Source organism: Barbus barbus (genome assembly GCF_936440315.1).
Source record: "Barbus barbus genome assembly, chromosome: 16".
Taxonomy (NCBI): Eukaryota; Metazoa; Chordata; class Actinopteri; order Cypriniformes; family Cyprinidae; genus Barbus; species Barbus barbus.
Genome location: NC_136744.1, coordinates 8,821,917 through 8,884,365, shown reverse-complemented (window position 1 = coordinate 8,884,365; position 62,449 = coordinate 8,821,917). Strand labels below are relative to the sequence as shown.

General features: G+C 38.1%; 3 protein-coding genes across 4 annotated transcripts; 1 reads left to right on the top strand and 2 right to left on the bottom strand.

Annotated features, from left to right (window-relative positions):
• Positions 1-6,236: 6,236 nt before the first annotated feature.
• Positions 6,237-15,051, bottom strand: LOC306882319 (ferroptosis suppressor protein 1-like). 2 transcript variants are annotated; one of them, XM_079436863.1, is made up of 10 exons: positions 14,948-15,034; positions 12,526-12,712; positions 12,328-12,443; positions 12,121-12,240; positions 11,909-12,001; positions 11,720-11,828; positions 10,836-10,988; positions 8,189-8,389; positions 7,866-8,026; positions 7,398-7,566 (listed from the first exon to the last, which is right to left on the bottom strand). In XM_079436863.1, the coding sequence occupies exons 2-9, from the start codon at positions 12,698-12,700 to the stop codon at positions 7,872-7,874; spliced, it is 1,122 nt and encodes a 373-aa protein (XP_079292989.1). In that variant the 5' UTR covers positions 12,701-12,712; positions 14,948-15,034; the 3' UTR covers positions 7,398-7,566; positions 7,866-7,871. The 2 variants fall into 2 exon arrangements, with proteins under 2 accessions (XP_079292988.1, XP_079292989.1); XM_079436862.1 differs by having other exon boundaries at positions 6,237-8,026; positions 14,948-15,051.
• Positions 15,052-16,398: 1,347 nt separating this feature from the next.
• Positions 16,399-50,552, top strand: LOC306882450 (ninein-like protein). The gene is made up of 28 exons (XM_079437066.1): positions 16,399-16,591; positions 22,313-22,524; positions 22,601-22,691; positions 24,035-24,228; positions 31,150-31,216; positions 31,309-31,518; positions 31,576-31,772; positions 33,659-33,826; positions 33,988-34,124; positions 35,720-35,860; positions 35,953-36,127; positions 37,235-37,345; positions 37,449-37,538; positions 38,282-38,429; positions 38,585-38,653; positions 38,735-38,856; positions 39,088-39,446; positions 40,129-41,751; positions 42,217-42,321; positions 42,410-42,479; positions 46,392-46,676; positions 46,757-46,870; positions 46,946-47,092; positions 47,181-47,330; positions 47,827-47,940; positions 48,032-48,241; positions 48,407-48,520; positions 49,675-50,552. The coding sequence occupies exons 2-28, from the start codon at positions 22,342-22,344 to the stop codon at positions 49,864-49,866; spliced, it is 5,586 nt and encodes a 1,861-aa protein (XP_079293192.1). The 5' UTR covers positions 16,399-16,591; positions 22,313-22,341; the 3' UTR covers positions 49,867-50,552.
• LOC306882449 (DNA replication complex GINS protein PSF1) lies at positions 50,268-61,799 on the bottom strand. The gene is made up of 7 exons (XM_079437065.1): positions 61,239-61,799; positions 61,091-61,155; positions 60,570-60,668; positions 60,391-60,481; positions 58,138-58,254; positions 56,869-56,943; positions 50,268-50,712 (listed from the first exon to the last, which is right to left on the bottom strand). Exons 1-7 carry the CDS (start codon positions 61,311-61,313, stop codon positions 50,644-50,646), a joined length of 591 nt encoding a protein of 196 aa, XP_079293191.1. The 5' UTR covers positions 61,314-61,799; the 3' UTR covers positions 50,268-50,643.
• Between the last annotated feature and the right edge of the window lie 650 nt (positions 61,800-62,449).

The following is a 62,449-nucleotide window of genomic DNA, read 5'->3' as shown; positions in this document are numbered from 1 at the left end:
ACTTTGAGGACAAGGTTGGCATGCTTGGAATATTTGGTTTGTTTTGGAAATTAGAGCCGGAGAGAGAGGGCAATTGTTAAATCACAAACAATCATGTTAATAAGGGTTTTCTTAAGGTAATTCCTAATGTACACTAGAATATAGTGATGTATACTGTATAAGACAAAATATATTTAACTGAGCACAATAAGACCATTCATTACTGTCTCCCAGACATACCATGGGAAATGTTTAATTTTTTTAAATAGTTTACAGTGAGCCAGAGAACAACTGAAAACAATTCTGAGGACAAACTGTAGTAGAAAATGCATGATAAATGTTAGGCTAATGATTAACACAGTGTTGTAAATTAGTTAATTATATTTCATTTGAGAGCTAATTGAATTGCTGAGGGAAAACAGATGTTTGCCTGGGGGAAACCCAGGATGCTGGAGGTTATGTGTTGGGTTATTCACTGTAACCACAAGATGAGCCCATGTGTTTTGGAGAGAGGTCACAATGATGTCTGACTTCAAGTCATCTGATCTGGCTACATTTCACTTTTTCAAAGGTGTTGATATTACACAGGCATATTTATATTAAGTATTTTCCCTGAGGAACTTTTCACGATAATTAAATTACTGATAAACTGCAGAGTCTGACAGATTAGTTCTGGTTGAGAATGACCTGCAGTTGAATGTTTACTTCCTTTACTTCCCCTCTACAATTCAAAGACTTGATTTGCCTTAAAGCATTGGTCTCAAACTCAATTCCTGGAGGGCCGCAGGTCTGCACAGTTTAGCTCCAACCAGCTCCAAATCACTCCTGCTTGGAAGTTTCTAGTGATCCTGAAGAGCTTGATTAGCTGGTCAGGTGTGTTTGATTAGGGTTGGCGCTAAACTGTGCAGAGCTGTGGCCCTCCAGGAATTACGTTTGAGACCAATGCCTTAAAGAAATAGTTCACACCAAATATGAAAAAAAACATTTACTCATCCTCAGGGCCATCCAAGATGTACAGTTTTGTTCTTCATTAGAACAGATTTTAAAAGAAATTTAGCATTACATCAGAATGCCATCAGAACGAAGAGTTCAAACGGCTGATAAAAACATCACAATAAACTCCAGTCCATCAGTTAATGTGTTGTGAAGTGAAAAGGTTCTAATCTATCATTAAGGCATTTTAACTTTAAACTGCCAAAATATGAGTTCATAAGTCAGAATCAGAATTAGCTTTATTCGCTAAGTTTGTGAAGACACACAAGGAATTTGTTGTGGTTTTTTAAGGTGCTCTTGGTACATACATGCATACCTACATACATACATATCTGACATGAGAAAAGAAAACATTTAAATAGTAAGACTTAACAAAAAATAATAATAAAGAGTGAATCTGGAACAGAAGATTTATGTGCATTATTTACTCTATATATGTCACGAATCTGGTCTATGAACTTCCGATAACTCCCCACCAGAGGTCACTCGCTCACCACATGGACTCTTGCACCACACTACCTGTTGCACGCCACCTCAGACTACAATTCCCATCATCCATTGCACTGACGACACACAGCTGATTGCACTGATCACACACCCTACATAAACCATGGACTTCCTCTTCCTCTCTGCCGAGTATTGTGTTTATCACTCCCCTAGTGTTAGCTGCCTTACCGAGCCATTCTGTGGTTTTCTTTTTAGTTCCAGTATTGTTCTGCATTTATAACTCTCTTGGTTTTAGCTGCGATACGGAACCCTCTTTGTTGTCTTAGTCTTGCCTTGTGTGTTTTTCTAGTGTTTTGATTCTTGCCCGTGTTTCCTGGATTTACCCTTTGCCTTGCCGTTTGGACTCTGTTTGCACCTCTCTTGGACTACTGCTCGTATACCTGGATTATCTCTCTGCCTTGCCCTGCTGGATATTGTTCGCCGATCGTCGACTCTCGCTAGCCCTAGGATTGCTCTGTGTCTTGCCCGTACCATACCAGTTTGCCGTTGTTTGACCCTGCCTGTTTATTGACTATGTTTATAAATAAAAGCTTGCACTTGGATCCGCACGTCTCACATCTTGTTCACCCCACTACAATATACAGCTGTATAAATAAAGAGATATGCATATGTATTTACATAATACTTAAGAAAGAGGCAATAATTAGAGATGGAGAATGAATTACAGAAATTAGTCACAGAACATAGGTAATGATTCCTGTGTTAGCTGTTTAAACTGGAGATGGTATGGGGGAAAAAAATCAGTTTTTATGCCTAGATGTTCTAGAGCACACAGAGATCTGTAAAGTCTGTCTGAAGTGCATCCCATTGTCCTTTTACATCAAAATCAACCAACATATTTTCACTTGTAAACAGTGCTTGATTTGTGCATATTTCTCTCCTGATTCAGACAAGATAACTGTCACAAATCTGGTTCCATTATATTGACTCTCACACTACACAGACTGTTTCACGTTACCTTGGACTACATTTCCCACATGCCAATTCACTAATCACACACTCACCTGTAGTCAATTACACACACTATATAACACCCACTCAGATCCTTCTCAAATCGCAGAGTATTGTCTGCGTTTATCGCTCTCCTAGTGATAGCACTTTACTGAGCCAGGTTATTGTCAGAGATTTGTCTAGTTCCTAGTTCCTCGCTCTAGCCAGTCTAGTTTTGCCTGATTGTCTGTTTCCTGATCGCCTGCCTGTCCTGGATTTCTTTCTCGCCTTATCGTTTGGACAATTTTTGTACCGCGCCTGGATTATCGTCTGTCTGTGAATTATTCACTTGCCTCTTCCTTTGGATTACGTTCGCTATCGATCGACCCACGCCTGTTTACTTGATTACTCTTCTGTCGTGCCCTCTATATTGTTTGCCATTTGTCCGACCCTTGCCTGCGTTGACCATGCTTTGACGCCTCTCGTTTCAGTCACTCCGTAACAGAATACTCGGCCACACAAGGATCCAACAGCTTTTCCAATGGAAATGGGCAATGGCTAGGTATGGACACTACAATATTACTATTAACCCTTAAACAAGGCACACGATCACTGGAGAGCTATACTCAGGACTTTTTAGCCATTGCTCGTTATTCAGATCTCTCTGATTGTGTATTAATGGATTTTTTTGTAATGGCATTAATCAACCTCTTAAGTCTAAACTAATCCATGAGGGTCCCCAGTCATCGTTAATTAAGTTTCTGAACTATGCTTTGTTATCTGTCGGCTCCTTTTTTTTACTGACATTGCATCAGTGCCGGTAACGGCAAGGTTTTGTCAACCACAATCTCTGGAATATTCAAGTATACTGCTCGCTACTCCGGTGATCAAACCCGCTCGTGAAATGGTGACCGCACCAGAGCGTGCTCACAAGATGGTGGCGACAACAGAGTTTAATCAAGTCTCAACTGATCATCCAGAGTCATGTCACGTCTCAGCTGATCGTCCAGAGTCACGTCACGTCTCAGCTGATCGTCCAGAGTCACGTCACGTCTCAGCTGATCGTCCAGAGTCACGTCACATCTCAGCTGATCGTCCAGAGTCACGTCACGTCTCAGCTGATCGTCCAGAGTCACGTCAGGTCTCAGCTGATCGTCCAAAGTCACGTCAGGTCTCAGCTGATCGTCTAGAGTCATGTAAGATCAGAACGGATCGTCCAGAGTCTAGTCACTTCCTGTCTGTTACGTCCGGATCTCCGAGGTCAGTTTGTCAGTATTCATGACTGGCATCCAGCGTGGAGGATCCACCACTGATGTCAGCAAGCGCAGCTGGTATCTCCGAACCCATTCATCGTTGTCCCTCTGTTCCTGAATTGATTCCCCTGTCTGTAGTGCTTCCCAGAGGGGGAATCGCTTTAGGGCATGTTCAGGCTGCACACATCACCATAGAACCCTTTGAGGCAGCGGCATCCACTATGATGTCTCCAGAGGTGGCGGCTGACGCTGCAGAACCTCCTGAGGTAGTGGTGCTCACTGCTGTTTCCCCAGAGGCGATGGTGGTGGTGGTGTATACTGCAGAACCTCCCAACGCGGCTGCACTCGCTTCAGCTCCTTGCGTGGTGGTGGCACCCAACAATGCTCTCTCAGCCTGTCTTGTCGCGATCGAAGAGACCGTTACTGAACTCCGCATTCTATCACAACCCCAAGCACTTTCTTGGAATTCTCTGTGTGTTGAAACTCCTTATGGTACTGCTGTAGAACCTCCAGAGGTGTCATTAGTATCCACTTATGAAATCTCTGTTTGTCCTGTCATGGCTATGGAGGCCATTTGTGAACTGTTGTCCTGCTCTGAACCTGCCAAGAAGGCCGTTTCTGAACCCTTAGTTTGTCCTGTCACAGTCAAGGAGACTGTCCGTTAACTTCCAGTCTGTCACAGCCAGAAAGGCTGTCCCTGAACTCTCGTACTGTCCTGAACCGACCACAGAGGTCATCCATGAACTTGTGTCTCGTCTCGACCCGGCCATAAAGGCCGTTCGGGAACTCTCAATCCTGCCTGTCATGGCTACGAAAGCCGTGAATGAGCCTTTTGTATGTGCTGTTAACACCTGTCATTGCCAGAGAGGCCAAAAGTGAACTACCCGTTTGTCAAGTTTCAACTAATAAGCCTGAGTGTGAAGTGTCGGCCCATCTAGTTTCTATCAATGCTCTTGATTCTGATCTATGTGTCTGCCCAACTTTGAGTAATATGTCTGATGAACTTTCTGTCTGTCCTATTACAGTTAATAACTCTGAGTTTGAACCATCCGTTTGTTCAGTTTCAATTGATGGGTCTGAGTGTGAATTGTCTACCTGTCCAGTTTCAGTTATGGATTTTGGTTATGATGTCTACCACTTCAGTTCCAGTCAATACATCCTGTTTAGAACTGTCTGTTTGTCTTAATGCTGCGGTTGAATCTAACTCTGATCTATCTGTCTTGCCAGTATCAGTCCAGGAGTCTTAATTACTAATTGTCTGCCCTTCCTGTTCTCTCTAATGTATCTGATTTTGAACTGATCTGTCCACCCAGTTATTCTCAAAGAGATCAACACTGAACTTTCAGCTCTATCAGTCACTATCTATGAGTCCGTTCATGAACCCTTTGTGTTGCCTGCCTCGGTCCTTGGGGCTGTGAATGCTCTGTCTGTTCTCTATGATTCAGCTCTTCTGGCGTCTTCTACCTGTTCATGGCCTTCTGCTCCGTCTGCTCTGCTGTGGTGGTTTTCCACACCGCCTGTTTTGCTGGTTCCGTCCCAGCTTCCTGCTTCGCCAGTCCTGCCTCAGTCCCAAGGTCTTGGTCCGCCTTCGCTCCACCACCCTCCTGCGGTCCGTAGCCTTCCGTCCGATTGCCACCAGAGGATATAATGCATTCCATTATATTGACTCTCACACTACACCGACTGTTTCACGTTACCTTGGACTACATTTCCCACATGCCATTTCACTAATCACACACTCACCTGTAGTCAATTACACACACTATATAACACCCACTCAGATCCTTCTCAAATCGCAGAGTATTGTCTGCGTTTATCGCTCTCCTAGTGATAGCACTTTACTGAGCCAGGTTATTGTCAGAGATTTGTCTAGTTCCTAGTTCCTCGCTCTAGCCAGTCTAGTTTTGCCTGATTGTCTGTTTCCTGATCGCCTGCCTGTCCTGGATTTCTTTCTCGCCTTATCGTTTGGACAATTTTTGTACCGCGCCTGGATTATCGTCTGTCTGTGGATTATCTGCTTGCTTTTTCCTTCGGATTACGTTCGCCATAGATCGACCCACGCCTGTTTACTTGAATATTCTTCTGTCTTGCCCTCTATTTACATGTTTGCTATTTGTCCGACCCTTGCCTGTGTTGACCATGTTTAATAATAAAGCTTTGCAAATGGATCCGCATGCCTCTCGTTTTGTTCACTCCGTAACTAACTTTTTAACTGGATAAATATTAAGGATAGAGAACTAACGATTTGAAGTTAAAAACATCTTTATGATGGATTTGTTTATTACAGTATAAACACGCAGCTTTTTGCTTCACTAGATGTTAATTTATGGAATGGAGTGGTGTGGATTACTGTGTTTTTATCAGCTGTTTGGACTCTGATTCTGATGGCACCCATTCACTGCAGAGGATCCATTAGTGAGCAAGTGATGTAATGATAGATTTCTGAAAATCGTTTCCCAAGGATAAACAAACTCATCTACATCTTGGATAAACTTTCCAGGTAATTTTCATTTTTGGGTGAACTATTCCTTTTGAAAATAAAAACAAAAGCACAAGGAACACAGCGAACTGTTTGACTCTGCTAACTCATTCAAACATGAGATTTATTTGATGAGCATCGATGAATGCCTTTATATCTGTCTCCCCTCAGTGAAAGAATTCAATTGTCTGTCTGCTTATATCATTCATTGCTTTTTGACTGAGCAGAGACGAGACATGGTGTGGGACATATGCATGGCATATGGCAATGATTATCCTTAACAATAAGGACAACAAATGACAAACATGAACAAACTGCATTAACAAACATGAGCAATAACAGTTGTCATTCATATTGTAGTAGGGCAACATCCCACAGGATATTGGCTGAATACCACTAAGCTAGAACCAAACTAAAGCTACCTCTGAATTGAATCAGTGCCTGTGTGACCCAGACTCAACTCAAACAGTGGGTCGTGGCTTGTGAGCTTCTCAGAGTTGGAATTTATGGCAGTATTGCCATTTAAAGACCACTTGTATCCAAGGCCAACGAGCAAAGATGTGTAACCTGATATAAAGAACACAATACCTTGATTTCAGGACAATATATCAAGAGTTTCATAAACGCCAAATGCCAACGGCCTTCCCAGTTACCAGCTCCAGAGATGACTGCCATCATTGTGGGGCATTTTGATACACTGAGTGCAGGAATTTCCAGCTCTTTGTGACTGACTCCAGTTCTCTTGGCAGAGTGCAGTAACCCAGTACACCAATATATACAGTGAAGAATGAATAAAGCTGTTCTGATTGGCTGTGTTTCGAATTTAATGCATTTCACAGTGCAATGTGAAATATTGGTATTTTCAGTCTGATGAATGAACTGCAAATTAAGTTATTTTAATGAAATGCCAAAAGATATTTTACAATAAACTTAATTTAAAAAGCAAAAACAACCCTTTTAGCCCCAAAATTATATCACCACACTATTCATATGTGATGCATGATGAGGTCATGTGTCAACAGTGTAGCGTGTTGCTAAATCAAACAGATTGTAATTCCATTTTGGTGCTCGAAGAGGAGCAGAAATGACACACTACACCTTTACAAACCTGATTAGACAATCTTAATGTTTTTTTAAAAATGATTTAGGCCAATTTGATTTGCTCCACTTTGTGCGAATCACTCAGTTAATCAAGTTCAGAAAACCACATAAAGTTGGTTAAGTTTTGGAGCTTTTCTGAAAAAAATAATAAAAATAGCACTTTGTATTTTTAATTTCAATAATTATGAAAAACAATATATATTCAGTGACTCAGCATCTTGTTTTGTTGACCAGGTAACAGGGTTTTAATTTATATATTGTATGATCGCCCTCTAGTGGAGAGACACCAGCAGTTCATCACGTGGTCAATGCAGGAAGATACCACTATCAATGAAGAGTAACAAGACCAAACAAATGTATATATGTAATTTACAAATGTAAATGTATAAATATATAAAATGGTGCTTCTGATTGTTCTATAAAAGATTACAAACAATGTTATACAAGTATATATAATGTTGGTTATTTGTACAATATAAAGCATCCTTCTGCTGATCTGGTTTAATTTAATATAATTATAAGACAATGATTAATGTAAAAAAATCATTTCGATAAGTGATCAAGTAAAATGGAACTGTGTTATAGATCAGACATTGAGCATAATGTAAACATTTTTTGTTAACCTTGTGTTAATTTGGGGCTTTTTGGCCCATTTCCCTCCAGCTCTTCCATAGCAGCAAGCTTTGGCTCTTTGCCTTGGTGACCAGAAATCGAGGAAGTTTATAGCCATTGAACTGGCCTACTCCAGCATCCTTGCCCATAGCAATCAGCATAGTCACATTTCCTGATTGGGAAAATGACATTGATTAATGGAAATAAAGTGGTATAAAACATATCAAGAAAGCTGTCTGAATTGTATTGTATAAGAACTGTGAGACGTTAACTTTTTTTTAAAAAGAGCTCACAAAGAACAGCTGAAGCTAAATCACTGGACGATGGTTGTTACCTGTGCGATATGAGGTTAAACATTTTCCTGTCAGACTGTTTATGATATTGGTGGCAGCAACCGCAGCGTGAAGTCCAGCATGATACGCCAACTTGGGTTCATCGAGATTGGCACAGTCACCCACAGCATACACATTGTCAAAGCCTTCTACTTGCAGGTGCTGGTTTACCTTCAGAGCACCACTCTCTGCCATACATGCAGCTGAAATATAAAAAATTAAAAATAAAGTAAATATATATATATATATATATATACACACACACACATACACACACACACACACACACACACACACACTCCCCTCCAAAAGTATTGGAACAGTAAGGCCAATTCCTTTATTTTTGCTGTAGACTAAAAACATTTGGGTTTGACATCAAAAGATGAATATGAGATGAGAGATTAACATTTGAGCTTTTATTTCCAGGTATTTTCATCTGGATCTGATACACAACTTAGAAGATAGCACCTTTTGTTTGAACCCACCCATTTTTCATGTTACCAAAAGTATTGGAACATGTGACTGACAGGTGTGTTTTGTTGCCCTGGTGTGTCCTATTAATTGATTATTCAAACAATAAATAGCACTGAATGTCTGCGCTCAGTTTCAGATCCGTGCAGACTGCATTTATGGTTAGTTACCAACATGAAAACCAGAGAGGTGTCTATGGGTGAAAAACGAGCAATTGTGAAGCTGAGAGAAGATGAAAAATCAATCAAACCATTGCACAAACACTGGCAACAGCAAGTGCAACCATTCAGAATCTCCTGAGGAAGAAAGAAACCACTGGTGTAGTAAGTAACACACCTCACATGGGTAGATCAAGGAAAACATCTGCAGTTGATGACAGAAACATTGTGACAGCTGTAAAGAAAGACCCTAAAACAACTGTTAGTGACATCAGCAACAACCTCCAGAGGGCAGGAGTGAAGGTATCACAATCTACTGTTCGCAGAAGACTACATGAACAAAAGTACAGAGGCTACACCAGAAGATGCAAACCACTCATTAGCAAGAAGAATAGGAGACGAGCCTCAAAAATTCTGGGACAAGGTTTTATGGACTGATTTTATGGACCAAAGTGACGGAAAGACTAAAGTTTGGAGAAAGAAAGGATCTGCTCATGATCCCAAACATACAAGCTCATCTGAAACACAGTGAACACAGGTGTACATTATAGTACACATTACACAAGTAATGTAATGGCTTGGGCTTTCATCGCTGCTTCTGGGACAGACTCATTAATCTTCATTAATGATGTAACATGATGGCAGCAGCAAAATTAACTCAGAAGTCTAAAGTAATATTTTGTCTAACAATTTACAGAAAGATGCAACCAAACTAATTGGGAGATCCTTCATCATGCAGCAAGATAATGACCCAAAACATAGTGCTAAAACAACAAAGGAGTTCATCAGGGGCAAGAAGTGGAAGGTTTTAGACTGGCCAAGTCAATCTCCACACTTAAACCCTGTAGAGTATGCATTTTACCTGCTAAAGAAGAGACTGAAGGGAGTAACCCCAAAACTGAAAGAGGCTGCGGTGAAAGCCTGGAAAATCATCACAAAAGAAGAATGCAAAAGTTTGGTGATGCCAATGGGTCACAGACTTGATGCAGTTATTGAAAGCAAAGGACTTGCAACTAAATATTAAGTCTTTTTCACTTTAATCTGTTGATTCTATCTGTTCCAATACTTTTGGTAACATGAAAAATGGGTGGATTCAAACAAAAGTTGTGTATCAGATCCAGATATGAATACCTGGAAATAAAAGCTGAAATATTAATCTCTCATCTCATATTCATCTTTTGATGTCAAACCCAAATGTTTACAGTCTACAGCAAAAATAAAGGAATTGGTCTCACTGTTCCAATACTTTTGGAGGGGCGTGTATAAGAGAGAGAGAGAGAGAAAGAAAGAGAGTGTGTGTGAAGAATCAACCAGTTAAATGAGGTTATATAAAGGGCACTACAACAAGTCAACAATTGTGTGATATAATATCATACAAATAACATTCTCTACGCTTTGCAACTACATAAGTACCAAGATTCTGTGCCATTAAGAAAGTTTTGAGAATGCAGAATCCATACTCATATTTTAATGTAATAAAGTGCAATTAAACGGAAGCATAGTTTTTAATAATACATGATCATTCTATTTGAATTAGCCATAAATATGTTATCATGCACACAAAATATGGTGTAATCCAAAAACATGCATATAGATTAGTAATCAGTGTTCGAAATACCGGCAATAGAAATTATTTTATTTGTGCATTTTGTTTAATCAAATAACATTTTATGGACTATGGAAAATGAACACTTTTTTTCCTCCAAGAAATTCTTTATTAAGAATTTTTAAAGACATTTGTCTAAACAGTTGAAATAAAAACATACAGGGGATAAATCAGAATAATTAGTCATAATTCATGACAAATAATTATGTTTTGTCGTAAAACTAATGAAGATCTTTCATTGTGTGACTGTTCATTTCTTTGAGATGTAATTCAGCTAATTTAGACAAATGGATGGTATCAAAGCAAAAATTCCTTTTGGAGATGTAACCAAATATTACTAGGATTAGATATCATCCGAGTAATCACACATAACTATACATACAGTACATAACTATACATACAAAAAGCACTTACTCAGACAGGACCTATAAGCTTCAGAGTTGATCTTATTTCCTGTGCAGCAGATGATTAGATCAGCAGTGACCTGCTCATTTTTATTGGTCTTGACCACCATGCCTTTCTGACACACATTCAATTCCAGCTCATCAAGGTTTGTCACTTTCTGCCCTGCATTCAGGAACATAAGGAAAGTAAGAAATCATGCACAATTAATGTTATATGTGGTCTGAAGTATAGTGCATGTTTTTATATTTTGCATAGTCTAATCCAGCTTGTAACATTCTCCATTTCCTTTTCCTGAAAGGCCATTTCCCCATATAGACAACATAAGGAATAATGTACACTCAGTCAGTCTGCAATATAAACACCTTCAGGGTGATAAATGTCCCCTCAGCTCCACACCCAGCCATTTTACATGGCTACTAATTAAATAAATCAATACACGGACATGAAATACTGATTTCAGCTGTATATTAAAGCTTTAAGAAAAATATCCATTAAAATGTAAAAAAAAACAAATGTATCGATATTACATTCATATAAATACTGAAGTTTTTGACAGTCATTCTTAAAATCTGCTACCAGTTGCATTTGAAAAAAAAAAAAAACTGCTAATAGTATTATCATCAATTAGCAACTCCAAATAATAATCATATTGAAAGCATTCCAATGTTAGCTAATGTTTTTGTTGCTTATGTTTTAAAATGCAGTAACTGCCAGTATGAGAATGTGTTTTCCATCAAGTTAAAATTTTATTAAAGCCAAATCATATCAATATCTGTATCAGCAACACTGGATGTCATATTTCTCATTATAATTCCCTAGAAATATGACGCCCTAGATCAGGCATCAGGAATATAATGCAGATGCTAAGCAACCCCGACACACAAGATCATTACCTAGCAAAAGCTCCACCCCCTTTTCCAGCAGCACCTGTTTGGCTTGTTCTTTGACAGAAGGCAATAGATCAGGATCAGCCACCTCCTCACGCGGGTGGATCAGAATCACCTAGATGAACTTTGCATGAGACATTTAAGCCCACAATTTAGAATAAGCATGCCTATTTGAGTGTGAATGCAGAGCTTTACCCTTTTGTCAGTAAATTCAGTCCTGATCTCAGCAGCCATTTCAACACCGGTGGTTCCACCACCAACAACTACAACCGTGTTTGCTTCCTGGATCTAAAACATTGGATGAACATGTAAATGATTCTAGCTTTTTAACAGTGTTGTCAGTTAAGATCATAATCACATTGTGGTTAAGTAGCAGCTCAAAATTTCAATGACCAATAACAACTTACCACTTTGACAAAGTCCTCATACTTCTGAATGGCTGATTGGTAGGTGTCCACAGAATTGTGTTTGCCTGGGAAATGTCCACTTGTTCCGGTGCACAGAATGAGGTGTGAATAACGCACTTGCTATAGATTAATATTAGCACTTATTAAAGTTCACATATGCTCATATTTTGTTTTCTTCTGCTGTAACATTATAATATCTCACAATACCTTTCCATTGTCAAGCACAACAGTCTGAGTTTCTGTGTCTATCTGCTTGACACGGCCTTGGAGGAAATTCAGTCCAAATGTCTCTTTGTATGGTATGAATGTCTGTTTAGCAAAACCTAGATGAACATAAAAAAACCGCATTGTTGTATTATTCTAACTGTCTGTTTAATTACATTATGCATCTTATTATTAGCATACCAGCTTGAACTGAGGCACGCAGCGCTGCAACATTGTGATGAAATGCATCCAGGACGTCAATAAGCATGAAAGGCACTCCATGATGTTTAAGGTGTTGAGCAGCTGCAATGCCACCAAAACCACCGCCGACAACCACCACATGGACTTTCTCATCAATGGACACCTGACCACCCATAATGCTTCACTTCTGTGGAGAGAGAGAGAGAAAAACAATTAAAATCTCTTAAACGAAATTCAAAATTTAGTTTGATTCTGCTAACATTATCATTTGTGTCTTGTACTCACTAAGGCTGCATTTATTTGATCAAAAATAAAGTAAAAACAGTTATACTGTGGAAATAATATTATGATTTAAAATAGCCATTTTCTATTGTAATATATTTTGAAAAAAGTATTTTATTTCTGTAATGGCAAAGCTACATTTTCAACAGCCATTACAATAATCCTTTCGATCAGTGGGGATTTCTTTAAGACTGCAAGGGAAGCTCGGCTTCCCCTATAATGTCAAAAAATTAATGGTCAAATATGTACTGTGTTAACATTTTATTGATTAAAAATGCGTTAGAACACGTTCATCTCAGAGACGAGTTCGTTCAGAATCAGCTACATATAGCAGGTGACTCGATTTCCTTCTCATATATTCCCGTAGCATCAGTGTATTTGCCTGTTGAAGCCCAGCGTCCATTGACTTCTATGGGGCTGCTTTGAACAGTTTTTTTCAGTGCTTCAAAACTAGACGCTCATTGGATAAATGCTGCGATTATGTCCCGCCCCCGGACGCTCAGCGTCTCTGGAGGTGAATGGAGGAGTGGGCGGGACTGGACTCCGGCCTTCTGCGTGATGATTGGAGGGTTTGTCGAAAGACTGCATCTCCTTTTGATTGACAGCGATTGTGTCCTATAAGAAGTCGCTGATGCTGAAGCCATTCGAGCCAGTGTTGCCAACTTAGCGACTTTTCAGACCACCCTAGCGATCTTTTTCCCCAAAAGTGACTAGCGACAAATCTAGCGACTTCTTTGACAAACCGTAGCGAGTCTCTGTGATCGCTGGTACTGCCGCAACGGCGCGAGGTCAGCGCGCACGCACCTCTTTCTCTGTTCAGTGAGCGGCTGAGAGGAGCAGCGCGTTCAGTTCAAATAGATATTATGTTGCTTCTCTAATTTTACATGCAAATATAGCCGAAATCACAGCACAGGAATTGTCTTGTCTTATCTTGTATGTATTATTTGATTTAATCAGACGACGGCTCGATTATAAATTAGGATTTTTGTGCATACTAACTTCTTGGGAGGGAGAGCTGGTTATGTATTCTTAAAGGGCTGCGTTTCAGTCACTATTTCATATTTATCCCGTTGACTGACAACATAAACAGTAAAATATATAAAGGAAAACAGTTTTGAGAATTTGGCTGCATTAAAATACAGTATGAGCACAGAGAGACAAACAAATGGAAATATGACGCGATGACGTAATGAATATGCTAATTAGCGCATGACGTCATCTGGTGACATTTAGCGACTTTTCAAACTGGCTTTAGCTACTTTCCATCGAAAGAAGTTGGCAACACTGATTCGAGCTCAGTCCCATAGTGGACTTTGCAAGTGTAGTCAAAAGACAAACTGCTGCAACTATTTCTTGATATTTGCTTGGCGAAAATGCTGGCCAATTTTCATTATACATTTCACACAATTATACACCACATTCCTTGTTTCAGTTTAACCTAATTCCCACATTTCCTCCGTCGAGTTTAATGTTTTTTTTAGATCGTTTGTTCATTCATTCATTCATACAGTAGGCCAGGCGGTGAACTAGCCAGCTAGCAAACTGCACACGAAGGCAGAATTTACGTATAAATAAATGGACAATTTTTATGATGTAGGCCGAAAATGAGCTTCCCCTCTTTGAAAGACCAGCAGCCGCCACTGCTTTCGATATCAAACAGTTGTGCAGCCGTTTTTTTTTCAGGTTGAAAGTATTTTAAATAGTAACATTATAAATGTTGCTACTGTCACTTTTGAACAATTGAATGCATCCTGTCAATTTTTTTAGACTTCTGTCAGTAAAACTTTTGAACACATAAATATATTTCCATACATATACATAAAGAAATGCCCATTTTAATATTTCAAAGTCTTTTAACTATGTTCGTCCAAAATGACGATTGTACCTGTTTTTGGAAGATAAGGAAATGTTCTTTATCTTGTATAGAAATGTATTTATTTTAAAACAATTACTCAACCAAAATGTTTACAATAAGTAAACACTAACGAGAAATGTTTTTAACATAAACAAAGTGGCCTACATCGATGTACTCATATATTTGACTGCGACTAACACATAGCGCAATATTACAATAGAAAGCTCATGCATAAGCTCATAATCTTTTGCATGCAGCGTAAAATGTCTTTGTATACTTACTTACCAACTAATGTGTGGAGGCTTGTGATTATGTAAGGCTCGTATACTGCTCTCTTCCACACGGATGTCTTCTTCAGCTCTTTCTGCTTATAGAGCGGTCTTGTAGCCAATGGTAGCACGCGCAGTATGGTGGTGGGCGGGTCTTTTCTGACTGCGATGCATCACAGCCAATGGTGAGCGCTCGAGGGGGCGTGTCTGTTTTGTTGCATGAGTGGAGAAATCACTACTTATTCTTTTCTTTTCCTCACATATTGCTGCACTCGTAACAGGTCAGATAGCAGGTCATATTAAGAGAAAAATAAATGAAACACAACTAAATAAATAATGCAGATCATATTTTAACCCAAATGCTGTCAAACTGCAATGATCATTGTCACCTATATTCACAGATGATTCATGGAAACACTTCATATAACAGTGAGTGAAAGGTCATTAGTCCAGCTGAGTCACGATGATAAACACGGAAAGAGTTTTCTTTAACTAATTCATCTTATCTTTTTACTACATTATTATTAGTAGTAGTATTATGTAAAGTCTGATATTGTCTACATTTCAATGCAGATCAAATAAATCAAATGTTATCACTGTCTGGCCAGAGTTTCTGTTCAACGCTGTGCCCTTTTGCCTGAATCTGGGTGGAAATAATTATTAAATAATTAATGGATGAATTGGCTAGTTCTCATTTTATGTTTGTTCCAAGAATGAATTCCAAATATTATTTAGACATAATATTGATAGTAAATGATTTTAGAAAATGTATTGCGTTTCTCGATATAGGCTACAAGTAGACTAATTTAAAACAGTTTGATATTTTACGCACTTTCACAATAGATTGCGTTAAATGATTAGGTCATTCAAAAACAAACGATTGTCATCATTTATTGACTTTCATGTTGTTCCAAACTTTTTTTGTGAAACACAAGTCACCATTCACTTCATTGCATTTGTGTCTATATAATGAAAGTGAATGTTGACTGAGGCTGTCACACATAGGCTGCACAGAACAAACAGTTGGAAGCGCATGTGCTTTGCTTTAATTTAAGCAGTTTATTTTTAAATTAAAAAATCACGCATTTGAAAATCCGAGCCTGTATTCAAAATAAGCCGTCTTCAAAACATTGCATGTGTCTACCGATGGGTGGCGCATAAAAACCCTGTGTCCTCATGAGCTGTGAAGATAAGAGAGACTATGTAAACATGTTTCTTCTTCTTATGTAAAAGTTCATCTGATTCTAATAAGCTGCCCTCGTAAAGCAACTTTTAAAAGCAAAGCAGAAAAATACAGTGCTCCACCAACACCGTTATGTTTATTTTCTCTCACAGTAGGCACAATATAATGCAATGCAGTGCCAGAGTTAGTCTCTGTATGAGTCCACCGCCTGACCAGCAGGGGCTGCAGAATGGAGCATCTCTGAATAATGAGCAGGAACGCTTGGTACCTCCCCGCCGCTCAACACTGCGCCACAGGCTGCTCTCTGTGCCTCTAGCCTGGACACTTCTGGTGAATCTGTTACTTATGTCCGTTTTAAAGGGCAAAGCATCTTTCTGTCTTTGGTCGTTCACTTTATGACCACATGTTTTAGGAAACTCAACTGATGCTGGGCGTAAAGTGACTTTACGGGAACGGAGTGGGTGTGAGTTTACAACGGTAAGATGGTTTATATTTCACTGAAGTCACATTAACGCGTTTCTTCTTCAGTTGATCGCCTGCGCATCTCTAACTAGTCACGGGGACTTTCAAAGTGACTTTAGTTTTGTCCTCGTTCCCATGGTGAATGTATACCAAACCCGCGTGCTGCATTGTGGGATACCCGCAGACTTTCAGTTTTATAGGGTTAATTCACAAATGCATTTCACCTTTTGTCTGTTATTGTTATAATGTAAGATTTAATAACGCAGAAACTTGTGTGTGAAAATGTTACATGGAATTAATAAAAACATCCAAAGATGCATTTTGATTTGACTATCAGGGGTGTTTATGACTGAAGTCGTGACCATTCAGCCAGTTCCTTAATGGACTGATTGGTTTTTTTAAGTAACTTTCTTTAAGTATGAGATATTTGAAGTCTAAGTGTAAGTTTGCTTTGTCCTCCACCGTTATCAGAAGTCACTTAAGACTACTGATAAATAAGCTCAGACTCTTATTTACAGTGGCTGAGAGAGCTCAACGCGTTGCAAATACAAAAAAACATCTGCATATTAAGAAAACAACTTCCTGAATTTTACAACGCGCTGTAAATACTCACAACTCAAACAAATAAAGAAACGCGTTGTAAATACTCACAACTCAACCAAATAAAGAAACACACTGCAAATACTCACAACACAACCAAATAAAGAAATGCACTGCAAATACTCACAACTCAACCAAGTAAAGAAATGCACTGCAAATACTCACAACTCAACCAAATAAAGAAACGCACTGCAAATACTCACAACTCAACCAAATAAAGAAACGCACTGCAAATTCTCACAACTCAACCAAGTAAAGAAATGCACTGCAAATGCTCACAACTCGACCAAATAAAGAAACGCACTGCAAATGCTGACAACTCAACCAAATAAAGAAACGCACTTCAAATACTCACAACTCAACCAAATAAAGAAACGCACTGCAAATGCTCACAACTCAACCAAATAAAGAAACGCACTGTACATGCTCACAACTCAACCAAATAAAGAAACGCACTGCAAATACTCACAACTCAACCAAATAAAGAAACGCACTGCAAATACTCACAAATCGACCAAATAAAGAAACGGATTGCAAATACTCACAACTCAACCAAATAAAGAAACGCACTGCAAATACTCACAACTCAACCAAATAAAGAAACCCACTGCAAATACTCACAACTCAACCAAATAAAGAAACGCACTGCAAATGCTCACAACTCAACCAAATAAAGAAACGCACTGCAAATGCTCACAACTCAACCAAATAAAGAAACGCACTGCAAATACTCACAAATCGACCAAATAAAGAAACGCACTTCAAATACTCACAACTCAACCAAATAAAGAAACGCACTGCAAATGCTCACAACTCAACCAAATAAAGAAACGCACTGCAAAAGCTGACAACTCAACCAAATAAAGAAACGCACTTCAAATACTCACAGCTCAACCAAATAAAGAAACGCACTGCAAATGCTCATAACACAACCAAATAAAGAAACGCACTGCAAATACTCACAAATCGACCAAATAAAGAAACGGACTGCAAATACTCACAACTCAACCAAATAAAGAAACGCACTGCAAATACTCACAACTCAACCAAATAAAGAAACGCACTGCAAACGCTCACAACACAACCAAATAAAGAAACGCACTGCAAATACTCACAACTCAACCAAATAAAGAAACGCACTGCAAATGCTCACAACTCAACCAAATAAAGAAACGCACTGCAAATGCTCACAACTCAACCAAATAAAGAAACGCACTGCAAATGCTGACAACTCAACCAAATAAAGAAACGCACTTCAAATACTCACAACTCAACCAAATAAAGAAACGCACTGCAAATACTCACAACTCAACCAAGTAAAGAAACGCACTGCAAATACTCACAACTCAACCAAATAAAGAAACGCACTTCAAATACTCACAACTCAACCAAATAAAGAAACGCACTGTACATTCTCACAACTCAACCAAATAAAGAAACGCTCACAACACAACCAAATAAAGAAACGCACTGCAAATACTCACAACTCAACCAAATAAAGAAACGCATTGCAAATTCTCACAACTCAACCAAATAAAGAAACGCACTGCAAACACTCACAACTCAACCAAATAAAGAAACACACTGCAAATACTCACAACTCAACCAAGTAAAGAAACGCACTGCAAATACTCACAACTCAACCAAATAAAGAAACGCACTTCAAATACTCACAACTCAACCAAATAAAGAAACGCACTGTACATGCTCACAACTCAACCAAATAAAGAAACGCTCACAACACAACCAAATAAAGAAACGCACTGCAAATACTCACAAATCGACCAAATAAAGAAACGGACTGCAAATACTCACAACTCAACCAAATAAAGAAACGCACTGCAAATACTCACAACTCAACCAAATAAAGAAACGCACTGCAAAAGCTGACAACTCAACCAAATAAAGAAACGCACTTCAAATACTCACAGCTCAACCAAATAAAGAAACGCACTGCAAATGCTCATAACACAACCAAATAAAGAAACGCACTGCAAATACTCACAAATCGACCAAATAAAGAAACGGACTGCAAATACTCACAACTCAACCAAATAAAGAAACGCACTGCAAATACTCACAACTCAACCAAATAAAGAAACGCACTGCAAACGCTCACAACACAACCAAATAAAGAAACGCACTGCAAATACTCACAACTCAACCAAATAAAGAAACGCACTGCAAATGCTCACAACTCAACCAAATAAAGAAACGCACTGCAAATGCTCACAACTCAACCAAATAAAGAAACGCACTGCAAATGCTGACAACTCAACCAAATAAAGAAACGCACTTCAAATACTCACAACTCAACCAAATAAAGAAACGCACTGCAAATACTCACAACTCAACCAAGTAAAGAAACGCACTGCAAATACTCACAACTCAACCAAATAAAGAAACGCACTTCAAATACTCACAACTCAACCAAATAAAGAAACGCACTGTACATGCTCACAACTCAACCAAATAAAGAAACGCTCACAACACAACCAAATAAAGAAACGCACTGCAAATACTCATAACTCAACCAAATAAAGAAACGCACTGCAAATTCTCACAACTCAACCAAATAAAGAAACAGACTGCAAATACTCACAACTCAACCAAATAAAGAAACGCACTGCAAATACTCACAACTCAACCAAATAAAGAAACGCACTGCAAATGCTGACAACTCAACCAAATAAAGAAATGCACTTCAAATACTCACAACTCAACCAAATAAAGAAACGCACTGCAAATGCTCACAACTCAACCAAATAAAGAAACGCACTGCAAATGCTGACAACTCAACCAAATAAAGAAACGCACTGCAAATACTCACAACTCAACCAAGTAAAGAAACGCACTGCAAATACTCACAACTCAACCAAATAAAGAAACGCACTTCAAATACTCACAACTCAACCAAATAAAGAAACGCACTGCAAATACTCATAACTCAACCAAATAAAGAAACCCACTTCAAATACTCACAGCTCAACCAAATAAAGAAACGCACTGCAAATGCTCATAACACAACCAAATAAAGAAACGCACTGCAAATACTCACAAATCGACCAAATAAAGAAACGGACTGCAAATACTCACAACTCAACCAAATAAAGAAACCCACTTCAAATACTCACAGCTCAACCAAATAAAGAAACGCACTGCAAATGCTCATAACACAACCAAATAAAGAAACGCACTGCAAATACTCACAAATCGACCAAATAAAGAAACGGACTGCAAATACTCACAACTCAACCAAATAAAGAAACGCACTGCAAATACTCACAACTCAACCAAATAAAGAAACGCACTGCAAACGCTCACAACACAACCAAATAAAGAAACGCACTGCAAATACTCACAACTCAACCAAATAAAGAAACGCACTGCAAATGCTCACAACTCAACCAAATAAAGAAACGCACTGCAAATGCTCACAACTCAACCAAATAAAGAAACGCACTGCAAATGCTGACAACTCAACCAAATAAAGAAACGCACTTCAAATACTCACAACTCAACCAAATAAAGAAACGCACTGCAAATACTCACAACTCAACCAAGTAAAGAAACGCACTGCAAATACTCACAACTCAACCAAATAAAGAAACGCACTTCAAATACTCACAACTCAACCAAATAAAGAAACGCACTGTACATGCTCACAACTCAACCAAATAAAGAAACGCTCACAACACAACCAAATAAAGAAACGCACTGCAAATACTCATAACTCAACCAAATAAAGAAACGCACTGCAAATTCTCACAACTCAACCAAATAAAGAAACGGACTGCAAACGCTCACAACACAACCAAATAAAGAAACGCACTGCAAATACTCACAACTCAACCAAATAAAGAAACGCACTGCAAATGCTCACAACTCAACCAAATAAAGAAACGCACTGCAAATGCTGACAACTCAACCAAATAAAGAAATGCACTTCAAATACTCACAACTCAACCAAATAAAGAAACGCGCTGCAAATGCTCACAACTCAACCAAATAAAGAAACGCACTGTACATGCTCACAACACAACCAAATAAAGAAACGCACTGCAAATACTCACAACTCAACCAAATAAAGAAACGCACTGTGCATGCTCACAACTCAACCAAATAAAGAAACGCACTGCAAATACTCACAACTCCAAATAAAGAAACACACTTCAAATACTCACAACTCAACCAAATAAAGAAACGCACTGCAAATACTCACAACTCAACCAAATAAAGAAACGCACTGCAAATACTCACAACTCAACCAAATAAAGAAACGCACTGCAAATGCTCACAACTCAACCAAATAAAGAAACGCACTGCAAATACTCACAACTCAGAAATGCACTGCAAATACAATTCTTTATTTGGTTGTGTTGTGAGCATTTGTAGCACCTGCTGTCAAATCGATGAAGATGCTTTCTTGATTTGCGGGTGCTTTTTCTATTTGCATGTGTTTTCTGAAGTTGCAGCGCGTTGAGCTCTCTCGGCCACCTAACTATTGGCTCAAAACACTAAAACATTGGTGCCAGCACAAATCGTCAGAACACCGGTTGTACCAATACAATGGTATTCATTGCAAAAACAAAGACTCCTCAAAATAATAAAACCAGCAGCATAACAGAATAATACAATACACAATAAAACTGTGTAACTAGAGAATAAAAAGACAAAGTATGTATAGGAAAGTAAATGCATAGCCTACAAAATGTAGCATATAATTTGATTACTGTATATTACTGTAAAGTGTTTAAATATTTACATTACTATTCAAACGTTTTTGAAAGAAGTATGTATTGCTCACCAAGAATGCATTTATTTGATTAAAAAATGTAAATGTAAAATTTTATGTATCCTTGTTGAATATTTATTTCTTGAAAAAAATATTACTGTCTCCAAACTTTCAAATGGTAGTGTATGGATAGAATACATAGGCCTATCTCTGTGCCTAAATTGGCAAATGCATTATAAACTCCATGCAAAATTATGTTGTGATTAGATTGTCAGATCAATAATGTGAATCAATTCAGTCAATTACTCTCTATGTAGGCTAACGAGTCTGGCACTCATATGTCAATGCCGAATTGGCCACTAGCCTTGTTTATAATTTTTAATTCTACATTCATGTCCCAGACTTTGCTGGCTGTGCAGTATGTGGTGGGATGGATGAGGAGGAGCAGAACCGCTATGTGGCCCAGTTGAAAGCTGAGTTTGACAGCTGTGACACCACCGGGACCGGTTACCTCGACAAACAGGAGCTAACTGCCTTATGCCACAAGCTGAGCTTAGATGCCCATCTCCCCTTACTGCTGGACACTCTGCTTGGACCACAACATTATGCCAGGGTAAGCTGTTATGACCTTCCCAGTGCCTCTCATCCTAAGGCTGTATTATAGATGTTAAGATAATGTCTTTTTGCAGGTGAATTTTGAGGAGTTCAAAGAGGGCTTTGTGGCTGTACTATCAAGGTCTTTGGACTTCAGTACTTCAGAGAGCAGCTATCTTGAACCAGGTACTCGACTAGAAAATGACCTTTATATACCTTCAGGCTTATACAGTAAGATTTTTCAGGCCTGTGTTTATCATCGTGATTTTTGTTGCTAGTTAGTCTGGACCTTGTGGACTCAAGATATGTTGATGGTACATGATGTGTAGTTGATCTAACTTAAGTACTCTGAAGAACTGAACTGAACACATGTTATTGTCTAAATTATTATTTGTATTTGTTAAGGAATAGTCTGGTATTATTATGGTTACACTATTCAAAAGATTGGGGTCTGTAATATTTTTTTATGTTTTTGTTGTTTTCCTAGGCTGCATTTATTTGATAAATACAGTAAAACAGCAATACAGTCAAATATCAGTACAATGTAGGCTATTTAATTTAATACATATTAAAATGTAATTTATTCCTGTAATGCTAAGCTGAATTTTCAGCATCATTAGTCCAGTCTTTAGTGTCACATGGTCCTTCAGAAATCATTATAATATGCTGATTTGCTGCTCAAGAAACATTTATTATTAGTATCATGTTGAAAACAGTTGTTTGCGGAAACCGTGATACATTTTTTGGATGCTTTGATGAATAAAAAGTATAAAAGAATAGCATTTTGAAATCTTTACTGCCACTTTTGACCAATTTAATGCATTATAACTGAATAAAAGTATTAATTTCTTTGAAAAAAATATATTTTGAACCCCAAACTTTTGAACAATAGTGTGTTTTTAGAACATTGTGGTTTATGTAAACAGTTAAAAAAGCATGCAAATTCCAGCTTATCGTTAGAGTTTTTCAATTATTAATATATGGCCCTAGAAAGTATTTTGACATTTAAACCACACTTCATACTTCCATTAAAAATTATATTAGACCCACTGGATAAAAGCAAAAATGTTTAAGAAAATTGATGTTTGATGTGAGAAAAGGTTTACCATCATTTGCTTTTGCATTTGCATTTGATGGGGTCACTGGAATATTAAACACAAATATGAGAATACAGAAAGAGAAAACAATCATTATTTTAAATTTAGGCAATGTTTGGTGTAATTTCGCATTAGGGAGACTCGTACATTAGTGTATGTTGTGAAATCTCAGTGCTCAACACTTAAAATTATCTTTAGAAATGGAAAACCTGAAAGCTAGGATGAAAAACAGATGTTCAAGCATTGAACCTGGGTTTGGATACCCATTTAGGTTTTCATTTCCTTCCAAACATATTTCTAATTTTATGAAAAAGGTTGTGACATAAAACAAATGATGTGAGATCACCTACTATTACTATTACCACTTCATTTTGACTGCATCTGACACTTGAATTATCTGTCACTCTAAAGCATAATTTCCTGTGCTTCTAGCAGTTCCAGAGGAGGTGAAGCCTAAATATGTGAAAGGAACCAAGCGGTACGGGCGGCGATCACGGCCAGACAAGACTGACTTAGAGCTGACAGCGGACTCAGAATATTCACCAAAGTTTGGGACAGACAAAGTAGAAACAAATGGTGTGAGGAGACCTAAGCTCAGACGCTCCACCTCACTGGAGAGTGTTGAGGTAAAATTCATGATATCTACACTACCTTTAAAAAGTTTGGGGTCATAAAGATTTTTTTTAAAGAAATTAATACCTTTATTCAGCAGGGTGCATTAAATTGATCACAAATGTAATTTTTGACATTTATAATGTTACAAAATCCTTTTTTTTTCAGATAAATGGTGTTCTTTTGAACTATTCTTTGAAAAATCCCGACAAAAGTGCCACAGTTCCACAAAAAGTTTAAGCAGCACAATTGTTTTTAACATTGATAATTGTAATGACACGTGAGTCATGGGGATCCATTTGCAAGGCTTTATTAAAAGGAGTGGTCGGAAACAAGCATGGGTCAAACATTGGCAAACAGGAATATATATGGCAAGACAAAGAGTAGTCCTAGGGCAAGCGTGGGTCTTAGATCGGCGAACAATATCCAGCAGGGCCAAGGCAAAGAGAGATAATCCAGGTACACAGCAATAATCCAAACAAGTTGCAAACAAAGTCCGAACAACAAGGCAAAGGGTTAATCCAGGAAACACAGGCAGGTATCAAACACGAGAAAACTAGCCAGGAAAGACTAACAACTGCGTGGGCTCCGTAGAGTAGCTATAGCTAGGATATACGCTAAACAGTACTCGGCGATGACAGAGAGGAAATCCAAGGTTTATTAAGCATGTGTGATTGTGTGATCGGTGAAATCAGATGTGTGTGTTGTCAGTGCAATGGATGATGGGAACTGTAGTCCAATGGTGAAGTGCAACAGTAGTGTAGTGCAAGAGTCCATGCGGTGAGCGGGTGACCTCTGGTGGTGAGCGAATGGAAGTTCATAGCCAGGATTCGTGACAATAATAATAAGAAATGTTTCTTTAGTAAATTGGCATATTTGAATGATTTCTGAAGGGTCACGTGACACTAAAAACTGGAGTAATTATGCTGAAAATTCAGCTTTGCATCACAGGAATAAATTACATTTTAAAATATATTCACATAGAAAACACATTTTAAATTACAATAATATTTCAGGATTTTTGATCAAATTAATGCAGCCTTAGTGACAATAATAAACTTAAAAAGTCTTGCAGACCCCACACTTTTAAACGGTAGCGTATAATAACTCTATGTCTATTTTTATTTCTATTAATAATTGTAGAGCATGTATTTAAAATCTAACAACATAACATAACACTCAAAGGAGATTGAAGGTGAAAATAGGGGTGTCATCTTGGGACTGTATGCAAATAGGCATGCAAATATTAGCACTTAACAATGCAGTGTACTTGAGGTGTCGTATTGTTAGTCAATTGAAGAGCTGAATCAGTTTGATTTTAGTGAATGGATCTGGGCCGACCGCTTTTCTCAGACAGGAAGTGCGGCGGTGTGGAATGTGCAAGTGCCGGCCCATAGTGCAGCCTCTACCTTCACCAGACTTTAGTGTTACTTTTGGCTCAGGATCAAAAAATGGCTCATTTCACGTAATCGTTTTTCTCTTATAGAGCAGGAGCTCTCATAAAAGGGGTTTGTTGTTTCTGCTGTGTCTGTACTTTTTCTTCTGGAGTCATTTTACTTGTGCATAGCAGTGCCAGACCAGAGAGCCAGTGCAAATGGAAACCTGTGCTGCTGGATCCCTCATTTCATGTGTTTCGTTTTTAAAGAGTTATTTTGGATCCATCCTGGTTTGGTAATAAAAACAAGGAAAATAATGTTTTACTTCCTCATGCATGTCACATGTCCCTGTTACTGTTGCAATTGTTTGATGGAGTTTAAGGGTTGATTAAATAAGCAGCTATCTACCCTTATGAAAAATAAATGTGCTTAATTATACTGAAAATGCACTTGTAGTGAATCTTAACAGTAGATTTGTTCAAATCTGTGCTTGCAGGATATATAATATTATTAAATAAAGGCCACTTAAGTGTACTTAAAGAGAGACAATTACATTACTTTTGTCTAACACACTTAAGTATACTTTTAAAAAGTGTTTTAATTTTAAGTAGATTTTTAATAACTGTTTTAATGTTTTTTATAGAAGTACACTTATTTTGTTGTGTTGACTTACATAGTAAAGCAAGTGTGAAGTGCTTAATTCTAATTTTAACTGTAGTGTGTTATTTGATATTACATTTAAAGTTAATACATTTTAAATGTAATAAATTGCAGCATCATTACAAATGTGTAATTATATTACATATACATAACATACTGTATAAGTTTCAATAGAAAGAACATTAGAGTATATTTTACTTTAACATTTTTGCTATATTCAACAGTACACTTTAACCAAATTTCAAAGACAGTATTAAAAATGATTAAATTACATATAAAGATGTACTTAAGTCCTACTTAAGTGGGTCGAAATGCACTCTAAAGTTTAGCCTATTGCATTTAAAGTAAATTTAAACTTTAATGCAATTTCATTTAATTGTAAATAACATGCAATTAAGTGTCCGAAAACATTGTTCACACTTAAGTATATTCTATAAAGTGTATTGTATATTAAGTAAAAAGTACTCTTTTATGCTTAAGTCTACTGCTTTTTCAGAAGGTTAGAAGAGACTAGCAGCATGCTAAAAAAACACTAAGATTATCATGTTGGTAACGTTTACATTTTCCAAAACAGTGTAAAAATCTAAGTCTAATGGTGCTGTTTGGGTTGAGACTTCTTGAGAGAGTAGGTCACAGTCTGTGGAGGACTCAAACAATCAAGTGCTTTAGCCAAGAATGAAAGCATGCTGGTCCATCAGAACAGTTTATGTTGGCAGCGACCAGCATTTGGTGTTTATGATCCAGCCCGCCAGGCACCATTAGGTCCAGCGTGTTTTAGTGCCTGTGTGATCATCATGGTGTGTTTTATGTGTCGAATGTGTTCAACCAGGATTAGAGGTCTTGGTCTGTGTGGAGCTCAGGGTGCAAAGCATCAGCTGTGGTCAGAAGGCCTGATAATGTGAAGTACAACAAGGAAAGGGTTTGGCTATAATTTGCAATGGCGCTTCCTCTAACTGCGCTTCTCATTTTAGAAATGCATACTTGCATACCAGAGCCCTCCCTCGTTCTCTTTCTCGCTCTACACGTCTCTCCAGTTCTGCTCTCCTTTTCTTCTCCCGATCTCCTCTCTCACTTTTCATAACAGTGTTTGAAATATTTAGAGCTTTTATGTAACCCAGTACATGCTATTTTGTTGAATTGGGGAAAGTACATGCTCTAAATCGACTCTTGTCCATGAAGTTTTAAATGAAGGGTGTCCATGAAGTTTTAAATATCTTAAATACACTTTTTACAAAACTAAAGACTGTAAAATGTCTTAGATATGTAATACTCTGAATCTACAGGTGCATCTCAATAAATTAGAATGTCGTGAAAAAGTTAATTTTTTCTTGCAAGTTATTTCAAAAAGTGAAACTTTCATATATTTTAGATTCATTGCATGTAAAGTCAAACATTTCAAAAGTTTTTTGTTTTAATTTTGATGATTAGAGCTTACAGCTCATGAAAGTCAAAAATCAGTATCTCAAAATATATTTACATTTGAGTTTCAATTAATGACCATCCCTACTGTATAAATTCCGGGTATCTCTTGTTCTTTGAAGCCACAACAATAGGGAAGACTGCTGACTTGGCAATGATCCAGAAGACGAACATTAACGCCCTCCACAAAGAGGGTAAGTCACAGAGGGTCATTACTGAAAGGTGTGGCTGTTTACAGAGTGCTGTATCAAAGCATATTAAATGCAAAGTTGACTGGAAGGAAGAAATTGGATAGGAAAAGGTGCACAAGCAATCAGGATGAAAAAAACAAAAAACAAATCAAAAACAGAAATGTTGCCAGAGCAATTAACTGAAATGAATAGATTTAAACTGAAGTAATAAAGTTAATAAAACTAAAACTGAAATCAAAATAAATTATAGGTCAGTAGAAAAACTAAAACGAAAATGACAAGCGCATATAAAAATGAAAAAAATGTATAGTAAAATTTAAATGAGAACTGAAAATATAAAAATCAAAGCAAATTTATTTATAATAGTATGATTGTAATTGAAAATGCTTTTTGTTTTTTGGTCTTAAAAAGTAAAGAATGGTTCTAGCAACACCAAAGTCATGGGTTCGATTCCCAGGAAATGCCTGAATTAAAAAGAAACAATTTTTGAAAATAATTGAATGCAATGTAAGTCACTTTGGATAAAAGTGTCAGCCAAATGCATATATATGAAATATGTAGTATAAATATAAAATATATCATAGTTGTCCATAATTAGACAAAAGAATATACAATCAGAATGAACCATTTACTTTTTTAATTCATGTTTCTGGTCATATTGGGTTTGATTTGATATATTTGATATATATATTATTCCAAATAGGATTTCATCACGTTTTTATCTAAATGTATTATCTTGTTTCACCTTTGAAATAACTGTCCTTTTGAAAATATATACACAACATTTTCATAATATTTTTTACTAAAATTCCAGATTTCTCCAGAAATGCATTGGATTATGGTAGTAAAATGGGTTGCAAACTGCGCTTCACATAGATTTACCCTTAAATGCTGAATCAGAAATGCTGTATCAATATCAATACAGTGCTTTACCATGACTATATGTCAAAGGAGCAAGCAAGAGGGACTAATGGACAGAATCTGTGCAGATTCACAGGCTTCGGCATCGGCACAGATTCCAGTCCATATAGTCTTTTACAACATTCATGTGAGCAACAGCACTACTTGTTAATGTAAATAATTCAACCAGCTGTGATAAATATTGCACACAAACCTTGTCATGCAACATAAATGATTTAGTTTTGTGTACGCCATAGACCAGGGGTGGCGAACTCCGGTTCTGGAGAGTTCAGCTCAAACCCTAATTAAAACTCACCTGCATGTAGCTTTCTAGTAACCCTTCAGACCTCGCCTACGTCCCAATGTGCATACTATCCATCCTAAATTCTATGTGATATTAGTCATTTTCAATACTATTTAGGGCAGTTAGGGTGGATAGTATGCACATTGATGCAGGGCTTGATTAGCTTGGTGTGTTTGATTAGGGTTGAAGCAAAACTCTGCAGGGTCGTGGCTCTCCAGGACCGACGTTCGCCACCCTTGCCATAGACTAAAATACAGCACATTTCATCAGGCAGAAACTGAGGAACATTCTTGATTAATTGTAATCAAGTCTTTTAAAAGTATCTCATGTCTTTTGATTGCTTGGGAGTTTTTGTACACCCCAATTAGAGAGTTGTCTTTCCCGAAAGACCTCCACATATCCATGCTTTCCTGAACAATGCCTTAGGTATAAAGGTGTGCAATGATCCTCACTTAATTTCCCAGCGGAGATCAATGAAGTCTCTCTGACAAAATTTGCACCATTTGACTCAAAGAGAGAGAGAGATAATACAAGACATTCCACCCTCTGCCTTCCAACTGAAAAGCTGTTTGTGAACAGTTATGTAATGTTGTTTAACATTTAATGCTGATGGTAATTGATTGTGGCTTGCCCCATATTCAGCTGTTCTATTTTGCATTTGATCAGCCTATATTGATAAAACCACAGATATCTTATATGTCAATGACTGAGTCAAACTCTAATCTACCATTAGATGGCACTAGCACAAATCAATTCATGTACATGTACCTAACTCTCTGTGTAAGTTGCACAATCTAGTGTAACAGTACTCTTACCTTTTATGCAGTACGGCTATGTACAGTATACTGTATAAAGCAGATTTATATATATATATATATATGTATGTATAATACAAATATATGTATAAAATATAGATTTAATATACTGTATATTATACTGTAGATCAGTGGTCCTGCATGGTTTCAAATCAACAAGCCCTTTCTAATATTGCAACTCGTTTATGATTCAAATTCAGTTTCCTATTTGTAAATATGACTTTGCTCTGTCATTCATGTGCGTGGAACCATAATATTTATTTCCAACTACACGTGAAGGGTACGTCAATCTTGACTCATTTGACCAGACTAGCTAGATATTTTACACAAATTTGATTAGAAAATAAATTATGATAACTAAAAGCCACTTGCTGAAATTGTTGCAATGAAGTCAGTTTATGATGTAGCAAACTACTGAACATTTTGTTACACAACAATACAATACAGTTTCACTCTTTTAATAAAATAATAGTATGCAGAATTCAGTGTATATAGCACAGTATCCAGTTAGTGCACACCTTTACAATTACTTTTACTAAATTTTACTGCATTTGTCTTAATGGTGTCAGTCGATTTTAAAGCACTCTCAGTGTTGTAACTGTTGGATGACCCGGTCCCACTCCAAACCATTTCTTATGTAAGCTCTTTTACATCATTACAGGGAGATTTAGCTGGCTTTATATGAGCAAGGTTTAAGCTGTTTAGCATGGTGCAGTGTTTCTATACTGATGTGATGAACAGTATTACTCTTGAGCTTGTATCTGCCGGTTGTTCCTGTCCAGCGTTGCAGAAGTATTGACTGCTTGGATGGAATGCCTTATGATGATTATATTATGGTGATCACTGAACCATATGATTAATTCAGCTACATTGTCTCCATCTGCTCACTCACTTCAGTCAAGATATTGTATGTTAAAGTCTTGTTGTGCTTCTTTAATTATGACAGTTTATAGTGTGTATATTTGCACAATAAGTATTTTGCCAAAATGTGTCAAACATTAAGACATTTTTACAATAAAATGGATATAAAATGTAAAATAACCATTTATGATGAAACTAGATGTCACACTGAAATAAACAAACACAGATGAGATCACATGACAAAGGCAGTGAGGTCATGTGACAGCAATGCAGCATACTACTGTTTGAAACCAGTATAGATCTCCTTATTTGAAACTTTTTCTTTCTTTAAAAAAATAGTGGGCAGTATAGAGTATATACTGTGCAGTATTCAGTCAGTAGTTAAGCACTGTCAATGCACTTTTTACAGAGTCTCAAATCAGATGAGGACGCAGGAAGCAACAAGGAGTCTACACACCACAATTTTGTGGCACAAGGTATGTCAGATATTACTTTTAAATTAATTAAGCAAGTTTGTATTTAAAATAAACACATTGCTCTAATATTTTCTGATTTACATATATTCAAGGCCAGTTGAAGCTCTGGAATCAAGATGGCACAGGAAGTCCTCAGCGCTCATCTGACCCTCGGCAGGAAGTGACAGACGGGCAGGTGAGGGCAGTATGGCAGGAGCTGGGGGTCAGAGCCGGAGGATCACTAAACCGCGAGGGGCTGTCACTTGTTTGTGGCCACATCGGTCTCAAGGACTTACATGTAACGTTCTGTACAGAGACATTCTGTGCTTCTTGTTTGCTAGTAATTACTCTTTAGACAGTTACTTTCCTTCAATATTCAGTGCGCAAAACACTGTTATCCATGTTTTTTGTTTATGCAAAGGAGTTAGACGCTCTCTTCAGGAAACTAGACAAGGATCAGGATGGGAGAGTCAGTCTGAGTGAGTTCCAGAGCGGGCTGTTCACACAACACGATCACGCTGCTCCCATCTCTACCTCCACCCCTGCCCGGCCCAAACCACAGCGCTCCATCTCAAAGGTCAGGATCAGATCAAGGTCATGGTGATGTTGCAGTTAAAGCAGATTGTAGCCAAAAATAAACAGCTTTGCCAAACAATCTGCAGAAAAAGCTGACACCAGTGTGCAAGTGTGTGACTGCATGGTTTTCTCTGCAAATGAAGTGAATGTTGGAAAGAAGCAGTTATATGTAATTGTTTGTTAAAGGTTTTATGTTGCATTTGGTAGTATTTAAATAATATACTGTGCTTATTATTTTGACAATTCAGCTCAAATTTGAAAGTACTTAAAACATATTGGCATTGTTGTTTACAAAAAATATTGCCAAAGCATTATATACAAATATATACATACCTGTCAAAAGTTTGAAATAATTAAGTTGTTTTTTTATGTTTTAAAAGAAGTCTCTTATGTTCACTGAGGCTGCATTTATTTGATCACTAATATTGTTAAATATTATTAAAATTTAAAATAACTCTACTATTTGTTTATATTATAGCATAAAATGTTGTAAAAAATCAATGTAATGTATTCCTGTGAATGTAAAGCTGAATTTTCAGCACCGTTACTCCAGTCTTCTGTGTCCCATGATCCTTCAGAAATCACTCTAATATGCTGATTTGATGCTCAATTATTAATAATGGTTCTATTTATCAGAGCACTAAATGATTAAGCAGCACAATTGTTTTCATCATCATTAAAAGACATTTTTTCTTGAGTACTAAAGCTTGTCATTTTAGGATCATGTGACACTGAAGACTGGAGTAATAATGCTGAAAATTCAGCTTTACATCACAGGAATAAATTACATTTTAAAATATATTCAAATAGAAAATTAAAATTGAATTAATATTACTGTATTTTTGATTAAATAAATGCACTTTTGGTAAACATAAGTCTTCTTTAAAAGAATCATTATTATTCCACACCAGTAGTGTGTACATATGTACAAAATATGACAAAAAAACACACTCATGCTACATGGGGTTTCTGGTGTGAAGCTGAAAAAATATTTTTGCCACAGTAATTGTCTTTTGATCATATGATGTTTTGCATGGAATGCTTAATTTTTTATGCATTCCAGACTGGCAGGTTCATGTAACAGATATAATAGAGAAATCTTTATCTGCCGGTTTTCCCTCTCCCAATGTTTTCATGACATTTCACAGCAGACCGACACAAGAGACGGTTAAATGATTGCCTGACTGTCAAACAGAATTCATTTCAGAACTCTTAACATCAAGCCAAGTTACTGAGGGCTGCATTGGCTGGAACCAATTACCTTAATTGGGAAGGTGGAGCCTCCTTTTTGCTCTCTTGTTCCTAGCATAGCACAACTAATGTATTCCTATGCAGTAGCCAAACTTGAAATCAATGCTGAGGAGATGTACTGTACAACAGGCCTCATACCTGCATGTGATGTTTTTAAGTGGGAAGGCAAAGACACTTTGGGGTCCTTTAGTGATGACATTTCTGAGGTAATTTTACCGAAAGCACAACCAGCCAAAATAATTAAAACGGCATCTGAACTCAAGCTGGGCACATATTCTGATTTGCTGGTTAATAAAGTTTAGGATTTAAAAGCTCAGGCCTCATTTAAAGATACAAACAGCTTCAGTGTTTGATAACAAATGCTGAGTTGCATGAATATTTGGTGATTGCTGGAGCTAAATTGAGGCTAAGCCAGCTTAAGGGTTACGACACCAGAAGGACGTTTGTTGGTGGTCAGTGCAATAATTTTGTTCATGATTGAGGCTCTAGCTCTGGCATGTCAAGGACAGCATTGTGCATTGTGTGGTGGGACTGTGAGAGCTCAGTTTTTCAGCGGTTTTCCCCGCAGTTAGATATTGAACTTTGTCTGATCGTTTTGCCTTTTTTTCCCTCATGTCGTTTCCTCTGCTCTCTCAGGCTCTTGAGGAGCGAGTGGTGCGCTCCACCTCCCCTTCTTTACTGTCGGCTACGGTGGGTCAGAGGCTGCTGACCCGGCTGGATGATGGATCAGGATGCACAAGCCCAGACAAAGTCATCGCCCTCTGGACGGAGGAGGGCATCCACAACAGCAGGGATATTCTACAGGTAAGATATTATTGGATGTTATTTGCATTAATCAAACACTGAAAACTGTGCTGTATTAAATGTTTAAATAATGTTTGCATAAAGTGGATCAGAAATAATGACTTTTCTTTCTGTGAACTATTGCATGAATTGTTTTTTCTTTATTCTGAACCTGGATACAGACTCTGGACTTCTGTCTGGAGGAGCGTCTGTGTCTGGCTGAACTCACTCTGGCTCTGGACAATGAGTTGCTGGTCAGTGGGAATGGTATCCATCAGGCTGCTCTGGTCTCCTACAAGAATGAGATAAACTACTTCCAGTGAGTCTCTTTCGCATCAGATCTGTATTTATTCACAAAACCTGTCACGAAATGTCCAATAATATTGTGAAGTGTTACAATTTAGAGTAACTGTTTTTTTTTGAATGTATAGTATTTTAAAATGTATTTTATTCATGTGATGCAAAGATGAAATTTCAGCATCATTGTTACAGTTTTCAGTGTCACATGATCCTTCAGAAATCATTATAATATACATTCTAATATGTTCAATTTTTTGATTTTATGGAGCAGTTAAATCAGTGTGTGGATATTGTTTGTTTTTTTGCTTTAGTTTGACTTTTTGTCCTGCACCTGAGCCCTATTTGTGGCATGTGCGCACCTTTTTTGGATGTTTGACTTTCAGGTTTTTTTTTTTAAACCATTTATTTGAAACCGAACTATTTTGTAGCATTATAAATGTTATTATTAGCCACTTTTGATTAATGTAATGTGTCCATACTGAATAAAAAGTATTCATTTAATTTTTATTTATTTTTTTACTTACCCCAAACTTTTAAATAGTATTGTAGCATATGTTTTACAATAGTACTGTTAAAAAAAAAAGCAAGAATATTAAAAATGGTTTTCAACAGTGGTAATAATAAAAATGTTTTTTGGGCACCAGATCAACCTATTAGAATCATTTCTGAAGTGTCATGTTGCACTGAAGACTGGAGTAATTATTAAATTAAATTTGAAAATATATTACAATAGAAAACACATTTCAAATTGTAATAATATTTCACAATATTGCTTTTTGCTGTATTTTTAAACAAATAAATGTAACCTTGGTGAGCATTACAGAATTTTATCAAAAGCATATATATGTAATATAATACTATATTACTATTCCTACTAATTCCAAATTTCACATTTTTGACTGGTGATATGTATGTTGCATTGATTTGTGACATTATTTTCAGGACAATTTTTCCTTTTCGTAATACTATTATGTTTCTGCTTTCGGTTAAACATTTTAATTAAAATAACTACATCACATCATGTATTACTCTTTTAATATTTTATAACTTAAAAAAAATATAATTTTATAACATTTTATATTTGTATCCCCCGGTTTCAGAGACAAGGCTTAAGCGTAGTCCTAGACTAAAATGTAAGTCTGAGCTGTTTCAACTGAAATAAACTTGTACTGACTGATCTTAAAATATATCAGTGCCTTTTTGTCTCAAGATGCACCCCAGTAATGTTTTTTTCTAAGTATGTTTATAAAAATTACTTAAATGTCCTAATTGAACTATGGCCTAATCCTGGTTTAGCCTAAGCCCTGTCTGTGAAACCAGGCCTATATCTTTAAAATCATGGGGAAAAAATGCCTCTTCCCCTGCATTTCTGTGCTGTTTGGTTTTTGTCTCCACCTGGAGGACATGTAATGTTACTGTGTACAGCAGTATTCTTTATATGGTATAGTTCTTAGTCATTAAACAATGACTAAGAACTAGTTCTTCGCCTTAGTCACTGCATGGTGGCTTTACTTTGTTCGATAAATGTCTTTGCATGGTGTTACTTGTGACAAAATGTGCATCAGAATGAATGAGATTCTCATGCGGTGGTGGTTTTGTGTTCCAACTCTGTAGAGTCGTGGCAGACCAGGCCTGTCAGGAAAGGGACAAAGCCAAGGCAGACCTGGAACTGGCTGACCGCCGCAACCTACAGCTGGTCAGAGAGGTGGATGATCGCCATGCAACCATGGAGTCTCTCAATGAGTCGAAAATCAAGTACGGCTGCTCTCCTCTAGTCATATAATCACATCTGATGAAGACACATGCAAGTGCACTGCAGTGTCACTGTACATGTCTCTTTGATGCAGGGGTCTGGAACAGGAGTTCCGGGATAAGCTTACAGCACTGAGGAGCGAATCAGAGTATGAAAGTGAGGTGCTTCTAGAGCAGGTAGAGAAGGAGCACAAGAGACTCCAGGAGGATCTAGAACTGCTCAGGTCTCAGGACGTTAGCCTTCAGGAGGACATTTGCACTGCTGCTAAGGTAATCACTGACGTTATTATTATTATCATCAGTATTCTCCTGTTTGGTCTTTGCACTTAAAATACACAAATGTTTAAAAGATTGGGGTCAGTTTTTTTTTTTACTTAATTGATCAGAGAATTCTGAAAAAATATCACAGTGTCCATTAAATATTAAGCTGCAACTGTTGATAACATTGAGTAGTTTAACTTTTTTTTTTTTTTTTTTTTTACATTGATGGCTTCTGAAAATTCAGATATCACAGAAATAAATGACATTTTAAAATATATTAACCTAGGAAACAATTATTTTATAAATGTTTCTCAATTATTACTGTATTTTTTAGCATTGCGCAAAAGCATTTGAAAAACTGATCTACCCAAAACCTTTGAACAGTAATGTGTAACTATAAAACTAATCATTCTGACTATGAATTCTGAGTCTCTGCTTTACATTAGTTTTAAATTATTGTATTTTAAAGTGCCACATTGGTTTTTTTGTTTCCTGGCAATAATAAATAGCCTACAGTTACACTAATAAACTGTTGCTTCATAGGTGAATCGTTTATTCCAATTATTAATATTAATATAAGTAGTTATTTAACATTAGTGCTGTTTATTATATTGCTGTTTCCAGACTTTTTTCTTTTTGTAACAATACACCACTCAAGGCCATGTTTTACATTGATTTTACCATTGTTAATGGTTAAGGGGTTCACCAGTGGTAAACTCACTGTAAAGTAAGAACAAACACACAACATTGCTTCAATAAAATGAATATTTATTGTAGACATTTAAATATTAACATTACATTTGTTAAATAAACTTATTTTTCATAAAGAATTTGTTAAAAACAAGAATAAAAAATGTTTACAAAGAGTCATATACATATAACAAATACATCCCACAAGTTTGGAATAGTTTAATTAAACCATAACTGTATCTATAGAATGTTTGTATTGTATTACAATTTCCTTACCATGCCTCCTTGAATCACACTGACTTACGTTTCATGATGATCCTGCTCTTAGCTACAGAGCATGAGGCGATCTGTCATGGTTAGAGGGGTATGTTTCTTTGAGCATGTCAGTGTGGTGTCAGGTTAAATAACTCTAGCTGTGTGTTACAGGAGAACAGTCGTTTGGAGGAGGAGGTCAGCGTCCTAAAGGCGAAGCTGTCCGAAGCCGAGAGCACCATCTCTAAACTAAAGAAGAATCTAGATCATCTGCTGCAGGACAAGGTGAGATGTCCATGTTGTTAAATTGCTGTAAATAATATCCTTTACAAAGTTCACTCTCTAATAACTATAATGATAATTGATCTATGCTTGTTTTAATGAACAGTATGGTGGCCTTGATCCAAATGGCACAGGACTGCTGAATCAAGAAGAGCACTTCTCCAAGATCTTTAAGGAGTACGAGCAGCAGTGCAGGGTATGAGCGTGCCTGTGTATGTTTGGTGGATATTTTGTATGGAGTGAATAGTGAAGTCGGCCCTGCCATTGTGCATTGTATTTAAGTGTCCTTGTTTAGCTATTATGCTAGCTATCCTGTAATTCACGGTGCTTTAAATGACAGCTTTAATTGTGCAACTTTTTGAGGAGTTGGTTGCACAATTGTGCCATTAGTTTTGCTCTTTTGACTTGAGCCAGTAAGTAACCGCCTAGGCTAAGTAATGCTAATGCAGAACACTTTAGCAACAGGGTAGAGACTTTGCCCATGATGCTCCTTATTCAAGTTAAGACACTATAGGCTAAACCATTGTTTTTTCATGCACTGGTCAATTTTGAGAATTCTGGACATTTGGCATTTCATTTGGGGGGGGGGGGGGGGGCGGCATTTAAAATACCCTTGTGTTGTTTTGTTTTATTGCACTTTATCTATTTGCGTCTGTAGATTTCGATTGCAATACATACTTAAAGGCAAAGACTTCCAAATTATAATTTTTTCCCTCATGCACGGAGTCAGAAATGTCTAACTTTACAGTTTTATTCCAATTTATATTCTAATGAATATGACAACAAACTGAAACAAGAATTTTGAACCTGCCGTTGATGTTTTTGGCAAAGAAATTGCACGTTTCACCTTTGCATTACAATATCTTTGTTTCAGGAAATGCAGAAAAAAATAGTTTTACTTGTGTAAATGACTCTGTGTCTCCTCCCCACTAAATACAGGAGTTGCAGGACAGGAATGATGAGTTACACTCAGAGCTGGAGTTGTTGAAATCTCAGGGCTCAGGAAGGAGAGCCAGACGATCCAGGAGCAGCCTGTCTGGTCATGACTGGTCAAGCCGAAGAGCATTAACCACTGAATCAGATTCTGGTGAATTTGACAAGCATTTTGAATTAGTAATTCAATTATCCTTCAAGTTTACCTTTCTAGATCTTACACATATCTGTCATGCTGTTCCTACATTTATATACCTTTATAGTAACCTGTTGAAATGAATAGCTCATCCTATCTGTTTTGTTCTGCAGATGATCCAGAAATGAAGAAAGGTACATCGCCTCCGGTTAGAAAAAAGCTCCAAGTCACTGACAAGAATGGTAAGGGATTATAAAAACAAAGTGATCCTTTCCCTATGGAATATCCAAACACATGTGTCATGGTTTGGTGTGTCTCTTCAGTTTTAGGTTCCTTGGAGAGTTTGGCTCCCGCTGTGAGCATCGAGACAGAACTGGCCATGGAGCAGATGAAAGAGAAATACGAGCGAGAGGTCCAGGACTTGAAGATCCAACTGGAGACTAAGGTACAGACATAGTTTGGAAACATGAAATAGGTTTGTTACAAGTGAACTTTGCAAATTAGATTCAAGCAAGCTAAGATGTGCAAATGCTCCTTGACGTACAATATTACCAGCTACCAAATAAAACCTTGAAGAACACAACGGTGAATAATAGGATTATATTGCAACACAAATTGTGGAAACAACCTTATTGTAGAGAGAAAGTGATTTATGGCCCTAATTTTGTTTCAACAGGTGAATTTCTATGAGCGGAGTATGGAGCTGATGAGGCAGAATATGGAGGTTGAGCGAAAGGACATCTCGCAGAGCTTTAAGATGGAGATCAGTGAGTTGGAGGACCTGAAGTCTCAGGCAGAGGAGCGGGCAGAGAAAATGCGTCAGGCTGTTGAGCGGCTGGAAGCACAGCTGAGGGGTAAGACTTCAGGAGGAGCCTGGGGTCCAGAGCAAGAACGGAGAATTCAACGGGAACAGGCAGAACTAGAGCAGAACTACGCTCGTGAGATCAGTAACATCGTGCTGCGTCTCACCTCAGAGAAAGATCAGCTAGAGGCAGAACTCAAGCTCAAGATGGACCAGGAAGTGCTGCTTGTTAGGTAAGTGTCACTCAAACAGTCTGATAAAGGATTAGGTGCAGCTCATCCATTGTAGACGTTAGTCTTGCATATTAGAAAAAGAAAAGAGATGCCGTGAGAGAAGGTGGATGGTTTGTCAGTCCTGTCAAATATGTTCGTCATATTTCTCTCTAAACACATTTTTTTATAATAATTCTTATTTCAGTAATGCAAAAATTGTTCATTTTATTTACTGTAATGTAAAATATATATTTTAGTTTTTTTATTTTTACTCCAACTTTCCTAAAAGATTTCAGTTTGTTTTTTAATTTAGTTGTACAGGTTTATAGTTGACATTAAAGGTGGAAAAAGTTCTGAAATTATTTATCTTGGTCTCATTTTTTTACATCACAGAAACCTTGCATTTTAACAGGGGTGTGTAAACTTTTTATATCCACTGTAAGTCACTTGTATATTTCAGATGATAATTTTTTTTTTCCAGAAAATACAGTATAATTTATTCTAGATGCATTTTCAATTAAAAGTAATATGCATGCTTCATATGGACGTTCATTGTCTTAGTGCACAAATTACATCGCAGTTGTGTTTAAACTATAAGTTCAACCTCTTAACCAACATGCCTGTAAAGAAAAAGTAGATTGTTCCTTTGGTATCCATGACATTTTTGTGAATTTAGACATGTTAGCATGTTGCTGTGTCCCAGGGAGAAAGCAGAACAGCAGTTATTGCACATGAAGGCACAACACAGCGAGGCTCAGCGCAGCCTTCTTCACCAGCTGCACCTCGAACGCAGCCGTCTGCAGGAGCAATCCGAGCAGCATCGCAGACAAGTTGGTGCATGGGAGTCAAGAGTTCAGGAGCTTGAACAGGAGGCGCGCCGGGAGCGTCTCCTCAGCACCGAGCGCTGGAGTGAAGAGCAGGCTCAGATCTGCAGCAGGGTGGCACAGGAAAGGAAGAAACTAGAGGAGGAACACCAGGAGGAGGTCAGGAAGCTAGGAGAACACATCCAGTTCATGGAAGCTCAGATTGAGCTTGCATCCAGGGCTGAGGAGGAACAGCTCGTACTACAAAAACAGCTAGAAGATAAGCTGGAAGAGATGTGTGTTCAGCTGGAAGACAACACAGTTTCCATGAAAGCTCAAGATGCCCTCATTCAGCATTTGACTACAGAACTCCATGCCAAAGAGAAAGAAATGGAAATCAGAAATGAGAAAGAACAGCAGCTTTGCAATAAGCTCTCTCAGCTAGAGCAAAAGCTTAAAGCTGAGCGAGAAAAGAAGCAAGAGCTTCTGAAGCAAAAGGAGCTACTACAGAAAGAAACAGACATAAGTATTCAAGATTTAAAAGAGAAACTTATAAAAGAAAAAGAGAAGGAACAGGAGCTTCTTGACAGAGTTTCTCTATTGAATAAAGAGCTGGAGAACTGGAGGACCAAATCTGATACCTGGCAGAAGGAGATCAAAATGATGCAGGGAAGCAGTAGTCATCTGTCTACTGCGTTTGGTGAGCAGCAAATGCAGCTGAGAGAACAAGAGAAAGAACTTGTGGACCTTCAAGAAAACTTGTCCAAAACGCATGAGGCACTGAAAAGCAGAGATGACGATCTTACAAGACAGGCTTCTGAGCTAAATGCTGTGGAGATGGAGCGGGATCGACTCGTAGAGGAGCTCAGGGGTCAATGTGAGGTTCTCAAACAGCTGCAAACACAGGTCAACAGTCTCTCTGAGGAGTGGGATCAAATGCACATGATGGAACAAAAAATTCAAGGCTCTCTTTGTGTGGAGCAGGTTAAAGTTGAACAGCTTCAAGCCCGTCTGAACTCAGAGCAAGAAGAGATGAGACATCTTGAACACGAGAACTCCAGCTACCGGCAACTTGTAGACCAGCTTTCATCTCAGATTGTCGAAATGGAGGCCGAGTCTACCAAACTCAAAGAGAACGCAGATAAACTTGCACTGGAACTGCGAAACAAAGACAATCAAATGCTGCAACTCAATCATCAGCTTGAAGCCAAAGCCAAAGAGATGGACTTGCTCTGGAACGAGGTTCAGCTGAAGATGAACCTGTTTAAGAACGTCACTCATCTCTCTGGTCAGGTTCAACTTTTGACCAGCCAATTGGAGGACAAAGAGCAAGAGCTGTGCTCTCTGAGGGAGGACGCCGATAATACCACCAACCAACTACAGCAATCGCTGATAGACTCCCAAACAGAGCTTCAGCAGATGGAGGAGGCCTTTGAAAGCGAGAAGAGCCATATGAAAGAACAGCTTCTGGAGATGGAGGGACTTGTCATGGCTTTAGAACAAGAGATGGCCAATCCCCACAGGTTTGTGGTTCTCCAGCTGGTAGATGACCGTCGAAACAGAACCAAGACTAACCATTGCTGCATTGATCCAATCGCCGTCTCTCCCGTATGGATGCCAAGAGTTGACCGTTCACTGCTTTCATGTTTGTCGAAGAATGTTTTGCACAATGAGATTTCATTAACCGTAGACATGCGCTTTGATTTGTTCAGGCCTCATGCTGCATCTCACTAACTGAATGATGTTGATGTCACTGACATGCATGCAATCTCACTATTAATAACAGTTACTGTATGTATTCTGATTGAAAGTGTGTCCTTGCAACTTTTTTTTTTTTTTTTTGAAAATCTAGCTCCAAAATAATTGTAATTTGTTCTTGAAATTGTATTGTTTTCTGTACTAAGCTGCCTAAAAGTGCAGAGGCAGGTAAGATTATGGAGAGCGGATATTTTGGTCTTATATCTTTATATTTTGGTTTCCAATTCTAGGGCTCAACTTGATGAGGTCACCTCTGAAAACAGTGCACTGAAAGACAGGCTTGCTGTCTTACAGCAGGATGTCAAGTCACTGGAGGAGGAGCTCAACAAAAAGAGGTAGAAAGAAATCATTGACTTGTCAACTATCCACTCTTTATTTTGCCATCTTATTTAGCAAAAACATATTTTGCTTCATTATATTTAGGAGGAAACGTGAGGAGATGGAAAGAGAACACATGAAGAATCGAGAAGAAGAGGAGAGGCTACGGAAAGAGGCAAGTTCTTGAAAAATACTGATAGCATGGCTCTTAAATTCAGCCCCTATTCTTAATATTAATTTCTGGTCCTATTCTAAAATGTTGGGACGATTTTTTATTATTATTATTATTTGAATAAAATAAAACTAAAAGACTTTCAAATCACAGGAGCTAATATTTTATTCACAATAGAACATAGAGAACATAACAAATGTTTAAACTGAGAAGTTTTACACTTTTATCCACTAAATTAGCTCATTTCAAATTTGATGCCTGCTACAGGTCTCAAAAAAGTTGGCACGGGGGCAACAAAGGGCTGAAAAAGCAAGAGATTTTGAAAAGATTCAGCTGGGAGAACATCCAGCAACTAATTAAGTTAATTGACATCAGGTCTGTAGCATGATTAGCTATAAAAGGGATGTCTTAGAGAAGCAGTTTCTCAGAAGTAACGATGGGCAGAGGCTCTCCAATCTGTGAAAGAGTGCGCAAAAAGATTGTGGAATACTTTAAAAACAATGTTCCTCAACGTCAAATCAACGTCAAATTGCAAAGGCTTTGCAAATTTTTATCTACAGTGCATAATATCATCAAAAGATTCAGAGAAACTGGAGAAATCTCTGTGTGTAAGGGACAAGGTCAGAAACCTTTGTTGGATGCCCGTGGTCTTCAGGCCCTCAGACGACACTGCATCAGTCATCGGCATGATTCTGTCATTGACTAAATGGGTCGCGAGACTTAAAAAATGGGTCACCGGGATGATTTAAGGAATACATATGTAACCAGTTCAAGACTCCAGAAAGAAGCAACTAAACAACAAAACGAAAGTAACCGGCAGTTGCCTCAAGTCAGAATCAAATGTGTATTTGTGTTTGCGCTCTGTTTTTGCAGCGTTGTACATTGTAGCAAATCAGAGACATATCTGTTGATTTATATAACACAATGGCCAATCAGAGGAGTTTTAGTGAGTCAGAATCCACTCACCGATCAGAACGCGAGTGTTCTTGTTCAGTCCAGAGTTCTGGAAGCTCAAATGCGAATCCTCTGATTATAATGAACAAAGTGTAGGTGATGTAAATGAGATTAATTGTGCTGTGTTGACAGATTCATTGATTATAGCGGAATTAGAGATTGCAATAAACTGAAATGAGTGACCGCTTTTTAAGGAAGCACACTTTGTGTGCTTTCTTTGCTGTATATAGCCTATTCTTCATTCAGAATTTGAATAAAAGTTTTGTTTTTCATGCTGCTAAGAGGACCAATGTGGCTTACTTGCAACAAACTTTCGCAAGTGACAGCCGCATCTCTCGAAATCGCAATGACATTGTGATATCATATTTTGTCCAGTCCATAGTTATGATTGTCAGAATAGATGTGCAAGCACCCTCACTAATTTCAGAAGCATCGACAGTTTTTTTGGAACAGAGCATCCTTCCGGAGCTCTATGGTGGGACTCTGAATCGGTCTGTAGCGCAGTTGTCTTTCCTTCCTTCCTTCTACATATACATGCACAGTGCCCTCCAAAAGTATTGGAACAGTAAAGACAAAATTGCTGCTATGGAGTCAAGGCATTTACAAATATGATTAAAAGATGAATATGTGACAAAACATCAACAGATGTTTTACCAGCTAAGTTCAACACTTTTAGAGTTTCATCCTCCTATCTGATGTGGGCATAAGTACTGGAACAGTTGCCTCACAGGTCTTTCTAAGTGATCAGCTGTTTCCTGTTGCATTAATTCTTCAGATATTAAAAGCAGGAAATGTGTCGTATCAGTTATATCCATTACTTCTTTATTCTGAATCTTGCATTCGATGATGACACACAAACCAGGATGAAGACAAGGGAGCTGACTTTGAGAGAAAAGCAAGCAATTTGGATGCTAAAAGAAAAGAGGAAGTCAATTAGAGCTCTAGCAAAACAAAGGGCACAGAGAAATCAAGAGTTTGGAAACCACCAGCGACACCAGCAACCAACAACTACCTGATCGGCTGAGAAAACAACAGTAGTTGATGACAGACAAATCATAAAAGCTGTGAAAATGAATCCTAAAAGACGTGTCTGTAAAATCACCAACAACTTCCAGAAAGCTGGGGTGATGCTCTGGCAATCTACTGTCCTCAGAAGACTTTGACACAGAATTACAGATGCTACACAGCAAGATGCAAACCTCTGACCAGCACCAAAAATAGAAAGGCAAGAGTAGAGTTTGCAAAATAGCACAAAGGTGAGCCAGAAGAGTTTTGGAACTGTGTTTATGGACCGATGAGACAAAGATGAACCTTTATCTAAGTGATGGGAAAGCAAAAATGTGGAGAAAAAAAGGGAACTGCAATGATCCCAAGCAGACAGCCTCATCTGTAAAGCATGGTGGAGGTGGTGTCATGGCATGGGCATGCATGTCTGTCTCTGGAACAGGCCCTCTCAACTTTACTGATGACTTAATGTATGATGACAGTAGCAGAATGAATTTGGAAGGGTACGAAACCATCTTGCCTACCAATATTCAAGAAAATGCCACCAGATTCATTGGGAAGTGCTTCATATTGCATCAGGACAATGACCCAAAACACCCTGTCAGTTCAGTCAAGGAATTTATAAGGGCAAAGAAATGGAAAGTCTTAGATTGCCCAAGTCAATCTCCAGATTTAAATCCGATTGAACATGAATTTCACCCGCTGAAGAGGAGAGTAAAGGCAGAAACTCCCCAAAACAAGCAACAATTGGAATCGGCTGCATTAAAGGCTGGGAAAAGCATTTCAAAGGATGAGACCAAGAGTCTGGTGATGTCTATGGGTCACAGACTCACTGCTGTGATTGTGATCAAGGGATCTGCAACTAAATAATAGCTTTTAATCTTTTATATCTGCCTTATGTTCAACTGTCCCAATACTTATGCTCACATCAATGAGTGGGATGAACTCTAAAAGTGCTGTTCTTTTTATTTGGTAAAACATATATGTGTTGAAACGGCTAATAATGAAATGTGACATTCTGTAGTTTTGTCTCATATTCATCTTTTAATCATATTTGTAAATGTCTTGACTCCACAGCCAACACAGCAATTTTGTCTTTACTGTTCCAATACTTATGGGGGGCACTGTGTGTGTGTGTGTGTATGTGTGTATATATATATATATATGTCGTGTCAATTTAAAAAGAAAAAAATAGGGTCGCTCTGAAAAAAGTTTGAAAACCACTGCTTTAGAGCAACATATGCTCCCCTCCAGATGATGTCTATTTCAGGGAAGGCCTTGTATAGTTCAGCAGGATAATGCAAAACCACATACTGCAGCTATTACAACAGCATGGCTTCGTAGTATAAGAGTCCAGGTGCTGAATTGGCCTGCCTGCAGCCCAGATCTATAGAGAACCTATAGAGAACATTTGGCGCATCATTATACGAAAAGTATGTCAAAGACGACCACAAACTCTTCAGCAGCTGGAAACCTATATCAAGCAAGAATGGGACCAAATTCCAACACCAAAACTCATAACCTCGATGCCCAGACGTCTTCAAACTGTTTTGAAAAGAAGAGAAGCTGCTACACCATGGTAAACATGCCCCCGTCCCAACTATTTTGAGACCTGTAGCAGGCATCAAATTTGAAATGAGCTCATTTTGTGCATAAAATTGTAACATTTCTCAGTTTAAACATTTGTTATCCATGTTCTATTGTGAATAAATAATTAGCTCATGTGACTTGAAATTATTTTAGTTTTCATTTTATTCAAATTTAAAAAATGTCCCAACATTTCCGGAATTCGGGTTGTATTCAGCAGTGCACATTATTCCAAAGAAAAGTTTTTGTTCCAATTCATTCATTTTTTATTTGTTCTCGTTATATATCCTGTTATGTCACGTTATGAAAACGAAATGGTTGCAAACTATTAGTTGCTGCTCTAACAATTGTTTTATTTCTCCAACATAGAATTCCAAATTTCAAGAGGAGGTGCTTGACTTCAGTGCGAGAAACCTGCAGCTTAGCAATGAGAACGCTGAACTGAGTTCCCGGCTGTCTACTGATCAGAGAGCAGTGCAGACGCTGACTGACAGGCTTGCACAGGTGTGTCAGGAGAACGATGAGGCAGCTGCGTCTTACAAACAGCTGCAGGAAACTCTTCAACAGCAGAAGAGCGACACACTAAAGCTGCAGGAACAGTGGCAGAAAGAGAAGGAGCTTCTAGAGAGGGAGCTTAAAACCGCCAAGGAGACTGTATGGATTTGTTTTGTAGGATATTTTAACAAATTATTTAAAAGTTGCCAGGAATCGCTAAAACTGCTGTTTTTCTTCAGCTCCAGCATTTGACAGCGGTTGAATCTGCATTGAATAGTCAGACTCTGAAAAACCAAGCTCTAGAGCAAGACAAGGAGCATTTGCTGAAGGAAACGGCAGACAGAGACCAGAAGGTGAAATGTTGAGGCTTTTTCTCAGAGTATATTTCCAACATGTTTATGCTGAAACATGCTTTGTGTTTGTTGCAGCTAATAAATCTTCAGGAATCTCTTCGGAAATCAGAAACCCAGATAGAGCAGCTCAACTCCCAGATCTTGACTATATGGCAAGAAAAGGATGTTCATGTTCAGGAGTCAGCCACACATCAGAAGATGCTGCAGCAGTCTCAGGAAAAGGTCAACAAAGATCTTTATACATCTTTATGCGTACTTGCAGTCATTCAGTAATAAAAAATAACTTGTAAATATTGTTGTAAAACACAAGGTCCAGGACCTTGAGGAGAGCATACGTAAGTTGCGTAAAGAGAAGGAGCAGTTACATCAGACCCAGAGGCTTCAGGAGGAGACGGCAGTCAGTGTCCTGCAGAAGGAGAGCAAGAGTTTGCGAGTACAGAACGAGGAACTTCGTAGTAAGGTATAGTCAGGAACAACAAATTGCTTTTGCAGTGGATTTTTCTCAATATGCAGTTATAAGCAATTGTGCAAAACTGCTCCGTTTTATTTCTAGTGAACTATTTGGTATGCATTTACATTTATGCATGAGGCCTTTATCCAGAAATGACTTTAAGTGCATTCAGTGTATAGATCAATTAATGCATTCACAGGGAATCGAACCCATGACCTTGCGGTTTATAGCGCTATTCTTTTAGTTGCAGGAATGTTGTTCTTTATTCACTACTGGGAATTTAAATGTCTTTGAAGTCTCATATACTCACCAAGCATGCATTTATTTGATCATAAATACAGTGTAAAAAAAAAAAAAAAGTAATTAATTTAAAATTAGTATTTGAATATATTTTAAAATGTTATTTGTACCTGTGATGCCAAGCTGATTTTTCAGCATCATTACTCCAGTTTTCAGTGTCACATGATCCTTCAAAAAAAATTGATATGTTGGATTATATTTCTAGGTGGCTCAGCTGCAGATTCAGGAGCTGGAACTTCAGAGACTGACACATGAGTGCCTCACTTTGAGGAACAAACAGGCAGAGCTGGAGACCGCAAAACATGAGGCAGACGAACAGGTTTGGAGAGAATTTTCAAACTCCTCACTGTTTGAGAATTCCTTATGAATGTTTCTGGTCTCACTTTTGTCTGTTTGATGTTGTGGTTTAGGCATTAAGGGCAGATAGTGCTCTGGCGCTGGTCCAGGCCCAGCATGCACGTGAGGTGCAGGAACTAAGGGATCAGGTGGGTTCTGGCACTCGGAAGCACTTGGCTCATCTGCAAACTCAACTGGTAGAGCAACAGCGCAGGATGCAGGATTTAGAGGATCTGCTTCGCTCTCAGGCCAAACAGGCCAGTGTTCAGATGGGACTTCAGCAGGTACATCAGCATCACATTCAAAATCTCAAGGCAGTCAAACAGGGAGTGAACATGCGAGTGCTTATTATACATTTTTGCACTGAATCATTTACAGGTTTTTTTTTTCACCCTTGATCTCATATTTCAAGTATATTTTTATTAATAAACTATTAAATCAAACAACAGGAGCAATACGAGAAATTGATTGCAAGTATGCAGGAGCGTATGGATGAGGTTGAGGCCAAGCTGAAAACCACCCGTGTCATACTGCAGGAGAAGGTCAACCAGCTAAAAGAACAGGTAACCAGAAACTATCGGCATTAAAACCATGTTTAGAAAATATGGATATTTTCTAAACTAAATACTATCTTACTAAATGCTGCATAATGTTTACTATTTTTTTCTATAGTTTTTAGTATGTGAAACATTAGTAGGCATGCAATATGTAAAATCTTGCAATAAGTAAAAGTTTCACACAACATAAACCCACATACGGTACATCAACTTCTAAATATATATGGTTAAAGAATAGTTTACCCAAAAATTTAAATTTGTTGAACATTTATTCACCCTCAGGCCATCCACAATGTCGATAAGTTTGTTTCTACATCAGAACAGATTTGGAGAAAAGTAGCATTGCATCACTTTCTCATCAATGGATCCTCTGCAGTGAATGGGTGCCGTCAGAATGAGAGCCCAAAGAAGCTGATAAAAACATCACAATAATCCACAAGTAAACTCCTGTCCATTAATTGACAGATAGTGAAGTGAAAAGCTGTGTTTATAAGAAACAAATCCATCAAGGCACTTCAAACTGCCCATAATTTTACCTGAAAAAAGTGCATCCCTTTGTCCTCTCACATTAAAATCCACCGCCGTTTTAAATAACTGTTTTGAACTCTCTTTGCTTGTAAATGGTGTTTAATCTGTGCATATTTTTCTGCTGATTCAAACGAGACAACTTTCTTCACTGGAAAAAGCAATATAATGTCTTGACGACTTGTATTTTAGCCACAAGTTAAAAATGTCTTGATGGATTTGTTTCTTACAAACATGCAGCTTTTCACTTCACAAGACATTAACTGATGGACTGGAGTTGTGTGGATCTTGTTGCATCTTCATTTTGGATAGCCAGGGAGTGAGGAAACTGTAAACACATCTTTATTTTTAGGTGAACTATTTCTTCAATTTGAATGTTTAATTGAATATAAATGTGAACTTTTGGTAGCCCTGTAACTAGTGAAAGTTCACACAATAAATAGAATGTCAAACACTTGACATTGTGGGATACAGTGCCTTTATGCAGTTTGTTCAATTTAGGTGAACTGAGCATGTTATCCATACTTAAATATACATACTAAGAACTTCAGAAATAGTAAGAGTTTAGTATACTGAAGTTATTTTGAGATTTTATATGGTGACAATCATATCTCTAACTTTTATTCACCGCATAGCTGGCCAAAAATGCCAAGTCTGATCTGCTGCTGAAGGACCTGTATGTGGAAAACTCTCAGCTCATGAAGGCTCTTCAGGTGACGGAGCAGAGGCAGAAGAGTGCAGAGAAGAAATCTTTTCTTTTGGAGGAGAAAGTGAATGCCCTTAATAAACTGCTTCGTAAAATTGCCCCAGCATCCCTCACAGCTTAGACTTGTTTCACTCCATTATGAGCCTTTATTTGTTGTACTGGACTGTGAAGTCCCACCCGCTAGTGCACTTTGGTCTTTTGGTGCAAAACTTGTTTTTGTAAAAACAATCCTAGTGTTAAAACAAAAGCACAGATAATGCAAAGTCTTGGTTACTGTAACAGCATATTGTATGAAATCATTATCAAGAGTATAAAGAAAAAGGTTAAGTTAATTGTGGTCTCTTCAGAGGCAAACGAATACCAATGAACAATACTTTTGTAGTATGAGATTTGATCGTTTGTTAATGACAGAGCATTACACATTCCTTCATTTGTTCACTGTGATGTAGGGTACAAACCGCAAGCGTTCTTGTAAATCTGTTGACTTCAGTATTTGCTAGTAAAAAAAGACACTTTCTTTTTACTGCAGTTTTAATGCCCAATGTGGTGCAATAACCAAAAGCACAGTATTCACACAATGTACAGTTTTGATACAAATACTATCTTGTAATTGCACAATTGTCGATCATGATGCACTAATGTCCACTTTGATACAAATTATTGTGTTGCAGATATCTCTTATGATGTACAACTCGTTTAAAAGAGCTGGCTAGCTGTTGTGAGATGAAAGTGTGACACCACTTTTGTAAGTGCATCATGTATCACTGTAAATAATGTGTCCAAGTAAAGTTTTACCTGTGTACATGTATAGCTTTCTGACTAGATCATTCACTCTAATTTAAAGCTGTAATATCTAAATGAACGTGAAGGACAGTATCCACAATACAGCTGCTTGTTGTTAGGAGATGACGTGCTCTAATACACCCTGCCGAATAAGCTGCTCACATTTCCATCTGGGTAAAAAGTGCTGTGAAGAGAGAAAGGGTGAAGTGTGTTAAGTTATGTATTTGTTTATTTTTATATATATATATATATATATATATATATATATATATATATATATATAGAAAATTATAAACGCAACCCTTTTGTTTTGGGGCCCCATTTTTCATGAGCTGAACTCAAAGATCTAAGACTTTTTCTATGTACACAAAAGGCCTATTTCTCTCAAATATTGTTCACAAATCTGTCTAAATCTGTGTTAATGAGCACTTCTCCTTTGCCGAGATAATCCATCCACCTCACAGGTGTGGCATATCAAGATGCTGATCAGACAGCATGATTATTGCACAGGTGTGCTTTAGGTTGGCCACAATAAAAGGCCACTCTAAAATGTGCAATTTTACTGCATTAGGGGGGTCCGAAAACCAGTCAGTATCTGGTGTGACCACCATTTGCCTCACGCAGTGCAACACATCTCCTTCGCATAGAGTTGATCAGGTTGTTGATTGTGGCCTGTGGAATGTTGGTCCACTCTTCAATGGCTGTGCAAAGTTGCTGGATATTGGCAGGAACTGGAACACGCTGTCTTCTACCCCTTTTCCACCAAGGCAGTTCCAGTGCTGGTTCGGAGCCAGAGCCTAGTTTCAAACCGGTTCTTTGTTTTTCGACATCCAAAGCACCAGCTCCGAACCAGGAAAAGCGGTTCGTAAGTAGCACCAAAACATTGCTGGGCTAGAAGAAAGAACCGCTTGCGTCAGGAACTGGGGGCGGGGTTACCGTGACCAACAAGACGAACAGAAACTTGGACCGCCATATTTGAAATAGCAGCTAAACGCTAACACGTTTGATTCGCCGTGTTTGGATGCCGATGTAGGTTCGCAAAGCCATGAACAGCAATAGCAATGCAACGTCCCCCATTGCTGATAGTTTGTTTAGGCTTGTTCAGGATGGATCGGCGCTGCGCGGACCGGTCGGGGCGAGGCATATCGGGGTGCTGCGGGAGCGACTGGAAAGCAGACGGCTCTTTATGCTTTTGGATCGCTCTCGCTGTGCTTTAGTGTGTTGTGTGCCGATCGATCGATCAATCTGCGTGGCGCTGATGCTTTGTACAGATGCCTGTTGCGCCGCGCTAGTGATCCGAAACATGAAACGTATTCAGTGACGTAAGACCTGGCTCTGTATTGGCTCTCTAGCTTGTGGAAAAGCAACCGGTTCTTAAAGGGCTCGCCAGTCGAACTAAGAACCGGCTATAGCACTGGCTCTGAACTAGCACCTGGAACTGCTTTGGTGGAAAAGGGGTAATATACGCCGATCCAGAGCATCCCAAACATGCTCAATGGGTGACATGTCCGGTGAGTATGCTGGCCATGCAAGAACTGGGATGTTTTCAGCTTCCAAGAATTGTGTACAGATCCTTGCAACATGGGGCCGTGCATTATCATGCTGCAACATGAGGTGATGGTCGTGGATGAATGGCACAACAATGGGCTTCAGGATCTCGTCATGGTATCTCTGTGCATTCAAAATGCCATCAATAAAATGTACCCGTGTTCGTTGTCCATAACATACACCTGCCCATATCACAACCCCACCGCCACCATGGGCCACTCGATCCACAACGTTGACATCAGCAAACCACTCGCCCACACGACACCATACACGCTGTCTGCCATCTGCCCTGTACAGTGAAAACCGGGATTCATCCGTGAAGAGAACACCTCTCCAAAGTGCCAGATGCCATCAAATGTGAGCATTTGCCCAATCAAGTCAGTTACGACGATGAACTGCAGGTCGAGACCCCAATGAGGAAGACGAGCATGCAGATGAGCTTCCCTGAGACGGTTTCTGACAGTTTGTGCAGAAATTCTTTGGTTATACAAATCAATTGTTGCAGCAGCTGTCTGGGTGGCTAGTCTCAGACGATCTTGGAGGTGAAGATGCTGGATGTGGAGGTCCTGGGCTGGTGTGGTTACACGTGGTCTGTGGTTGTGAGGCCGGTTGGATATACTGCCAAATTCTCTGAAACGCCTGTGGAGACTGCTTATGGTAGAGAAATGAACATTCAATTCACGGGCAACAGCTCTGGTGGACATTCCTGCAGTCAGCATGCCAATTGCACGCTCCCTCGAAACTTGCGACATTTGTGGCATTGGGCTACGTGATAAAACTGCATATTTTAGAGTGGCCTTTTATTGTGGCCAGCCTAAGGCACACCTGTGCAATAATCATGCTGTCTAATCAGCATCTTGATATGCCACACCTGTGAGGTGGATGGATTATCTTGGCAAAGGAGAAGTGCTCACTAAGACAGATTTAGACAGATTTGTGAACAATATTTGAGAGAAATAGGGCTTTTGTGTACATAGAAAAAGTCTTAGATCTTTCAGTTCAGCTCATGAAAAATTGGGGCAAAAATAAAAGTTGCGTTTATAATTTTGTTCAGTGTATATATATATATATATATATATATATATATATATATATATATATATATATATTCATAGTCATGGCCAAAAATATCGGCACCCTTGGTAAATATGATCAAAGGCGCCTGTTAAAATTAATCTGCATTGTTAATCCTTTTGATCTTTTATTTTAAAAATTCACAAAAATCTAACCTTTCATTGGATAATAAGAATTTAAAATGGGGGAAAATATCATTATGAAATAAATGTTTTTCCCTAATACACATTGGCCACAATTAACAGCACCCTTTTTGCACTTTTTGAAACCTCCATTTGCCAGTTTAACAGCTCTACATTTTCTCCTATAATGCCTGATGAGGTTAGAGAACACCTGACAAGAGATCAGAGACCATCCCTTCATCCAGAATCACTCCAGACCCTTTAAATTCCCAGCTCCATTACGGTGCTTCTTCTCTTCAGTTCACCTCACTCATTTTCTACAGGGTCCAGGTCAGAGGACTGGAATGGCCATAGCAGAAGCAGAAGTTTTGTGCTCAATGACCCATTTTTGAGGTTTGTGTTTGGATTAGTGTCAATTGGAATTTTATTGATGATTTATCTGTTGGTATTTGACAGAATCCATGATGCCATGTGTCTAAACAAGATGTCCAGCAGAAATATAGGCCCACAACATCAAAAATACAGCAGTATATTTCATTGTACATATGGGGTGTTTATCTTGAGTGTTTGCTGCTAAAAAAGCTAATTTTTTAGTTTCATCTGACCATAGAAGCCAGTGTCATTTGAAGTTCCAGTCGTGTTTGATTACTGAATATGCTGGAGATTGTTTTTGGATGAGCTAGGAGAATTTCTCTTGAAACCCTCCCAAACAACATGTGGTGATGTAGGTGCTGTTTGACAATTTTTTTTTTTAAGGTTTTCTGACCCCAAGACTGAACTATTTTCTGAAATTCTCCAGCTGTGGTCCTTGGAGAGTCTTTAACCACTCAAACTCTCCTTATCACCATGCATTAGGACGATATAGACACTCTTCCTCTTCCAGGCAGTTTCATAATATTTTCTGTCTATTGGAAATTCTTAAATATTGACCTGATGGTGGAAATGGGAATTTTCATTGCTCTAGCTCAGTTATCTTTTGCTGGACATCAGAAATATGTTCTTTGGTTTTTCTCATTGTGATGGATGATTAAGGGATTTGGGCTTTGTTTTCCCTCCTGTTTATATTTCTGTGAAACAGGAAGCCATGGCTGGATAATTTCATTTTCATAATCACCCTGGAGTGCTCAAAATTGTGAATATGAATGGGAATATACTTCAGAGATATTTTACTCATAAGAATTTCTAGGGGTGCCAATAATTGTCCAACGTGTATTTGAGAAAAACATTTATTGCATAATGATATTTCCCCCCATTTTAAATTCTTATTATCCAATGAAAGCTTAGATTTTTGTGAATTTTTAACACTACATTTTTAACATTAACAATGCAGATTAATTTTCACAGCCTTCTTTGATCATATTTACCAAGGGTGGCGATATTTTCGGCCATGACTGTATATACACACTCACTGGCCACTTTATTAGGACACCTTGCTAGTACCGGGTTGGACCCCCTTTTGCCTTCAGAACTGACTTAATTCTTCGTGGCATAGATTCAACAAGGTGTTGGAAACATTCCTCAGAGATTTTGGTCCATATTGACATGATAGCATCACGCAGTTGCTGCAGATTTGTCGGCTGCACATCCATGATACGAATCTCCCATTCCACCACATCTCAAAGGTGCTCTATTGGATTGAGATCTGGTGACTCTGGAGGCCATTTGAATAAAGTGAACTCGTTGTCATGTTCAAGAAACCAGTCTGAGATGATTTGAGCTTTGTGACGGTGCATTATCCTGCTGGAAATAGCCATCAGAAGATGGGTAGACTGTAGTCATAAAGGGATGGACATGGTCAGCAACAATACTCAGGTAGTCTGTGGCGTTTAAACAATGCTCAATTGGTACTAAGGGGCCCAAAGTGTGCCAAGAATATATCCCCCACACCATTACACCACCACCACCAGCCTGAACCGTTGAGACAAGGCCAGATGGATCCGTTCTTTACACCAAATTCTGATCCTACCATCTCTGAATGTCGCAGCAGAAATCTCATCAAATTTCGTCATCAAATGACTCATCAGACCAGGCAACGTTTTTCCAATCTTCTACGGCCCAATTTTGGTGAGCCTGTGTGAATTGTAGCCTCCGTTTCCTGTTCTTAGCTGACAGGAGCGGCACCCGGTGTGGTCTTCTGCTGCTGTAGCCCATCTCCTTCAGGGTTCGACATGTTGTGCGTTCAGAGATGGTATTCTGCATACCTTGGTTGTAACGAGTGGTTATTTGAGTTACTGTTGCCTTTCTATCATCTCTAACCAGTCTGCCCATTCTCCTCTGACCTCTGACATCAACAAGGCATTTTCGTCCACACAACTGACGCTCACTGGATATTTTCTCTTTTTCGGACCATTCTCTGTAAACCCTAGAGATGGTTGTACGTGAAAATCCCAGTAGATCAGCAGTTTTTGAAATACTCAAGACCAGCCCGTCTGGCACCAAACACCATGTTCAAAGTCACTTAAATCCCCTTTCTTCCCCATTCTGATGCTCGGTTTGAACTTCAGCAAGTCGTCTTCTATGGAAGCCCGTTTCCGCCAATGAATAAAAAATAAAACAAGGTAATTGCGACTTTTTATCTCACAATTCTGAGATATAAACTCACAATTCTGACTTTTTTTTTTTTTAATGTCCAGCGCTCTCTCCACCCTCAATACCACGACTGAGGTGCCCTTGAGCAAGGCACCGAACCCCCAACTGCTCCCCGGGCACCGCAGCATAAATGGCTGCCCACTGCTCCGGGTGTGTGTTCACGGTGTGTGTGTGTGTTCACTGCTGTGTTCACTGCTGTGTGTGTGCACGTTGGATGGGTTAAATGCAGAGCACAAATTCTGAGTATGGGTCACCATACTTAGCAGTATGTCACTTCACATTTCACACACTTCACATAAAGGGATTTCTGGAAATAAAGCTGACGATGAGCTATCAATAATAGTGTTATAATAATACGCTATTTACTTGACAGCTGTTATTAAAATAACGTGATAGAAGCTGCCTCAGAACTATAAAGAAATGAAGAATGTTGTGTCTGAAAGCTGTGCGTGCCATCACCCCTCTGCCCGGCAGTAATGATACTGTCCAACCGCGAGCGCAAAACACAGAAATAAAGTGAGTCATTTTTATGTTTGTTAAAAAATCATATTCGGACGCAACATTCATCTAGTTCAATATATAGTTCATCTATAGCAAATTGAACAAAGCACTGCAAAGCCTTACACGGAGAGTGGTTTAATGGTGCGAGAAAGTCAGAGTTGTGAGATATAAACTCGCAATTGCGAGAAAAAAAGTCAGAATTGCGAGTTTGTATCTGCGAGTTTATATCTGCGAGTTGCGAGTTTTTGCGAGAAAAAAAGTCTGAATTGTGAGAAGTCGCAATTACCTTGTTTTATTTTTTATTCATTGGCGGAAACGGGCTTCCATAGTCTTCACCACATCTAGATGCCTAAACGCATTGAGTTGCTCCCATGTGATTGGCTGATTAGCAATTTGTGTTACCAATCAACTGAACAGGTGTACCTAATAAAGTGGCTGGTGAGTGTATATCTAAGAGCAGTTCTTGTAATCAGATTTAAACATGCTCTTAAGTCTAATATAGTTACCTGGCTATTTTTCTTCAACAGAATGACAGTGCCATCATCTATTTCAAATTCTCCATAGTCTTTAAGACAGCGCACCTGAATGGGGAGGAAATGATCAGTGCTGATAATGTTACATATATAAAAAATATATAGGGTACAATGGGGCTAAAGGGGCCTTTGATATTATTTTCATCTAAACCACTAGATGGCACAAAAAACGTTGCGTAGCACCTTCCAAAACATTCGCTTTTCAAGATGCACGTGTACATTTGTCTGATCCTTGATGCAATCGCGGGAAGCAGCGCAAATGTGATTCTGTGCTTACTTGATCTAATATTTTATGTTTTTCAAAATGTTGTAGATTTAAGTAGCAAATGAGAATCGCTAAAATTAATTCATATATTTTGAGAAAGGTCGTCTTTATGATTTTCAGTTTTGTTTAAGATAATTAAAGCAACAGTTTTTAAATAACAAAAGAATATGTAAAAGTATAGTATTTGGGGTAAAAAGTGCCCCTGCTGTTGAGGCTAAAGGCACAGTAATTAACTTGATAATTAATAGATGGCTGACCTTTCCATTTGTTGACATGACATGGTTAGATTGAGATGGTAAATATCATACAATATGTTGGGTGGGCATATTAGATAATCACCATATTTAGAGTGAAAACATTGTATTTAAAACATGATATTAATCATATCATACAATAAAATATTTGTTGTTACTACTGTAAATCTATATTATTATTAGATCTCTCTTAATACTTTCAGAATTTTTTACTTATTAAAATGATTTTGTTTCTGTATTTTAAAATATATATTTTTATTTTAACATTTTAATGACAGTATATTTATTGAACAAAAATAAATTTTATTTTTCAAAATAAGCAGAAAATATAGTACAATCTTTGCTGAAGTAATGGTTTTGAACAAGTATTAACTTATTATAATGTCTAAGTATTAACTTAGATAATTACAAGACATTTATAAGACTTTTAAACAAAATAAACAACTTGAATGATTTTCACACAAAATGTGTTGCTCCATCAATGTTCAACACAACGTATATATTTTTCCTGCAATTATAGATTTTAGGCGCAGTGAATAGCAAATTTTTTCTTAAGGTGGGCCTTTAGCACCGTTGTACCCTTATTTATTTATTTATACACACACACACACACACACACATTTATTTTTACATATATGACGCATTCTATTACTGGAATTCTTTTACAAGGTATTGCTACAAGGTATTAGTATCCCATTTCTATTAAAATAACACTGCACTCACCTCGATGTATAAACTCTTAGGGGGCTTCATATCCTGTGTTATGTCCAAACCTTCCTCTCCCCCTATTGACCTCATATAGGTTGCCAAAGACTTTTTATACTGATTGAACCACTCCATCTGATTTATAAGCAATTAAATTACACGTCAGTCATGGACCAGAAAGATACATGTGACATACACAACAGGTGCATCTCAAAAAATTAGAATATCGTGAAAGTTTTTTTTTATTGTAACTTATTTCAAAAAGTGAAACTCTCATATATTTTAGATTCATTACATGTAAAGTGTTATGAGAGCCCATGTTGCTCTGATAGTGGTCTTCAGCTCTTCTGAATTGTTGGGTCTGGCATATTGCATCTTCCTCTTCACAATACCCCATAGGTTTTCTATGGGGTTAAGGTCAGGCGAGTTTGCTGGCCAATCAAGAACAGGGATACCATGGTCCTTAAACCAGACTGGTAGCTTTGGCAGTGTGTGCAGGTGCCAAGTCCTGTTGGAAAATGAAATCTGCATCTCCATAAAGTTGGTCAGCAGCAGGAAGCATGAAGTGCTCTAAAACTTCCTGGTAGACGGCTGCGTTGACCTTGGACCTCAGAAAACACAATGGACCAACACCAGCAGATGACATGGCACCCCAAACCATCAATGACTGTGGAAACTTTACACTGGACCTCAAGCAACGTGGATTATGTGCCTCTCCTCTCTTCCTCCAGACTCTGGGACCTTGATTTCCAAAGGAAATGCAAAATTTACTTTCATCAGAGAACATAACTTTGGACCACTCAGCAGCAGTCCAGTCAAGACGCTTCTGACGCTGTCTCTTGTTCAAGAGTGGCTTGACACAAGGAATGCGACAGCTGAAACCCATGTCTTGAATACGTCTGTGCGTGGTGGTTCTTGAAGCACTGACTCCAGCTGCAGTCCACTCTTTGTGAATCTCCCCCACATTTTTGAATGGGTTTTGTTTCACAATCCTCTTCAGGGTGCGGTTATCCCTATTGCTTGTACACTTTTTTTCTACCACATCTTGACCTTCCCTTCGCCCCTCTATTAATGTGCTTGGACACAGAGCTTTGTGAACAACCAGCCTCTTTAGCAATGACCTTGTGTCTTGCCCTCCTTGTGCAAGGTGTCAATGGTCGTCTTTTGGAAAAATGTCAAGTCAGCAGTCTTCCCCATGATTGTGTAGCCTATAGAACTAGACTGAGGCTACGTCCACACGAAGACGGGTTTCTCCGTATCCGATCTTTTTTTTTGCCTCGCTCTAAAAAAAATTCCGTAAAAACTGAGTCGTCTCAGGAAATATCTGCATCCACACGGAATCACTGAAACCGACTGAAAACGATGTAGTACACATGCCAGACCAATATGTGGCGCTGTAATTCTGCCACAGAGATACACAAAAAACCAGAGAAGACTTGGACCATGTGCGTAAACCTTGCGCGCTGAATATAAACTAACACACAAAGCAGAAGATTTTGCTTTAATAAAACTAATGAGCTCAGTAGGTTCTGCAGCATGAACACAGGCACGTAGTCTGACATTGTTGTTGTTGTTGTCGCTGTTATGTGACGTAGCGGTGTCTGATTAGGGGCGAGACGTGGGCTGATGACGTCATCGTTTCAGAAAATATACGGACGAAACGCCTATACGGTAAAACATTTATGCGTATACAGAGAAACCCGTCTTCGTGTGGACGGTGCCTGAGAGACCATTTAAAGGCTTTTGCAGGTGTTTTGAGTTAATTAGCTGATTAGAGTGTGGCACCAGGTGTCTTTAATATTGAACATTTTCACAATATTCTAATTCTCTGAGATACTGAATTTGGGACTTTCATTAATATATCAGTCTGTGTGTAATGAATGAATCTAATATACAAGTTTCACTTTTTGAATGGTATTACTGAAATAAATCAACTTTTTCATGATATTCTAATTTTATGACCAGCACCTGTACTTTACAGAACTTGAACTTTTCTGTTAGGCAAATCTTTTTTTTGATTGATCTTAGGAAATATTCTAATATTTTGAGATACTGATTTCTGACTTTCATGAGCTGTCAGCTCTAATCATCAAAATTAAAACAAAAAAACTTTTGCAATGTTTTACTTTACATGTAATGAATCTAGAAAATATGAACGTTTCACTTTTGGAAATAAGTTACAATAAAACAAAAATGAACTTTTTCACGATATTCTAATATTTTGAGATGCACCTGTACATTTAACATTGCACAGGAGAAAAGCAGGCCCACCTCTTCAGCACACATATGAAACCGAATGGTTGTGGGCAGTACACTGCCGTACTCCCATCTGAGAGCACGGATTCGCAGGAGGCGATCATACCTGTGGAGAGAAAGAGAGATGGGTTTGATCACACCTGTCAAGAGTGCACTTGATGAGGGATAACAGAAGAACCCAGAGAACCACACACAGGTAAGCGGCGATGCAGCGCTGGTTTCTGAGCAGGCAGCTGTGCCGGAACTTGATGGTTGGTATCAGCTCGCTCTTTCCCTCGGTCTTTGCCTCATTCCTACAAATACAAAACATAACAGTTTTATAATCACTATAATGGCTTTATAAGCTAAATCACAGCATGTTATTGTAGTGTTTATTAATTTGTATTGATTAATATTAATTTTTATTAATTGATTTAGTTTAAGGTTTCATAACTTCGTTTAGTTATTTGTTTTTCGTAATTTTTAAATATATTTTACTTGGCTTTCATTCATTTTTATTTCCACAATTTTCGTAATTTTAGTACTTCATTTTAAGTTAGCAAAGACAACATTTTTTACTTTTCACTTAAGTCTATAGCTAATATTTATTTAATTCCAGCTTTATTTCAGTTAGAGATAACTATTTCTAATGCTTTTGGTTATCAATAACAATATTGCACAGATTCTGTCCTGCTAAACTAATCAGACAAACACAGCTTTAGTCTCAGTAACTTACACATCACTCTGATTATGCTCGTAAAGAGCCTTCATTTCCTCCAGGACTTGGCGAATACCGTCTTCCTGCGGAAAAACCACGACAACATATGATTTGAGTTTGTTATTGACCATTATTGCTAGCTGCTAAACTATAGCGCTGTACTTACATTAAAGGCGGGCAGCTGACCGTCGCCCATCCGATGAAGTTCTTTAATAAGCTCGACTGCTTTCTCGCAGAACATTGTAAACTTGTTTATAACTGAAAGATGTTGATATTTTTGGGGATAAAGTCTTAGCTAGCTAAATTTCCAAAGTACTCGCGCAGACAGTTTTCGCGGTAAATATTTGTTGTTGTGATCACGTGAGCGTTAAAGAAGTTACTTCTTCTTTTAATTCTATTGGAGGATGGCAAACCAACTTAAAAGTGAATTTACCGCCACCTACTGGACTGGAATTTGATCAGCAGCTTGACACAGAGAGTGAAAAAAAACTATATTATCTATATATTTCTATTAAATTATTTAACTTATCCCAGTAAATTTAAAATAATTAATTAGGAGACTATGCGTTTTGGACATTGTTTTTCCTAGCAGATTTCCTACTGTCACATTTTGTTCTCCAACTTGTGTTTCTAACTCCCTTCTTTCTTCTTCATACCTTTTACAATCTAATAAAATATGTTTTACTGTCTCTTGTGTGTTGCAGTGGTTGTAAATAAAGAAGTTGCTACGGACAGTCAAAAAGGACATTTTGACTCATTTCCGGGAATCGATTCTTATGAACAGTTCATTTTTCAAAGAACCGATTCAGTGATTATTTTTTCAACGCGTAGAATCTTACATAAAACGATTCGCTTAATTACTTGACCAGTGCCGTTAATGAGAACACGACAGCTAAATATGCACCATTGTGTTTATAAATATGCACAGCAGAAATATGTTTTAAGGAACCGGACCTTGAAAACAAGAAAGCACAGCCATTCTCTGAATACTGCTTGTGACCTAATCCCAGTCAATACCCTAAAAAAAGCAATATTGGTTTATGTTAAATATTTTAAGGTACTTAGTGCTGTAGCGCATTGTATTTTGGAGGGCTGTCTGATATTTTGTACAGATTATTGTTATTATTTAGTAACAACAACTAAATGTGAGTATCTAGTGGTGAAAAAGCTGAAGACTTTGGTGGCAACAAAAGTTGGCAGTAAAGGGCTAATTACACCTTATAGGTCCCCAATATAAAATATCACCCGTGTGTGCTAGCACACATACATCTCGGAGACGTCTATTGGCATTTACAAACGCAAGACGTATTTTTTAGGGTGTTTGCTCATCTGCAATACGTCTATAGGATGTTTACTTTTAGATGTCAAATAGACGTC

What these genes read in the sequence shown, in the direction of transcription:
- LOC306882449 (XM_079437065.1), bottom strand. Translation starts at nt 61,313, where the DNA reads ATGTTCTGCGAGAAAGCAGTCGAGCTTATTAAAGAACTTCATCGGATG. An exon ending in CGCTGCATCGCCGCTTACCT is followed by an intron (nt 60,482 to 60,569) that starts GTGTGTGGTTCT and finishes TTCTCTCCACAG; the next exon opens with GTATGATCGCCTCCTGCGAA. An exon ending in CTAAGAGTTTATACATCGAG is followed by an intron (nt 56,944 to 58,137) that starts GTGAGTGCAGTG and finishes CTCCCCATTCAG; the next exon opens with GTGCGCTGTCTTAAAGACTA.
- LOC306882450 (XM_079437066.1), top strand. Translation starts at nt 22,342, where the DNA reads ATGGATGAGGAGGAGCAGAACCGCTATGTGGCCCAGTTGAAAGCTGAG. An exon ending in AACCACTGAATCAGATTCTG is followed by an intron (nt 38,430 to 38,584) that starts GTGAATTTGACA and finishes TTTGTTCTGCAG; the next exon opens with ATGATCCAGAAATGAAGAAA. An exon ending in CAGGAAGTGCTGCTTGTTAG is followed by an intron (nt 39,447 to 40,128) that starts GTAAGTGTCACT and finishes GCTGTGTCCCAG; the next exon opens with GGAGAAAGCAGAACAGCAGT.
- LOC306882319 (XM_079436862.1), bottom strand. Translation starts at nt 12,700, where the DNA reads ATGGGTGGTCAGGTGTCCATTGATGAGAAAGTCCATGTGGTGGTTGTC. An exon ending in ATGAGGACTTTGTCAAAGTG is followed by an intron (nt 12,002 to 12,120) that starts GTAAGTTGTTAT and finishes CCAATGTTTTAG; the next exon opens with ATCCAGGAAGCAAACACGGT. An exon ending in GGGGGTGGAGCTTTTGCTAG is followed by an intron (nt 10,989 to 11,719) that starts GTAATGATCTTG and finishes TCCTGAATGCAG; the next exon opens with GGCAGAAAGTGACAAACCTT.